This window comes from Mustela lutreola, chromosome 2 (genome assembly GCF_030435805.1).
Source record: "Mustela lutreola isolate mMusLut2 chromosome 2, mMusLut2.pri, whole genome shotgun sequence".
Taxonomy (NCBI): Eukaryota; Metazoa; Chordata; class Mammalia; order Carnivora; family Mustelidae; genus Mustela; species Mustela lutreola.
In genome coordinates this window covers 165,589,223-165,658,707 of record NC_081291.1, presented here as the reverse complement: position 1 = coordinate 165,658,707, position 69,485 = coordinate 165,589,223, and the positions used below count along the sequence as shown (strand labels likewise).

Genomic DNA, 69,485 nt, shown 5'->3' with positions numbered 1-69,485 from the left:
AATAAGTTAATAAGCAGTTTCTGATTTTTATTTTATTGGCCTTTTGTGTTCCATTTTTCTAAGATTTGTCTTATGTTCTTCTTCCATCTTATGTATTTGAAATACATTTGTTTCCTTTCTTGTTTGTTAATGAACATTTTTGTAACCAGTAGGAATGTTTCCTGGAATCATGCCAATCCCCAAAGACTTTAAAATATGATGGTATCACTATTCTAACTAATCTGTTTTGAGTCAAAGACTGTGATATTGAGGCTTTTATTCATACTTTTGTTAATTTTTGCTTTTCATACACCTGATTAGAAAATGAGATCTTATTTTTTCTGTTGTTTGCATATTTTTATTGCATAATTTATCGTTTGGCTGGTCCTTTAATATGCAATAAATTTTTTGAGAAAGTTGATATTGGTTTAACATTTTGAACCATTTTGAACCATTGACATTTTGAACCATTGGTTTGACATTTTGAGTCTGAAAGTTCCTTGCGATATTTGACACTTATTCTACTTAACTTTCTAATCTGTTTCATCACCAGTAATTACTTTTACATTTAAAAAAAGCAAATTTAGAACCCTATTTATAGATTTATCAATTTGAAAAATTAAAATATAGTCATTGACTCCTTTCACCCAGTTTTTCCTAATAAACTTGAGAATTTTATCCCGGTCTGCTATATGGTATCTTGTCTACTCTAAGACTCCTCTATGTTTTCACATTACCATCTCTGTAACTGGAATGCCTTAAGCAATGGTAGGTTAAAATAGCTACTGTCTTGTGGCCTAATGATGAAGTTGTCTTTGCTTGCATGTGCAGGCGTTTGGTGTGACTGGACAAAGTTTCAGTCAACAAGCCACTTTAAAACCATTTGAAGAGAGGGGTGCCTGGGTGGCTCAGTCGGTTTGGTATCAACACTTGATTTTAACTAAGGTCATGATCTCAGTGTTGTGAGAGCAAGCCTGGGGTAGGGCTCTGTGCTGGGCGTGGAGCTCATTAAGATTCTCTCTCTCCCTCTGCAACCCCCCGCACCCCCCTAAAAAAAAATCAAACCATTTGAGGAGAGGGTAAGAGTCCTGGTTGTTGTCTGAAAAATCTTCCAATGAGACCTCCTGGTAAGATCAGGAACATGCCAGGATCACATTTTACAAAATGGGTGTCAATAGCTTGAAAGTTTTTGAAAACCCTGGAGACAGAGAAACTGAAGAAATCCTACATCATCATCAGTTCTTCAAGGGCCCAGAGAACTCTGGAAAACCTCAAACATCTGTAGCTCTCTGTCAGAAAGTGACTTAAAAGATTTTAGGCTCAAAATGGGAAGATGTTTTAGAAATAGCTTAATTTATTTAAGTTTCAGTTTCCCTTTTTATGTAACCAGAAAATGGTACATATGTCTTTAAGAGCTCTTTAAAGAAATGTAAAGTAAAAATTCTAAGTCATGAAAAGTAGTATGTTTCATCGACAGTGTGTTCTCTTGTGGGGCATAAAATAGTGATTGATTCCTTTTGAAATTAAGGTCATAGGCATGGTGAAATTTGGAAGTTCATTCAATTTTTTTTTTTTAAGATTTTTTATTTATTTGACAGACAGCGATCACAAGCAGGCAGAGAGGCAGGCAGAGAGAGAGGAAGGGAAGCAGGCTTCCTGCTGAGCAGAGAGCCTGATGTGGGGCTCAATCCCAGGACTCTGGGATCATGACCTGAGCTGAAGGCAGAGGCTTAACCCACTGAGCCACCCAGGTGCCCCCATTCAATTTTTTTGTTGTTGTTTTGTACCTTTTGTTTCAACAATTAATAGTATTCCCAATTATCACAGCTAATTAAGCTTAATTTGTTCATGACATAATTTCCTCATTCATAACGTTTTAATGCTAAGTTATCTCTCAGCTGGAAGCTGCCACGAAATAGATTTTTCTCTTCTGAAAGGCCTTTTGACTATACACTCCCTGAGATTTGGGTTGTTTATTTCTTTTAGCATCTAGCAATTATTTACTAACAGCACTTTTTCTAGTCACATTGCTCAAATAAGAATTACATTTTTTTTTATTACTTTCTATACTCATTTAACATAAATAGCATCTTGTCTGGAAAATATTTGAGTCACCCTTTTTTACTATCAGAAATCTCTTTTTTATCATTTAGTGTTGCAAGAGGTTAAATGTTTCTTTCCCTGCTATTTTATTGTGTGTGGATGTGTGTTTGTGTATTTTTTTCTTCCTTTTATAGGTGAGCTGTTTTCTAAGCCCAAGTGATTGAATGCCTGTTGTATGGGTCCTTTCTTTAAGGTTTCTGTGTACTCATTTTTAAACTAAGTTTAACACTCTGAGTCAAATATTTGCCACAAAACGGCATAGGTAGAATCTCCTTTGCCTGATTGCTCTTTACCTGAATTCTAGGAAGCAAGGACTTGTAGAAAATTATAATGAGGGAATTTTGTAGATGACACTCTCCTTCTATATTGGTTGAAACTTCTGCTTTTAGGGCTAGATCCACAAATACGGGGGCAAACAGTCTCCTATCTGTGAGAAGGAGGTGTCATTTGAGTTCTGACTTATTCCTCTATCGTAGGTGGTACGTCCTACTTTGGTTACGAAGTCAGGTTAAGCAAAATGCCTTGAAAGTAGCACATAAATTTTCCCTACAGCTGTGAAATTTAATGCTAGAATTTTTATATCATATACTTCTATATCATATAATATTTTATATATTATATTTAATACCCTATTTACATCTACTATGCTATATAAAATGCTATATTTTGTATATTTTTTAATTAATTTTTTATTTTTTATAAACATATATTTTTATCCCCAGGGGTACAGGTCTGTGAATCACCAGGTTTACACACATATACATATGCAAATACATACTTAAATATCTATAGACACATGCATACATACATATACACATACACACACCACCCTGCAAAGATTTCCCAAGTTCCTATATTTGAAAGGACTCACCAGACTCCACAGAGTACACTCACTTTTATTTAATGGCCAAGGATACAGTGCAATAAGAAAAGGAGAGCGTAGACATTGGTGGTCCAAGAGAGAGCTCATGACTACGCTCTGCAGGGTTCTCATCTGTTCATACAGCCCACTCTGTCTCCACTGTCTCCTGCCTGAACTGCCAGGATCTGTGTGAGGAATCTTGACTTTGGGAAGCTCAAAGCAGGATTTTCCAGGATTTTTATGCTTCGCTGGCCATGTAATCAGCTGGATTTACTCAATCCTTAGGCCAGTTGGAAACCATCATTAAAGAAACTGACCCTAGGGATTACCAGAGTAGTTCCAGACTTTAAAGAGCACATCATAAATCCCACTCCTGTAATCTTGGCTGTGGGTCAAAAACCAGACATCCTTATCTCCCCAGAGATAAAGATGAAGCATTTCTAAGCCTCTCTGTAAACCAGCTCTGTTCTCCATTTATACACCCTCACCTCCAAACCTCCTTCCTCCAGTTAGGAAGCTAGGTGAGTCAGAAGGGGCACATTAGGAGGACACAGCCATGTCGCCTATCTTTGGCCTCTCAGACAGCTAGCTGACCCTGTGTGGGCAATGGACGACAAGTGTATTCCTTATCTTTCCTCCTGCCATGTTTCCCCAAGTTCAGTATAGTAAATAGGTATGCATAACTCAAAGTTCATGCTATAAGAGTAAAGCCATTCTCTAGTTTCGATTTTGATGAAGTTTTCTCCTATAAATTCACTACTTTTTATTCATTTTGGTTATCTCAGGGAATGTGTGGTGTTTACAGATGAATTAATGCTGCCATCTTCTATAGACAACTTCATATCTAGACAACTTCTAAAATGTGGGAGAGGGAAGAAGTTCCCAGGAGAAGCAGTGCTTGCACTGTGAGTATCCAAAGCCCTTGACCATGGTGACAGTCACTATAAGGCACTTGCTCACATCATGTGGAGCTTGAAAGGAAGAACAATTTATAAATCTAGGCTCCAAAAGACTGAAGAACTATCACCACTCATCTCTCCTTGGTTCCCTCTGCACCCCTTACCCCTCACATGAGGACCCAATATTGGTTATTCATGCACAGTATTTCAGAATGGTGCATATGACTGTTCTCTACTAGTCTGTGAGCTTCTGTGCAGGGAAAAAAAAATTTATTTTTGTTTATATTCCTGGTTTCTAGCAGACTACACAGAAAATAGTATAAATACAATGAATGTTTGAGTCATTATATAACTTGAGTCTAATCTATAAGCTAGTGTCTTGGATTAAGAACCAGAATGAGCAGATGGCTCTTTGCATACACAAGGCTTTCAGCTGTTGGGGATCAGGTCTTGCCAAATTTGGCAATATGCCAGCCTCTGCCTACCCTACACTACTTTGGCTCTCTAAAGAGTGCTCATCACAAAGAAGTAAGCTAAAGATAAAAAAGAGGACTGACGGAGACAAATGGCATGACAGTGAGGTCTGCAGAGGAATTTACTCTTTCTCTAACATTTTTGAAAAGTGAGGCTTCTTCTAGGGATTGGCAATCTTCCAGAAGTGGTTTGTTCCCTGCCTCTCTCCTTCAAGGATTTTCCTTTGCATTGTAGATATTCTTGGAAAGCACGGCACCTTTAGCCTATCAGTTATGCCTAATCAATTGTAGCCATCGCTAAGCCAGAATAGGTCATGAGAAAGTGGCTGGAAAAGGGAAAAGGGCCAGAAGAAAGGAAAAGGATCTTGTGGAAGAGATGGAAAGCCAAAGAAAATTTTGTGCAGGGTCAGTTTTAGCTACTTACAATCACCCCCTCTCTTCACCCTGTCACTATGAGTATCAACCCATAGACTAGAGGAATGAGGAATCACTCTTTTGCTTTCTAGAAGGAACATGCTATTATTTAAGATCTCTTCAGTCTGGTCAGGGACGGCCCCGTTTGTCCAATCTTCAGGATATGAGAGAGGTGATGCCTATGGTTGCCACATTAGGAAATTGTGTTAGAGAGCAAGGTTTTGCCTTGTTGGAGAGACTCCATCAGTGTTAAAGATGCTCAGTCTTTGCCAGCCTGAATGTCCTTGGAAGCTCCAGTCTGGCTCTATGGAGATAATGAGGATTACTGAGTTAGAGGTGATGAGCCCACTGGGTCCAGCTGCAGCAGAGCACCATGCTGGAAAGAAGTTATTCAATACATTTCTCCATTCCCAAAGGAACCTGGAACTGGTGTCTGAACTATGATGTTGCAGAAAATCTGAAGGGACCAAGGAATCTCAAGCGGCATATGGAAATCAGGGGAAATGCAGCTTTATTATCTATCACCGGCGGGCTCAGCGGGATCCTTTCCCAAAGGCTGAGCACCTGACTGGGTTAGGGGTGAGTTTTTATGGTTACGGTGATGGGGGATGGGAACGGGATGTTTTCGTGGTCTCTCAAGGCCGAATGGCCCCTGCATGTGGAAGTATAATCGATGCGGAGAAAAAAAATAAAAAAATAAAAAATAAAAAATCTATGCGGAGGCGTCTCAGGAGAGTGGTAAATCATCCCAGGGGACTGTTTCTTTTTCTTTTCTTAATCAAACAGGACAGGCATCTGGTCTTTTTCTTCACCTCAGCAGGAGCAATGGAGAGCAGCGGACAGGAAGGGAGGAAAGGGCTGGGCCCCGGGAGTCTCTATCCGCCTTAGTGAAGTCTGGGTTCTCTATGAATTTAACATTAGTTCAACTAGAGGAAACCTCTGAGTTTAGCATCCTGTTCCCTACAGGCCAAGAAAGAGTCATAAATACCATAGAGTTAGACGGTAACTTAGATATCTATTCCTACTCTCTCATTTTGTAGATGAGGAGCTGAGTCCCACAGGTAGAATGACTCATCTCGGGTCATACAGGTCGGTCTGTGGCAGAGTGAGGCCCAGCTCTTTTCCCAAGTCCGGTGGCCATTTTATGACTCCCTTGAATTCTACGACAACTGACCCTTTGCCTCTCACTGTCCTAACCTTGGTTCCTGAGTTCTTAAGAATATGTCCAAAACCAAGAGAAAGTTTGGCATTGGGACATTTGCACCAACTTTGAGAGAACTGAAGAGAAGTAGCATTTAACTGTGCTTCACTTTGTCATGGTGTTAAGAGTACTCATCAGGCACACCCCACTATCTGCACCCCCCAAATCACTAAGTACAGGGCCCCCAAGGTGGAAAAAGAAGGCAAGGAAAGCAATCCTGCAGGGAAAGGGGACTTAGTGGTGGCAGAAAAACAGACAGGGGTTCTTTTCAAGAGGCTTCTCTTCTGAAATTTCCATACATTATTGAATACTGAGATCATCCATCAGTGCTCATCGAGCCATTACTGCCTCTGGTTTTGAGCTGTTTTTATCACCAAGGCTCTAAAAGTTGAGACAGTGTGAACTTCAATGTTAACTCTACTCCAGAAAATGAGACCAACTGGGCTCTACCGATTCCACTGTCTGGACTGCCTGCTTCTGTCTCTGCCTCTGTGGAAGGATCTCTCTGCCCTGTGATTTCTCCAGTGAAAAACAATTCCTGGAAATTCATGAAAGTGAATTGCAACAGCCAGCAACTTTGGCCTCCTCAGAGTCTTCCAGATTTCCCTCACTCTCCTGGGTGTTTTCTTTCTACATACTATAATTCCATAATAATTCTCAAAAACTATGTCTTCTTTGTTGCTGTTGTTTGGAAGGAACATTAAAAAACAAACAATGAGAGGCACCTGGGTGGCTCAGTGGGTTAAAACCTCTGCCTTCGGCTCAGGTCATGATCCCAGGGTTCTGGGATTGAGCCCCGCATCAGGCTCTCTGTTCAGCAGGGAGCCTGCTTCCTCCTCTCTCTCTCTCTGCCTGCCTCCCTGCCTACTTGTGATCTCTGTCTGTCAAATAAATAAATAAAATTTTAAAAAAAGATTTAAACAAACAAACAAACAAACAAATAAACAATGAGCAAAAAATACCCAGATTACAAATGACCTGATCTGAACTCCCAGAAGACAGGGATTCACGTGATCTCATTCTCTAATCCTCCTGTTTAATTTTTCATTCTTTAATCCCCGTTTGTACTTTATGTTTTTCCAGATTACAGGATTTGAGGACATTTACCAATAGCATTTTCCTCTACATGTGTCTCAGTCCCTTTGCTGAGCTATGGCTTATCTACAGCACGGCAAATAATGATTCATGGCTTCTTGGCTCTACTCACAGGAGGAAAGAGAATTCAGACACATTGCTAATTATTATTGCAGTGCCAGTGAAAAGTCATCTTGGGTTATGAAAAAGTGTTGTCTTTCTTTGATTGTGGAAGCTAGAACCTTATTCATATTATTCTGTAAGTAAATTTTCTATTATCTGTTTGGTTTCCTTGGAAGATGAAACTCCATCATTATTATATTTCCTGAACTTGAGATTCTTTGGGCCTCTTACTTAGAAATTGTCCCTACATAATTTCAGAAGCAATGGTAATGAAATCCATTTTTTTTTATTGGTGATTTTAAGCTATCCATCACCTTGGTAATCTAAGAGCAATGACATCATCCTGGTTCTCCCACCAGTGCACTGTGCAGCTGGTATAGACTGTTCTAAAAAGTGAGATGAAGAAAGCTTCTCATGTTGGAAGGGGGTGAGGACGGGAGCATAATGTACCCAATAAGGGAACTGTGTTCTAAAATCACTTGAACTCTCTGGACCTCAGTTGTCTATGAAACAGGTAAGAATGAATGGGCTTCATGGAGAACAAAGGGCAAAATAAGGAATTTCTCAAGTTTATTGAGCTACAAATTCCACTTTTACAATATAATTATGTATAACAAAGTCCAGAGGATATAAAAACAAATTTGCACAAATAGTTAAGAGCTAATGTTCACATGTGGCTTGAATGCAGTTATTAATATCTATGCTTGTTAGAGTTAATAACCAATACCAAGATGATCTGGAGAATTAATGATTAATAAGAGGAGCAAAAAAATAAGCAGCCCCATTATCGATAGAGACTGGCACCATTAGGATACTAAAGGCCTGGGAATCAGACTGACTGCCCAGGGCAAGTTCACAGATATTTGTTGGTAGTATTACTTGGTGTTTGTATGTTTGTTTGTTTGTTGAAAAAAAGAAAAGTAGGAAAGACAGCAGGGAAAGAGGGAGGGAGGAAAGGAGCATATTTAGTTTGAATTGCCATATCCTCTTTTTCAGGGATAAAGATTGTATTTTGCTCTCCAGCTACACTTCTGTCCATTGTAACTCAGTAACATTTACCTCTGAAGACAAAAGGACCCTTGGATATAATCTCCTTCTTTGTAGTTTTCTTTTACAAGATGCCAGTATGGTAATAGTTCTATTAATGAGTAAGTAGAGAGGTGCTAGGTGTGAAGGGTCACGTTTTTCCGTGCCAGCAATTCCATGGCACCTGCCAAAATTCCGAAAGTATCATCTCCAGCTGCAGTGCCAGATTCTGGTGATGATGTAGGGATTCCTTTTCCTGGCTCTCTGATCTAGCTCTGAAAAGACAATAAGATAAGAGAAACAGGGCAGGAAATGTTCATGATAGCAAAGCTGGGTTTGGTGCTTTTCCTGACTTTGGTGGCCAATACCACTGGATTCCGATGGTATCAAGCTTTGTGAAAGAAACTCACAATATAAAGCAGAGCCATCTCAATCATTTCTAGACTGACATTTCCAAAAGTGTTAAGAAGCTGTTTCCTCTGTTATATGTGTTCAGATGTTTCCTGAAAACATCTGCACTGTGATCTTTAGTTTTCTTTATCAGTTTTTACTTACCAATGAATACTTTTAAAAAAGTAAATGAGAGGTGTAAATACTTTTATATAGAATTTCATATTCCAAATAGTATCTATCATATAAGAAGAGGGAATTATCCATTCAGCACCAGATCCCCTCCAATTAGAGAACTGGAGCATTCTTTTAAACATCTTTATGATTTAAGGTTTTAATAACAACTCACAAGTAGGCAAAAGTTTGCTATTTATTTAATTTTGAAAGAACACATAAAGAAAAAGGCGGGGAATGTAGGCAGTGTGGAAAAACTCCTTCACATAGCTGGCCACTTGTGGCTTTAACAACTGCGGGGGGAAGTGGCTGGGGCTAAAGTTACGCATTTCTGTTCAGTAAGGGTATCCATGGTGGTAACTCTCATGATGACGGTAGTCATCCTGGTAACCATCCTGGTATCCTTGGTGGTAGCTATGGTAACCGTAGCCTGCGTACTCATCTTCTGGGCAGCGCATTCCCAGTGACTGCTGAATGGCCATTTCCTGTCTCCGGAGTTGCATGGAATCAATTAAATCATACACAATCACCATGGACCACATTGGGGAAGGATACCAGGATTTGACATTTCCATCTTTTCCAACAAGAAGCATGGAGAAGTACTCCGGGCTCACTTGAAAATAGTTCCGGATGTCTTTCACCAAATGGGCTGGTATGTCTTCTCGCTCCACAACAGAACTCCCTAGAACAGAGTTAGAAAAGTTGTTAGTGGATTGAACAGTCAGCCCTCAAGCAAAGATCAAAATGAGAAGAAATCATTATGAGAATAGGGAGAGGACCCATGAGTCCTTTGGTTCAGAATCCAATTAAAGAAAGTTGCTGTACTTTTTCCACTGGAAATTAAATGTCTCTGATGTTCTACAATATTATTAGTGTCAAACTTTGGGACATGTGACGTCTTTTTTATAGGAATGTTGCAAAATATAAAACCAGTCCTTTAATTTAATTCTGGCAAGATCAACTTCTTTCAAGTGTATCACGAACAAAGATTATATTGTTGATATTTCTAAGTTTATTTCCAATTAGCTTAGTTACTTCTTTGCAAATTTGGCTTTCCTTTTGATGCTTTTTTTAGAACAAAAATCTTATAACAAAAAAAATTTCTTAAAGGGGAAAATACCAATTACCTAAGATGTGGATACATGTATTTAAACTATTATGGGCAGTGAAAAGGGGGAGGGGGAGGAGGAGGGTACTGAAGCTTTCCGTGCCAAGGGGTTTATGCCACTATCTCTGGTGAAGATCTTGATCTTGCAAGGAAGAACTGATTTGCTTTCTGAAAACTCGAGTCACTAGTCATCTACTTTCAGCTTCTCTGAGCCTTTCTGTACTGAGCCCATCTATTAAAAGGGGATTAGTAAGATACAATCCATGAGCTTCATAAAATTATTGTGAGAATTAAATGAGGTGGCATAGATAAAAATGCTTCGTAAATCATACAGTCCTATGCAGATAAACAGCATTATTCTAGCTAAGAAAATGGTTACTTTTACTGCCACTTACGATTTTCTATTAAAAACAATATTAATGATTGCACCCTATTTCCCATTTATGTGCACATACACTCATGCGCACACACAAGGTGGATGAATTCAGTGAACTGCATTCACCTTAACGGTCCCTCACTGCTTGCATACCGTTTAATATAATTTAATTTAATGTAACCGTAGTTCATAATGTTTTAAAAGAACAACACTTTACCATTAATTGGGAACAGTTCTAAAACTCCCCCAACTTCCTCTGCAACCCCTAAAAGTTTCAGAATGGTTATGTGGCGCAGACCTGGAAGGAGAAAGAAAACCATAACGTTGGTAAATCATCTTTTACCTTCAAAGGCCAATAGCTGACAATTAGGATTCTCTATATTAAAAAGAACATAACTTCATTAGGCAAAATACTCCATTTTTTTCTAATAAAAGAGTCATTAAATAATTTTAAAACCTTGAAAAAGACCTAATTTCAGATTTAGGATTAATAACAGGGTCAGATATGTTTTTTTGTTTTGTTTTGTTTTGCTCTGTTTGTAGATGGAAATAAAAGAATTTGCTCTTAAACTGTCGTTCTATTAAATAACAAACAGAAATGAAGCTGTCGGAACATTTAAATATCTGGGATGATCTGAGCTGATTCGAGTGCTGAGAAAAAGTCATGCCAGAGGTTATAACAGTTTAGGTGGATGATGTTTACTGGGCTAATTCAACTGTCTCTTGGAGAAAAAAGCAGAACCTATCCAGTGTGATTGTTAAAGGAATATTTCCAGCTTTCTTGCACAAAAATTTGTCAGTGAAAAGGGCAGGTTCTTACCACTTACTTAGAGGATTCAAAGGAGAAGCACTTAAGCACAGCGTGCTTCCTACCCACAGCTAAAGTTTCAGGAAAGGAGAGAAGGTCATGCCTTGGTAGCTTGTTGGAATTCTTTTGAGGATGAAGTGCACACCAAGAGATTCAGGAGAAAAAACACTGGAGGACAAGGGGGCTGCCAGTTCATCATATCAAGATTTCATATCATATCATTTCATATCATATCAAGACAAAATGTCAATCTATTCAGGGTCATAACTTGGGACTAATAATACGAATATCGATGGAGTTTATTGTTCAGAGGAGAAAACTGACAGTTGCCATGGCTTGAGGCTGTTTTAAGGAGGGGCTAAAATCCTAGCAAATGGCTATCCAAAAAAAAAAAAGTTTGTGGTCTTTGCTCTTCTCCCAGAGAAGTGAAGCATTCTGTTCTCAATGTCGTTGAATCATGTTTTCAAAAGGGAAGATCATGAATTTAATTATTCCTGGAAAATAAGACTTGTTTACATTTCCTGTATATTGCAAAAGGGTTTGCTTGCACTAATGTGATTTAAGTTTTGTGTGCAGAGATTAAATGAAACATCACCTAATAACTGTTCCAAAACTGTCTTTAGACAGCTGAAGTAAGCCATGATTTTATTTACATTCTTATTGTGAAGGGCTATTAACCGCTCTAAACTTCTGCCTTACCTAGCAACATTGGTGGCTACAAATAATTTAAAATATACTTAAAATACAAAAAAACCCAACCTTATATATTGATATAAGTCATTATTTATTAACTTTGATAGTAGGACTATACATTAAATACTCATAAATTTTCTAGTTGTTTTTACTGTTATGAGCTTGTTGTCTACCTCTTTTGAGTTATTATTTTATATCTTAAAACTAAAATGTATTTAAATTTACAGATACTGAGTCATAGTAAAGACCCAGGCTCTGTTAATACTTTACAAAACTTATACCCCCATTTTAAAAAATAAATTAAGCACGTTTTTTTTTTTTAAAGATTTTATTTATTTATTTGACAGAGAGAAATCACAAGTAGATGGAGAGGCAGGCAGAGAGAGAGAGAGAGAGGGAAGCAGGCTCCCTGCTGAGCAGAGAGCCCGATGTGGGACTCGATCCCAGGACCCTGAGATCATGACCTGAGCCAAAGGCAGCGGCTTAACCCACTGAGCCACCCAGGTGCCCCTAAGCACGGTTTTATAACTAATAAATGATTCTTCTTCCTAGCAGAAGTATCAAAATAATGCTGATTCATTTGTAATCCAGTTAGAAATGGAATTTTTAAAGTCTGTGGCTTCTAGATACTCCCCCCTCCCACCAATGACTGTCAAAATTCTTCCTCTGTAGAAGTACATTTTAAATGAGATTTCAATTGTAATTCCAGTTTTGAAACTGCCCTTAGCTCCTTGCTTCACCACTGATTTTAGTAGTAAGTTCTATGTACTATGCATTTTCCTTTCTTTGCATCCTTATTCAAAACGATACTTTAGGTCACTAGGATAATAATTTTGGTAAAGAAAGCAAATGTTCGTTTTTAAAACACTGAGTAGTTCACTACAAAAAAAAAAATAATAAACTATGTTTCTCTTTGACCTACTTGTTCTAAAATAAGATTCTGTTTGACAGATCTTGCTGTATTTTTTTTTTTAAAGATTTCATTTATTTATTTGACAGACGGAGATCACAGAGAAGCAGGCACAGAGAGAGGAGGAAGCAGGCTCCCTGCTGAGCAGAGAGCACGATGCGGGGCTTGATCCAAGGACCCTGAGATCATGACCTGAGCCGAAGTCAGAGGCTTTTTTTTTTTTAATTAAATTTATTTATTTTCAGCATAACAGTATTCATTGTTTTTTTCACCACACCCAGAGCTCCATGCAATCCGTGCCCTCTCTAATACCCAGGTGGTGGGTATTAGTACCCACCACTTCAAACCCCTCAGATTGTTTTTCAGAGTCCATAGTCTCTCGAAGGCAGAGGCTTTAATCCACTGAGCCACTCAGGTGCCCCCTTGCTGTATTTTCTCTCCAATTATAGATCAAAATCCTTTTTAAGGGAATAGTGATATAGTACAGTATGCTTCCATTAATATATTAATTCTCAAAGCCATTCCTGTTTTGCAGAAGACATTTAACCTACGGAGAATGACCCAGTGTTTATAGCTAAGTATTACCCAAGTAAATGATGATACCCGAGTTTTAGAATGTTGAGACAAATTTTAAAAAACAACAACAACAACAAAAACTCCAAATAAACCAGAGGGTACATAGCACAGATCACTAAAAGTAAAACAGCAGGTTTTTCAAACACTTCAGTGAAGAACCCCAGAGAGGAGAATATTGAGGAAAAACAAAATAAAACAAAAACCCCAAAAAACCCTGCATTTGATGAAGGCTCCAGTCTGAAAGCAACTTTATGCTCAATACAACTGAGTAAGTGTCTGGGAATCTCCAGTCTGGACTGAGGAATATTTGGATGATCTAAGCTTCTATGTTCCATTTTAGAATTGACCAGGAAGAGGGTGGTATGGGAAAACAGTGATGACGAGGCTTCCCACTCACCAAAATTGCAGGCCTGGCCACTGAGGGCCGAGAGCTGTTGTGAATAGGCCCAGTCTTCATCATTAGGGGCAGAGATCACCAGCAACCGCCTCCTCCATCGGAACCTGGAAAAAACAGGAGGCCGTGATTACTGCTTCAAACAAGAGAGGCTAATGTAAGAGAGCAGTCACTTTGCCTGTCGGGGTTGTCTATGCCCAGAATAAAAAACACTGGCCCTTAGAAATATCTCATAGTTCCGCAAAGCCATTAAACTTCCTTTCCACATTTCTTGCAGTTTTTCTGTTATAACTTCATGGTCTGCCTACTGTGGCATTTGCATGAAGCATCAGGCATGAGTCTGGCCACCACACCCAGTAGGGTCACTTGGGGAGACATGAGGTCCTCAGATGCCATGAAGACTGGCCAAAATGGTATGTTATATAGTAACCACAGAAAGAGGGAATCAGAAGAACTGAAGAAAACTCAAGTTCTAATAGAGTTCACTAGGGCTTGGAGGGGGTCAAGAATCAAAGGTAGGGACAGAAATAGAGTAGAAAAAGAGAACTAAATTTAAAGTAGATGACAGTGACAGGAAAAAGGAAAATGGGGAAGTGGTTCAAAGAGTCAGGGAGGATTCCTGGGAAAACAAAGCCGAGGTATCTTTTTCGGTAGCCAGTGGTTCATCCATCGGCAAATTCAAGTTCTAAAAGGTAGCCTACCAACTAGAAAACCAACATTATAGAGCCCTCCTGCAAAGTGGAATGGGGCTACACCTTGAGCCTAGGATTTCAGCATATAATACAGTAAACCTGTTTCTGCTCTGACACTGTAGGGTAGTAGAAAACTTTTGTCTTATAACCTGAGTTCATGTTTTGTCACTGCTAACTTTTTGGGTTCCCTGAGCATGTCACGGAGTTCATCCAAGTCTCAGTTTTTCCTTTTCTCTGAACCAAAAATAGCATTTACTTCAAAGAGCTCATAACACCTAAGAATTAAATTAAAACCCGTCAGTGTAAGTTGTCCACACGAGGGCATGGCTATAGATAGTGGCTGGATCTGTGGCCTTCTAGATGGAGGATGTTGTCTATGAAGAGACCTCAGACATTTATCTACCAAATCCCATACGGTAAGTGATTTAATCCTTTGTGTATCATTTCATAGCTCATGTTCATCTACACAGAAATCATTAGAGGTCAGTAAAGGCACAGCCTATTGTCTTCATTTGATGGATGACAAAATGAAGCTTAGAGAAGAGAAGTAATTTGCCAAACTAGTCAATCAAACAGTTGGTACTAATGGTTTCTCTAGTCTATCACCCTCAGAGATCCTGGTGGTTGGCTGATGCAGTCAGGGTCCCTCAGGAGATAGGAAGGAGAGGGTATGCATCAAAGGGCTAACAGTATGGAGTTGTCTCTAATTCCCCTTTCACTGGAGGGGAGGAGTTTTGCATTCTGCCTTCTGTGCAGACAACCGGGGGATGTTAGTACCCTCGCTGAGCTGGAAGCCAGTTGATTATATTCACGACTTCTCTCCCTGTGCCCATTCTAGCCTCACAGTGAACACGAGAGTTTTCAGCCCCAAAGAAAATGGCCTCTTGGGGGAATAGTGGTTTGGGTGAATGAGAGAAAATGATAGTCTGATGAAATACAACCTCTCAATGGGCGCCTGTAGCAAGGCTTGCCAAAAACTGCTTGCTGTGACATTACATTTGCTTCCTCTGCTTGTTTCTCTTCAAAGGGAAAGAAAAACTAAAATGTCCACTGAGAATAGGGAGATGAATGTATTTAGCATGGAGGAGGGGAGAGGAATGTCTGAGACTGTCCAAGACCTCCTGGGAAAGGGAACAGTGACTGCTGTCGGATCACAAACATGGGTCTCCTGTACCCTCCCTGCTTCCTTAGGAGACATGCCAGCCCAGCACTGCCCCACCCCCACCCGGCCCCCAGCCAGCATCCAAACCAGGCCAGCCTTCCTGGCCTCACACAGAGCTGTAGGGTATCCTCGAAGGAGCTATTTTGGGTGAGGTATATTTTGGCTTGTTTACCGGTGTGCACCACTGGATGCTGTCCTGATTAGACAGGGACAGGATCTGAGACTCCCTGTCGCAGACACAACCAGGCAAGGGTCATTTCCCCTAAGGAATGATTCTTTCTCCCACGGACCTTTAAGATATGAGACTCCAGCTTGCAACACTGAAGGAAATAACTTCCACAGAGTGTAACAAGAGATGTCAATGTGGCCCAGATCCTTATTTCAGACAAATTGTTCTCCTGTCACTTTAACGTATCAGTAAATAAAAATTCTGTGAGCTGTATGTGTGTTTGCTTCTCTTAACTGGCACTCCCAAATTAGTTTGCATTTGCCCACTCTTTGGGGCTTTTGTCTCAGAGGAACGTAATTATAGCCTGAACCAGATGAGTGTCACTGAAGACCAGACCGGCTTCAGAGTCTGGTCAGCTGAAACCAGGCTGTGTAGACTCACCAACAACTCAGCAAATGTGAAAGAAAATTCCGATTGGATATTCATTTATTTATAGAACTTCTATTTAAAAAAAAAATTTTTTTCCCCCGTTCTCTCTGCCTGGTTTCAATCCTGAGGTGTTTACTAAATCTCCTCCGACCTCTCCCTTCATGACAAAGTTTTCTAACTAGGAGCTGAATAACTGGTCCTAACACTACCGATAGCCAGCATTCGTTGATTACTCACTTTGCACTAATGTGTGGTCCATCTTTACCTTTATTTTTTTGTTGTTGTTTATTTTTTTACAAGATTTTATTTATTCATTTGACAGAGAGATAGAGAGAGCCAGAGAGCAGAAATGGGGGGAATGGCAGAGGGAGATGTAGAAGCAGGCTCCCCCGCCAAGCAGGGCATCAGATGCGGGACTCCATCACAGGACCCTGGGATCATGACCTGAGCTAAAGCAGGCGCTTAATGGACTGAACCATCCAGATGCCCCATCCCCTATCATTACCTCTAGTACTGAATTTACCTTTCACAACAATCTTAGGAATAGGTACACTTATTATTCACATTTTACAAATGAAGAACTAAAACCTGGAGAAGTTAAGTCATCAGCCCAATCACACAGCTAATACATGGAGATGCCAGGAATCTAACTCAGGAATCTACTCATGCCTCTAGGTAATAATAAAAAATTCCGCTTTGATTTTTAAGATCAATGATAATTATCAGCACAGTGATTGCATGAGTTGTGACCACAAATCATGCACAGTTATAGGACATCCAAATTAGAATTGCATCCATTCTGAGTATCTGCAGCCGATGCCTTTTCCTGACATAGTACTGAATACGTACAAGACTCTGACATTCGAAGGAAAATACATTTACATATCATAGTGTCCTGGTCAGTAAAAAAGGTTTTAGATGAAAAATGTGCATACAAGTCTTAAAAATTAAAGATAGGCCAGATTCGGATGTGTGATCAGCCAGAATGAATGCTGCAAGATTTGTGTGTGATTGAAATTGAGATAATGTCAAGCTTTTCCTGTCAAGGTTTGAAACCCATGACACAGTAATTATAAAAAGACAGCCTGCCTGGAGATGGTAGGAAAAATCTCTCAGAATGTCTCTAGCTGCAGGTCTCCCGGCTGGCCCAAATCCTTGGCTATAAATAACAATAATGAACTGGGTGGTAACTGTCTGCTGTTGAGGACAGGTGACTTGAGTTTACAGGGTTGGTTCAGCAGGTAAGCATCTTTTAGTCCTGGAAAATTTAGAACTAAGAAGAGAAGATTTTCAAAGAATCATAGCGATAATCTATATTTCTAAGAAGGAACCTGGTCTTTATAAACATAATTTATGTTATTGTGAAATTTAAGAGAATTTGGTTTATTAAAATGACAACCCTAAGACTATGATTAGAATGTGTAATTGAGTGATTGGCTTAGATGTGTGTTTCTAAGTCGCGTGCAGTTACTGGAATATCTGAGAAAACATTGGATTTACTGTATTTATAAGATTACTGGATCATTTAAGTATTCAGCAAGGTTTTGTTTGTTTATGTCAAACAATTCAAAAATACATATTAGGGGCGCCTGGATGGCTCAGTGGGTTAAAGCCTCTGCCTTTGGCTCAGGTCATGATCTCAGGGTCCTGGGATCCCATATCAGGCTCTCTGCTCAGCAGGGAGCCTGCTTCCCTCTCTCTGTCTCTCTGCCTGCCTCTCTGCCTACTTGTGATCTCTCTCTGTCAAATAAATAAATAAAATATTAAAAAAATACATATTAAATGTAAAAATGGCTGTTTGAAATAAAATTGTTTAATTATGGTATTTGTAAGCAAGATCAAACATTATTCAAAGCCCCTTAAAAATGATAGCTAAAGTTTTCTAGGTTATAAATAGAATAATACAACTTAAAAACCTAACTTAAAAGTTTAAGAGAGAACTGTGGTCTTCAATGTATTACTTGGGTATATTTGACTCTAATTGTGAAAATCAAAACTGAACTTCTAAGAATCTTTTCTGCCACAAGAAAGGTGGAAGGAAGGACGGAAGGAAGGAAGGAAGGAAGGAAGGTGGGAGGGGTAGGGGGGAAGGAAGGGGAGTGCAGGGGAAGGAAGGAAAAGGAAGAAAAACACCTCAAGGGTGACAGAAAGGTTTTCTCATCAATCCTGTAAGTCAGTGCCATCGAGAGGGATGACCCTAGACCAGAAGCTAATGTTTCAGTGCCCCCAGGACTAGACAAAAAGCCATCTGCCCAGTGGAATGTTAGAGCCCTTTCTTAGCCAAGAGACTGGCCTGAAGACTGAGCTGAACCTTAAGTCCTTATAAAGGCACACCCCTTCTGTCTTCAGTCCAGATGCTTGCACTACCCTGAAAATCTGAATGAAGGAAGAACCTCAAGTTCCTTTCAGTTCTGAAATCCTGTGGTTTTAGGGATGTCTCCCTTTGCTTCAAACTCTGGGCTTCTGGCTCCAAGACTAAAAATAATTCACATTATAGTTTCAAAAGGAGTATCAGATAAGAATGTGAACTTTAGGAGCCAGATTCTCCTGGGGCCACTGAGTCCTAGAGCTGGCACTAGCTCAATGTTGACCGAAAGTTAGTTACTTAATCTCCATTAGCCTCAGTTGTCCCATCTGCACCACAACAATAGTTACAGTATTCAGATCCTAGGGTTGTTTATAAAGATTAAAGTTGGAAAGGAAGATGAAGTGCTTGGCAGAGAGGTGAGCATACAAAAAGTGGTCACTTGGGGCACCTGGATGGCTCAGTTAGGTGTCCGACTGTTGATTTTGGCTCAGGTCATAATCTCAGGGTCATGAGATGGAGCCCCTATTGGGCTTTCTGCTGGGTGTGAAGCCTGCTTAAGATTTTCTCTCTCCCTTTCCCTCTGCCCTTCCTCTGGCTACAGTACATGCACTCTCTCAAAGAAAAAAAAAAGTGATCCCAGCAACCCTGGGATGTAGTCTATAGTCAGATCTACTTGCTAATATTCTCCTTTATGGGTGAAATTTTTAAGGCAGGTTAATTGAGAAGCATAGAGAAATCAACATAGCTAGTAAATTGCAGGCCCCAAACTTGGATGAACAAGAAGTCCTATGCTCTTTACACATCATGAGGTTCTCTTTTAAGAGACCCAAGCATCCTGAATCTAGAGGAATTCAGATGATCTATCCACTTACTAGTCATAGCATTCTTGATTTTCCAACTCATGAATGGAGAATACACAGGAAGTTAACAGTTTCCAAGTTAATGAGACTCCAAGTAAGTTCTTGCTCCATTTCTGGAGTGTCTTGGCCACACAGTGTAACTAGGTGTGGGAGGTGAGGAGAGGAGATGTTACACTGAGATTTCTGTGCCTTTATTTGCTGTGGGAGGAATTTCTGCAGTTTTCACCTTCTAGATCCCCAAAAGCCCTGTAGAATTTTTATCCAACATGAGGGAAGTGATGGAGAAGGAAGAAAGTAGAGCGATTTTCTAAGACAATCTTCTCCATGTATTTACTGAAATTTTCATACAATGGTTTTCAATAAACCCTACTCCTCAGGGAATCAGGGAGCTGGGTCAAGAGAATTTCTTCTTTTGAGGTCCTAGAGGGGGTTTTTGTTGTTTTCTGAAGAGTTAGAAAGAAGCAGAAAATCAAGGAGAGTGTTCCAAATCCTGTTTGGAACCAGAGTATCCTAATAAATAAACATGTAAAATAAAAACGCTGTATACAAAGCCCTCTAAATTCACTGGTGGAATAAATGAAATCTCCCGGGTCAGAATTCTCTATTCTGTGCCCCAAGAGGAGCAGAAAGAAAGAAAAGACCTATCCAAAGCCACCAAATCAACAATCAAGCTTGGAGCTGACCCCAGTCAACATTATAACCAGAGCACTTTCAACAGGAAAAGACTAAGCCCTGTGGCCAGGGGCTATGAAGCAGACAGACATTTCACCAGGGAGGGTCTGCACACAGGTCTACTTCATGTTTCCTTGATCTTTTTATTAGCTCACCCAGAACACCTTCCCACCTGCCTCCTCAGGGTCTCCAAAAGTGGGATACCTGGATAGGAAGTTCTCCAATGACTGCTTCTTGTCTTCCTTACAAGCAATGCCCTCCTTCTTCTGCTTTTCCATGTCTTTGACACGGGACTGGAATGTATCAATCAAATCGAACACGGACTTCATTGATATAGGCACTTCATAGTATTGCTGTTTCAGAAAGAATAGAAAGCATATAGTGTATAAGGGTGTTTCTTCCCTATGTTTGAAGGATAGAGAGCCTGGGAGAACTCAGGAGAGCACTGGAGAAATCAGAGCCTGGAGGGTACATTGATTAATAAACTAAACTCTCTTCTTCAGAAGTACCTCTGCTGAGGCTTTGAGGTTCAGAATCCATGAAACAACTGTCCCTTACCTTTTATGAGAATTTCTTAATTGCATATGTTTGTTGGAAAGGGTCCATGCCTTCCTCATTACATGTATCTTAGGTTTGCTTCCCTATCTCTGGGACTAAACTGATTCCTATTCACTGCACAACTGGAGAGAAGGTAAGAAATACTGTAACCAACATGGGAATGGAATAACCTTTTAGAACACCTGACATGAACTATAATGGTAATTTTGCACTATGAGGAGGACTGTTCTTTGACCATCAGGAATCTGCATACACTCTTTGTGATTCCCAGAGACTGTTTTATTGAGCAAGTGTCACTTAAAATTAGGTCATGTTCATATATGTATTCTTAGAAAAAAGTTGGAATCCAACTTCAAGATAATGCCATTCAGTTTCTTGGATCCTAGCTGTCTGGACTTCCAACAGCAACCTAAGATGGATTTGAGGGCTGGCTGAGCAGAGGCAATGTAAACTAGAGAGAAGTCTGGACCTTGCTTGGAGCTATGCCTCCAGTGGGAATTGAGTAAACTACAAGGTGAAAGCTGTCAGAGACCTTTGTATCCATCTAGCCCCGCCTTAGAGGTGGGGCAACACAAGTGAGGAATGGATTAATAAATGGACTGCTCTCCAGATCCAGAAGAATAGTGCAGGATGGATTAGCTATTTTGGTAGCCCTGGTGACCTTTTCCCTGATGATTTTCACGTAGCATGGTATGCTATTGGTGTACAAGAATATTTCAGAGATGCGATCTGGAGCTCACCCACATGGGTAGGAAGCGCAATGCTAACTGGGTGAACTTGGGCAAGTTACTTAACCATTCTGGGCCTCTCTTTTTCTTCTGGGAAATAAAAGTAATACTTGTTATTTATCTCAGAAGTTTGGGATAGGGATTGTAAAGGGTTGAGGTGAGTGCCTGTCATGTGGAAAACACTTTAAAAAGTTAGATATTTTTGCTACTATTTTTATAATTATTATTATCATTACTACATGGCACAGTTTTTCATGCCTCAGGACTTCTGTTCCTAAGCATAGGAAGAAAGTAGGTATAAAACTCTGCTATCTTGTCCATGTTGAATCAGAAGGTAAACTTCCAGGACCTTTCAGAGTAGGTCATGTTCAATCTGGCTTTCCTGAAGGAAGAAGCCAAATACTCTTCACCTTTTATCCCTTGCGCCTGGCAAATCATAGCTATTCAACCAGTATCAGTGTCAATGCTTGACACTGAATTTGGTCTGAGTCAAACCACTGGGCCATAGGAGGCCATCCAACCAAGCTCTTTCATAGACTACATTTCTAGGCACAAATTCTATAAGGTAATGTGGAATATCTGAACCATTCCCAAACCTTCCCACTTATAAAATAATTTGTGCTTATTCATATGTCTAATAGATTCACTGGCAAAAAAATTCTGAGTTGTATTCAAAGGCATATAACTGTATCACCTAAAACAGAAACCCATACCTTGACTCTCAGGTCCACATCTGTTAGCACCATGAAGAAGTCATTATAGGTCATTCCGTACTCTTTCCTCAGCTCACCGATGAGATGCTGGTCTACCAAGTCCTCATCATCCACCACTCGCATGGGTTTTTCATTATCTTAAGGCAAATGAAATGTGAATAAATATAGATATGACAAGACAGAAATAAGTAGGAAGCGAATGGGTGATGGCTCCCAGTCTCCATCCTGAGTTAATTAGAACAGCTTTCATTAATTGCACACATTCAACTAACGTTCTATTTGAACAAAAGTTTCCCAAGTGGATAAGTAAATACAGAAATAAATGAATAAACTAATTTTGAAAGTCAGTATTCTACAGATGATCAAGCCCCACATCTGCCTACCTTGATCGTAGTGAATCAGAAAGCACAAAGTGAGAGTGAAGGCAGCTGAGTCATCCCTGGAAGATGACTGCCAATTCCACCATGGGAATGAGTCATCACTCCACCTCACCAAGGAGTTTTTAAATTTATTTTAGTTTTATTTACTTAGTTGAGTCTAAAATCTGTGTCTTTTCTTCACTTTTATTAGAGAATCACTTTGGAACTCAGTGAACTATGTTGTTGCTATAGAGAAAAATAACCCTATGTTCAAGCCTGGCCACAGGTTCATTTTAACTCCAGAAATGTAGGGCTTTTCATAATACAAATGTTGTAAGTAAATACCATTTCCAGCCAAGTGCTACTAAATGTATGGTAGTTTTTAACCATTATGTATTTTTTAACATTAAATCCTAAAAATAAATTATTATAATTTGAAATGGTTCTTAAAGATGTCACTAGGTTGATGAGAAGTATGAACATGGCAACTCCTACGTCTCTGGAAATGATTTTCACATTTCTGAGATGAAAATGCTACTTCCTTCCCTTTTACGTCCCAGTGTTTCCCTCAACCCTATAAAAAACCTTCCTTTCCAAAATAATCCCCTGTCCTTAAAAAAATGTGAAAAAAATTAAAGTTAGCAAATAAGTGATAATAGATCTATTAGTGAAAAGACTCTACTAGTTACTATCCGCATTATTACCCAATGAGTAATATCATACTAGAAACAACCTCAGCTTTGCAGATACAGAGCTTATAAAGCTTGAGTACCATAGACCATTACTCTTTTATGGATAAAAAGGGGATGATTACAAGTTAACTGTTACTTTGATTTATTTGATGAGGATCACTGAAAGTATACCAACAAGGAACTTGATTTCCCCCAAAGAAGATCAAAACACAAAGAGAAAGAACCAATTTTCCTCCCCAAGATTGGGACAGTTCTTTATGGAGCGGGTTCAAAGGCATGGGAGCTGATAGCTTATATGAGGACCAAGCACTGTCTGCAAAATGAAAAATGACATGCTTCATGCATATAAACTATTTTTAAATGCACATTTTTGCTGCCATTAATTAACTACAAAGTGATGAAAAAGAATTGCCAGATTCATGTTGGTTTTTGTTTAATATGTCTCATTGGGAAAAAAAAAGCTGAAGAAAATGCATAGTGGATGTTATTCTTGGTTAAAAGGAAATAAAACAAAAGAAAACACATATGCACAGGAATAGACACCAGAGAATGTCCAGAAGGACAACTGGCTGGTAACGACGGCTGCCTCTAGGAAATGGAAAAGGTGAGTGGAAACGTTCACTGTTTATTCCACACATGGCTATAGTAGTTAAAATTTAACAAGGAGGGGTGCCTGGGTGGCTCAGTGGGTTAAAGCCTCTGCCTTCGGCTCAGCTCATGATCCCAGGGTCCTGGGATTGAGCCCTGCATCGGGCTCTCTGCTCAGCAGGGAACCTGCTTCCCCCACTTTCTCTCTCTGCCTGCCTCTCTGCCTACTGTCATCTCTGTCAAATAAATAAATAAAATCTTTAAAAAAAATTTAACAGGAAACATAGTTTATACTTAATAATAAGGTGACTCATTAAAAACTGATTTCAAAAATGTTTTTAACAACTGATTATTTTAAAACTTGACAAACCAAGTTTTATCTAGAACCTAGGGATCACCATTTTTAACTCCCAACATACAGTCATTTTTGCTTTTGTTCATTCAACAAAATATTTGTTGTCAGTGCCCTGAGCTAAGTCGATGCTGGGCCCTGGATTCAGCGATAAGTAACTTGGTTGGAGTTCAAGTTCCTAATTAGAATCAAAATTAGACCATTATATCTACCTAACCGAGAAAGCTACAAAAACCACTGAATGGATAATGAGATGGAAGGAAGTTGGAGGTTGTAGCAGATTTCAAAGGCGGCCGCTATTCACCACCCTCTCCATATTTAGACTCTTGGCTCAGTAAGTGCAGCTCCTCATTAAGGTGAATGAGTTAAACTGTCCTGCCTCCTGATTCTCAGGTCATCTATACAACTTGCTTTGGCCAATGCTAGCTGATGTCAGCACGAATGACCCAGAGAATAGAACTGGGCCTGTACTTTTGGGATTGCTCTTGCCTCTACCATGGCCATGAGAACAACACCCACACTAACCTTCTGAAGGATAAGGTACACCAACTTACCCTGGCCTCAGCCCAGACAGAGCCACTCCAGATCAGCCAACACCAGTTGGCCTGTGAAGTGATCAAGTCCAACTAAAATCAGCAGGACTGCAAGTACATGGACCAGTCTCGCTGAGGCCCACCAAACCCCACCCAGATGAGCAAAACCATACAGATGTGTGACTCAATGTTTAATAATTACATGCCACTGAAGTATGCGAGTCTTTATTACAAAACCTTATTGTGGTAATAGAGAAGTGGTGCAAGTGTTATCTGACACAATCCAGTCACATTATTGAGAAAAAATAATATTGGGAACATATGAAACAGGAACTAAAGCAGACCTTGTGGCTTGCGGTCCAGATCCCACCTTCAGAAGCAAGGTCACTGTGGAGAGAGCTGACTCCCTGTCTGGAAATCACTCTCCTTAGAAAAGAGCTGCCTTTGCCCCAAGTCACACTCTCACTAGGGAGCAGCCCACATTCAGATCTAAAAGATGTTCCCCTTGCCTCGAAGGGGACCACTCTAAAGAGTTGACGGCAGTACAATTAAAATTCCCTCTCTGTTCTCCTGTATCCCTCACCTGTCATAAGCATCATTCCTGAAAACACTCCCCATTCACCCTGTGCATGTAAATCTCAGTCTCAAGTTTTTTTTTTTTTACCAGAGGATAAACCTATCACAGAGTCCATGAGGGGAGCAACTTGCTCAAGTTCACATCACTAGTTAGTAACAGAGTAAAGGTTAAGCCTCAGGTAATATGACCTCACTCTTCTCTAGCGTTCTCTTTAGTTGGCCAAAATATGTCCCACTCAAGGATAGACTGGACCTATAATCAAAATTTAAGCCAAACTTCGCTCTAACTGGGATATAGCAAGAAACCAATTTCATGGTCTGGTTTTTCTTTTCAACTGAAATATTTTCTGAAACCGTTTTGATGCAACATTAAACATAAAACACTTTACATTTCCAGACTACAGAATATCTAACATCCCAAATGAATGTTTGTGTCAAGGAAGAGCACCTGCGCCTCCCCCCACCCCCGACCAAAAGAACAATGAAAGCACTGATCAACCGTGGCTGCAAGGATGGGTGCAACTCTCCGCAGGAGCTCCCCTCTGGCCCAATTCTGAGCAAGGTACAGGCGAGGCCAACTCCCAGCTCCAGCTACCTCCCTGCCCCAGGTCTCTGTTATGCTCTGCATTCATTCTCGGTCAGGGCTGAGATGGAACTGGGTGAGCACAAGGCTCTCTTTGGGCTGGAAATGCAGCATAAATCTGCCAGCTTCTTGTTCTATTTATCCAAGTTTTGCCAAGGCTCTCCAGTCCTCATTCACAGGGTTTAGAAGCAAACATTCTTTAGGACACATCCTATAAACAGTCCACATGGTCTTGATCCCACTAAACGGATTCCCAGACCCAGATCCATTTGGTGGGATTTGTCTATCCCAAACAGATTGTCCCTGACCCAAGGTGACTGAGGGACAGAAGGGAGCGTGAACTCTGTTACATGCTGGTGGGGACCTGTCCTGCAAGGGGGGCATCAGCCTGGCTTTCCATCCTTGAAGGACCTCAATTCCAAAAGTCAGTGGCCAATTTCAGGTAGTGGTAGATTCCTTCACGTCTTTGTTCTTCCATGTCTGACTACAGACAGTAATGACCCCACAGAAAATTTCAGCTCCAGCCACAACTTATTAATCACCAAATGTGTACCAGGCATTATGTTCGAAGCTTCCATCCATGATGGCTTCTCCTCTGTTAGTATTCATGGTATATCTCCTCCTCCTACCTGTCCTACCTGAGTTTAGGCATTTGACCAATGTCCCTGGACAGCATCAGCTTCTCTGCTGCTTCAGGAGTTGATCTCCTCCGGCAGTTTTTCAAAGCATGTTCCACTGTCCACTTTTATCACAATCACCTGGGGCACCAGTTAACATTACAATCCTTGGATCCAGACCAATTGGATCCGAGTGGCTAGTGGTGAGGCCCAGGAATCTGCATTTCTTTTAAAGATTTATTTATTCATTTATTTGAGAGAGAGCATGAGCAGAAGGGGCAGTGGGAAAGGGAAAGAAATCTCAAGCAGACTCTATGCTAAGACTGGAGCCTGACTCAGAGCTCGATCTCACAAAACTGAGATCACAACCCCAGTGGACAACGAGAGTCGGACACTGTGTCACCCAGGCATCCCAGGAATCTGCATTTTAACATATTTTCTGGGTGATTATTATGCAGTCTAAGGACAGAGAACAAGGACAGGATAAAATCCAAATCCTAGATTTAGCAGCAAGGGCACTTCTGCTAGATTCAGCCTATCTTAGCTCGCTGATCTCTTACCTCTTCCAAATATCACGCTCCAGCCTCTATTTTCGGTTTCTAGAAATATGCCTTCTCTTTCTGGAATGCTATTCCTATCCTTGTCCACATGGGAACAAATTACCTGTCGACTTGCCTCTACCTCATCTGTGCACTCACAACACTTTTCTACACGTTTCTGCAATCATGCCTATCACCTTACATCACAACCAGTGATTATGCATCTGCCTTCCCACTAGATATGAGCATTTCATCAATAGGGACTGACTTTGACCACCTTCAAAATCCTGTTGCCTGGCACACGTAAACACTAGGTACAGATTTGATAATCATGAAATCTCTCCCCTAAGAAGGATGTCACATTAAAAAAAAAAAAAAAAAAAAAAAAAGAGTAGTGAAGGGTAGAGTAAAGAAGGTGAGCAATTCTGAGTCTCTGTAGAGAACCCACCATCAAACCCTTGCACTTCCTTTATCTTGTGAGCCTGTAACACAGCCAGTCTAATTGTAATAGGAGAAAACTCACCCTATAGATTTATTTTCTTAATCTGGGTTTTCATGTATGAAGTCTCATAATGGCATTAATCATATTTTTTATTTTCTATATATTATGATCTTTTGACATCTTAAAAACCCTTTCTGACTGGGGAGAGACGGCCCCTCCCAAGGCTAGCCAATTCTTAGAGACAACAACAACAAAAAAATAATAAAAATAAAAAATTTCTTCTGCCATTGGAAGAGCTTAACCCTCCATCACTTTCTTTAAGCACTTGTTTCGTATGGTTGACTTATCAAGTGCTTTTCGCCCCTTGATCATCAGGGCTTGATCTTGACACTGACACACTTGAGAGGCAGGAGGGCAGTGAAATGGGATGACTGAACAGGTGGCGGCGTGCTTGCCAGCTTCGAAGGCACACAGTGATTGATAATCGGAGACTGAATAAACAGAGAGGGACACCCAGCCAGGATCTGGAAATCTTGATCACTCACACAGCCTGGCCTCCCAGCACAAGGTGGCAGAGTCTAGAGAAGGCAACTTCCAGACTTTGTCACCATGATGAAAGGAAGAGTTGGGGCAAAGGGTCAAATTTTCAGGTGCTCCCCAGAGAAAGTGACATTTCTGCATTGTTATGGAGTCAGTGAGGCTTGTCCATAAGAAACAATTCTCTTCAACAGAATCAGAGACAGAAAGGGAATATTTAGGCTGAGATGGAATCTGTTGTTCTCACCTATAAAAGGTATTTTAGAAACTCACCCATGACTTCCTTACTCGTATGACTATGGAATCACTTTCTGTCCTGTTGTTACATTCCAGCCCCAGCCCCATCAACTTTCTACCCCCCTTTTCATACACTCAAACTCTTCCTCTTTCAAAGGAAGTTTTCAAAGAACTTTTTTTTGTCCATAAAAAGTCCTATCTGTTCTAACCCTTAAAAGCTGGTGATTGGATATCAGTGTCAAATATTTTTTTTATCCCTGTATCTTTCTAAGTGAGGAACATACTTCCTGTGTTTTCCCCATATTTCTCTTTCCATTCTGCAGTAAAGTGCCTTTATTATTAATTTTTTTAAAATTTATTTGAGAGAGAGGGAGCATGAGAGAGAGAGAGTGAAAGTAGCAGCAAAGCTGAGAGGCAGAGGGGGAGGGAGAAGGAGAAGCAGACTCCCTACTGATGCCAGGCTCAATCCCAGGACCCTGGGATCATGACCTGAGCGGAAGGCAGATGCTTAACCGACTAAACCACACAGGCACCCCAGCAAATTGCCTTTAGCCAGCTACTTCTTTCTCTCTGGCCCTCTTTGTCAATTATCCATCCTCTTCATATGTACACCAATTTTTCTGTCCAATTGATATTTTAAGTACCAATAACAACTGAGAATGCTTTTGTGTGTTGTATCTTTCTAAACTCTCCTGTATAATGTTATTTTGGATGGCAAAACCACAGGGGCTTAGTCTGCATTGTAATTTGCTCAGGCATGAGTGACTTTCATTAGGTTAATGACTGAAATCTTAAGGTAAATTTCTAGGTATTTGTAGGTCCATCACCTATAGTCCAAATACATTTAGCAAAATAGACCAGCTGGTGAGTACAGCCCACAGTGTAGTTGGATGTGGGGCTCTCTTTTTAGGGCCCAGTATAAGTCTGGAAGAGTAGACTTTCTTTTTTTTAAAGAAAGTAAGGCCATCTGATAGATTTCCAGCTGAAAATTGGCGAAGGCTAGAGTTTGGTTCACTGAGTCCATGGTGGACGCCAATTCCTGTTTTCCCATGGCTGGATCCCAGTCTTGGCTGAAAGTTCTACAGCCTTTCCCATAAGGAGGGTAAACTGGGACATAACACAAGGAGAGAAAGGCCTTCCAGGAATTAAATGAGGATCAAAAATGAAGCCGCGCCCTGCCCCCAGATGATATCCAAGCTAACATTCAGTGAGAGGCAAACACCCAATGCACAACACCTGACTTCCAATAGGGCAGGAAAAAACCCCTCAGTGCCTCTACAGCCTATATTCAATCCAGATGTCTAAAAAACAGCAGGATTAATGCTAAAAATTTGCCAAGGCAGCACCAGATGCTTTTAACAGTTGGGACCACATAGAGGCTGAAGTAGAACATATAATGATTTTTCCAAGCTTCTTTGAAATGAGGAATGAGGATTCTTTGTGTAAGGGTTGGTGGGCAACACAGTTGACACTGGGAACACCTGGCAGGGGAGGCCTTTCATCACCAGCCAGCACCAGTTTCTGCACTGGACTGAATACCTATTTCCTCTCTAGACATCTGGACTGTAATTAAGCTCACTGGCTCTTGCTACTATTTGAAAAATCCAGAAGTAAATGGCTGAATCTCAGTTAAACACTAAATAGGTGGCTTTGCAGTCTTAATCTTCTGGGCTTTGGTTTTGTTACCAGGAATCATAATGCACCTGGTGACCTGGAAGGTCAGTTGTGAGGGTTCTCTGTCAACATTCTGTCATTAGCAGAAAGCAGTTCCAAGTTCTTTTTAATCATAGGTGCTCTAGTCCCTGTGACAGCTCACTGATCTCCAGATCATATAATAGTATTTATTATATGACAGATATTTATAGGCATTATCTTACTAAATCCTCACCATAGCCCGTGAAATAGGTTTCATTATTTTCTAGGGTGAGGTTTAGGAACCAACTTGCCCAGAGTCACGCAACAGATAAGTTAGGACTGTGGATTTGAACTGGTCTGACTCTAGAACTTCTTTTCTGTCTTCTGTTTTTATGATTATTGTTGTGGTGGTTAAGGGCTTTGTTGTTGTACTCCCTCCCAAACACAGACACAGCATAGGGATTGATGTCCGCAAAACCAATCACCTATCCACAGTGTTCTATGGTGGGACATTGGAAAGGATGGTATTAATTTTCCTTTGGAGCTAACTCAGGGAAAGGTGAGCTAATAAAAATAGACAAAGGATAACTGAAACATCGTATTTGAATAAGGTCTAGAGACCTGCTATACAATATTGTGCCTATAGTTACCAATACTGTATTGCACACTTAAAAATTAATTAAGAATATAGGGCTCAGAGCACATGGGTGGCTCAGTTGGTTAGGCATCCTACTCTTGATTTTAGCTCAGGTTATGATTTCAGAGTTGTGAGATCAAACTCAGTGTCAGGAGCCTGCTTAGGGTTCTCTCTGTCCCTTTCCCTCTGCCTCTCCACATTTCCGTCTCTTTCCCTCTTTAAAAAAAAATTGGGGATCACATGTTTTAAATGCAAACTTATCTTTTTTCTTTTCTTTTCTTTCCTCTTCTTTTCTTCTCTCTCTCTCTCTTTTTCTTAATAGGCTCCACACCCAGTGTGGAGCCCAGCATGAGGCCTGAACTCATGACTCTGAGAACAAGACCTGATCTGGGACCAAGTGTCAGACATTTACTCATCTGAGCCATCCAAGTGCCTCTGTACCACAATTTTTTAAAAATATGAATTAGAAGCTAGACAATATCCAAACCAAATTGGCATTATATGACATAATTTTGACTGCTATGTATTCTATTACATCAAGATCACATGACAGAAAAATCTGTGAGATAATGTGTTATATATATTGAAGTTAAATGTTAACTAATGGGAAAATATGTTTTATATTATTTCTGAGTAAATGTATTTTATGAAAAATATGCAGGATCTGCAAATGTGAAATATGAAGGACTTCAGTTGTAGTTAAAATAAAAAAAATTAAAAAGTAGAGAATGCATGAAGGGAAAAAGGTTTTTTGTTTTTTTTTTTAAGACATAACGCCCCAGAGATGTAATAATTATAGAAGAAACTGGGTGGATCAGATCTGGGGCTTCTGACTCTGCAACCAAACCACTCACAGTAAGTCTTGCAACATTCCCATGAGAACTGCAAGGAGTTAGGTAGCTGCCCAGCGCTGAGCTGTATGCCTCATGGGCCTCACACGCACCATTAATATGAAAAATTGTGAAAACTCTACAGTCAGCCAAATTCTTTGGCTCTCCAAAAGGATTTGGGTGCAGTTCAGTCTATACTTTCAGTGACTTTTTATTTAACTGAACAGCCTTTCTCTGCCCTCCCCAGGCTTGCTAGACTAGAGTCAAGGGCTTCCAAAGGTCTGGCAGGTCCCCATCTGTGAGTGAGTCACCTGCAGTGTGAAAGCAGCAGGAAGATCAGATGGTATCATTCACAGGCTAGATGACTCCGGAGCCAGAGGAAACTGTCTACATACCTTTCTGGCTCTCCCACCACTGTATTTCTTCTCTCATTTTTCTCTGCCTTATTGACTTTCAACCCATAGAATGCTTGCATATTTTTTTCATTGTAACGTGCCAAAAACTTACACCAGAACCATCCAGAATAGTTACGTAAATAGGCTGTTAAACTGACCTTTGTCACCACAGGAAAGGGCCCTCTGAATAACTGAATGATCCTCTTAATGCCCCACTGACCTCTCCCATAAAGTTTGTCCCACCTTAGGTATGAGAAAAACAATAATGCAATTAAAATGTTGAAGAGAACCTAGCTGGAAGTGGTCGATTTTCATGGTACTGTTGTTGACAGGGCCAAAGATGGTGATCACGGAGATTTTCCTGGTGGCCATCTTACAGAAACTTTCCAGATACTCATCTCGCTGCTGCACGTACATGTTGTTCTCAGCCTTTGGAGCCGTGATCAGCTAGAGATGGGAGGAGGCAAGCAAATATTAATTCACAGTGATAGTCGTACACAGAGGCAAAGTCCAAGGGGAGAATTTGAAATAGAGGGCCGGTAGTGACTGACACGAGAGTCAACTAAAGTAACTAAAGTGTTCTATTGGACAGTTACCGTAATTAGGGCCCAAACAAGCCATTTGGAAAGCTCCCCCCCCCTTTTTAAATGGTTCCAGATACCTTAGGGTTTTCTATTCTCACTAGTTATCTTTAGTACTAGTCTTCATGTGTCCTAGCTTTTTCATTTGTGAACTCTTCACAGGAATACTTATTTTGCAAGGCTGTTACATGAATACTGGACATGCAGTCATTGTTAGCAAGTGCTATCCCCCTTCCTTCCTTTTGAGCTTTATTATCCTAATGGACTGCTCTCGTGAATTCAGTGGTTTCCACTCGTTTGTTTCATGTCCCACAGGGTTGAGAGAGCTTCATACTCTTTGTAACTTCAAATCCATACATAGATTCTGTTTCATTCTTAATCATACTTTAATAGACAATCTCGCAGAAAGTTTTTAGGATGGCCTTTTGACCTATGATTTTTTACACAGAATATATTCATTGCCACACTGGGCCTGTACAGGGTTTGTGGCAGATCTCTTTGACACTGGAGAACCCCCAACAGGGTGGATTTTGCTCTTTTGGTTCAGCTTTCTATAATTCAGGCTTGGCATTTTTCAACAAGCTCCTGTGTGTCTTTGAAGCTCACTGCCAACCCCTGGCTTCTGGGGAAAAAAGAGGAAAAGACAGAGCAAAAGAAAGAGATTTGACAGTCTCCAGAGACATCTGGGAAGGCAGATTTTATAATTTTGGATAAAAGGAGAATACCCTTCATTTTTAGGGCTCTTGTTGAATGCTCTAGGAATGTCTCAATGTTTCCATCTAACTGGATATAAAAGCTTTTCTACTTCCTTGATTCTTTTTGTAGGCTTTTCCTGAGCCCTCTCCAATTTTACCAGGTTTTTCATGAGCAGAGACCAGAACTATGTACCACACCCCATGAGTGGGCGGTCATGGTTCACCCTGGAGGTGGAAGGATGTGGCATTTCATTCTGATGATGAGCAGGTCTTTTGTTGAGCTCTCTGACCCTAAAGAGCTCCCTAGACTGTTGTCTGCATGACCCTTTGCAAACTCATCATTTGGCTTAGAGCCCAGCCTCTCTACCCTTTCTCAAACCTGACAATATTCAAATTTGTCAGCCACTTTTCTATTTACTCATCTAACCTTATAAAAGATTTCTGAAGTTTGGGGCTATTAGCATGGCATTTTTCAGAAGGCAAGTTGCCATGTTGTTAATCCCTTCCAAACACTTAATCCAAACGGTTAATAAATCTGCTCCCGACTTGAAACTGCTATTTATACTGCTCTGTCAGAGATGTGTTTATTGGTGCCTGCAGGCTTTCTCTTTTATAAATTCCCTGCGCCAGACAAAATACTATCCCTCATGGAAATCAAAATGTGTTCGATAACTTTTGAGTGGGACATTAACAAAGATTTTTCTGGGATGTAGCTTTTTTCCCCCCTCAGGTTGTTATTTATATTTAGTTAAGTGGTCATGATTTTGTGTATTTTTGATTTTGTGTTTATATGCCTGTTCAGGTGGACAGGGTGGGTAGACCATGCTTATTTTAGAAATGTAATTCCCGAAGAGGAAAAATAATATTTTCCCAAATTTATTCATTGATTCATACTTAGCCTTAAAAAAGATTTAGGGTGGCTATAAAAGGATACGGTGATGGTATTTTTGCTTTGTTTGTTAGTTTTCAATTGGTTTTATGACATTTGAACATATTTCTTCAGGTTTTAATAGTGGCTCATACCTTGGAGCTTTATTTTCAGTTGGTATATTTAAGGTTTTTTTTCCAGGCCATTCTTTGCTCACAAACACCCAACTTTGAAATAAATGAATGTTCAAATGAAAATACAAAATAGCCAGGAACAAAGATAAGCTTTACTGGTAATGACTTTGGATTCCCTTCTCTAAATGAAGGATGTGCCCATATTTAGAATGTACTTAGAGGAGTCTCTAGGGCACAGCTGTCCACATGCTAGATGACTGATAATTACTTGCTTTTGTAACTTCAAATCCATACATAGATTGCATTTTATTCTTATCATACTTGGCCATGGACCTTTACAGCCCATGGACAAGATGATAGGACAGGATTTCAAGAGTCCTCACAGCTCCCTCTGGTCTGTTTCTCCCTCCTGTGAATAACTGGGACTTCAGACAACATAGAATCATTCAGAAGCCCATCCTTCCCGGCCTGGCAGCTTCTCTCAGTACCTCTGAACACAGTAGCCCTAGGGCATTGGATACCCAGCAGGAATCAACATAAATAAATAAAGAACCCCGATGTTTATTTTCACCTCAGGACCTGTGCCCAGGGATGCCTTAACCTACCCCTGAGGTGACATTTATTTTGCATGACTCACTTCCTCCCTCCTGCAACCTGGCCCCAGACTCTCTCTTGCTAACCTTTCCTCCTATTCCTCCCTTATATGACCTCTTCACCCTGCAGCCAGATTGGTCTCTGTTATGAAATGAAAGGAATCTGGGCAGAGTGGCAGAGAAAGGATGAGTGTAGTTAAAGTGGGAGGGACTGCATTTGTTCTTAGTTCAACACTGGCCATCTCAACAAGGCCACTTAACTTTCTGAACCTTGGCTTTTGCATCTTTATAATGCAACAACTTCCCTGAAAATAGGAGTGAGAATCAAGGGGAAAAAATTTTATGTGTGTGTGTGTGTGTGTGTGTGTGTGTGTGTGTGTTGTAGGCTGTGTGCACATAAGCACATATAGGTATGTTGCCTCTGAAGAGTTGACTCTCATTCCTTCCTCTGCCTTGGCCCCTAGTACCCTTTCCACACAAAAAGCTCTCCCCTCCCCTCCACCTTAACTACAGGTAAGAAGTCTTCAAATGCAGCATCTTCCTTAACATCTTTCCTAGCCCTCAATGGTCACATTCTCCTTTCAATTGTTGTTCAAATGTTGGCCCATGTTCCTTAGTTTCCATAGATCACGTCAGCCAGAGGTGAGGTGTAGTGTCCCCTGCTTAAGAATGTCTAGATGACCCCTGAGAACCAGTTGCTAAAGACCCCTTTCCCCTTGCATTTAATCTGCTGCTCAAGCTAGCATCAGGGACAGTAGTAGAGGCTGATCACATGAACATATTTCAGCCACTCTTTCCCTGTGTGCTGACATCTCCTTCCCCTTTGCTGTTAAGTTTGACAGTGTTTCAAACGGTGTTTAAAATGGTAACCATGTCTGGGGCGCCTGGGTGGCTCAGTGGGTTAAAGCTCAGGTTGTGGTTCCAGGGTCCTGGGATTGAGCCCTGCATCGGGCTCTCCGCTCAGGAGGGAGCCTGCTTCCTCCTCTTTCTTTCTGCCTGCCTCTCTGCCTACTTGTGATCTCTATCTCTGTCAAATAAATAAATAAAATCTTTAAAAAAAAATGTAACCATGTCCAATTCTCTCTTCCTAAAAAGAGCATCCTAGAAATTCTCAATAAGCATTATTGTCTGACACTTGGCCTCTTTCCAGTTTGGTGGTATAAATCAGGACATGTATCATGGGTTCAGAATTGTGTTGTGGTTCTATTTTATGTTTCTGTTCCAACTGGCATGTTGGCACAAGGAGCCTCAGAATATAATGGAGCCAGTTTGCATAAGTGAAGGGAAAAAACAAGAATTAGAAGATGCTAAAGGGAAGATATAGTAAGTCTCAGCTTATTTTAAGCACTGTGTTAGGCTCAAAACACTAGATTTTTACAGATTTCTGAAAAATAACTTTCAAGCTAGGAGTATGCCTTAGTAAAGCAGAGCTTTATATACTTTTCTAAAATTAAACCAAATAAATAGATTGTTGTTTCAATATCCAAATTTCTGAGGTGGTGTTAAAAATAAGAAGCTACTTGAATTACAGGAGATTGTCTCCAGAGCGTTTAACTTGATCTTGAGTCTATGTAATTCCACAGTGTAAGGCCTCTTGCTAGGTGACAAGTAGGTACATCTCAGGGCACAAAATGATGGCTTTTCAGCTCTACACCACATAGTCCAACGTTTTAATAATAAACAGTGTTTCTATATTCTTACTGTTGTCAACTCTAAACTGACACCAACCAGTCTGAGGGGTTAAGTTAACTGGGATTCAATCTATTATTCTCGACTGACCCCCAGGCAAGCCAGAGGGCTCAGGTGCAGAGAACCAGCTGGGCAATAAGGTCGGAAACTCTACACTGTTGCTTGGCACAAAATATTGACAATTGTTAGACCTTACCATTTACCTGAGTAATTTAGGTTAAAAGTGAATTTTAAAACATATGAATTGATGAACTAACAGGATGATTTCTCAGTTTCTCCTTCACTTTATGTCATATGTCCACTGAAGGCTTACACTCAGAGGATGCAGAATGGCGGGAGTGGCTGGAGTATGAATTTTAAAATCAAAGGGACCTGAGTTCTAATTCTGACTTGGCCATGTATTAGCTACGCACCTTAGGAAATTTCTCAAACTCTCTAAGCTTCTTTCCTTGACTATACTGTGGAGTTAGTGAGTCCTTCCTCATGGGATTGTTATGAGAGTTAAACCACACAGCTTTGGCAAAGCACCTTGCAAGATGTGCTCTTGAAGGACTGACCTCTGGTCTCAGAATAGGACACCTGGTTTTACCTGCAGCTCCTTGGAAGGTCCCTCAGATGCTGTTCACCATGGTGACCATTGTTTCTCTAAAAAAATGGGTTAAGGAGGAGCTACATGATGTTTTCTCATCCAAAGAATGATATAAATACATGTAAAGCCCTAGGGGTTTATGATACATTGTAGCTGATTACTGAGAAATGGAAAGAGGAGCTAAAAGTCCAGTGTGACTTCTTAGAATGTAACCTCACATCAGTTTGCTCACACTGGGTTCGGTTGAGGCCAGTTGGAGGTGTATCTCGTCAGACCTCCTTTTATAGCCCGGAGACTGAGAAGTCTTAATGAATATTAATTGAATCCCTGCACTTCCTGAATAACATCAGCATGTGTAATAGGAAAAATAAGTGGAAAAAAGATAAATGGCACCAACCAGCTCTTTTACCCAGAAACCCAAGTCTCCCCTCTGCCTGGTGAAACAGATTCCTTTTCTCTCCATCTTTTGATATTATATCATGTTTATTTCATCTTGTCTTTTCTAATCAGTGCCTATTTTAGATATTAGCTCTTCTAACAACAAATTTCTGGTATGATCATCAGCTGGGCACACGTGGGATGGTGAGATGGAACCGCCTCCTGTTGGTACTTTCTTCCTAATAACAAACCTGGTTCTCTCACCAGCCCCAAAGAGCAACGCTGCTATGAGCCACCCCAGTTGGTTTCTGGTTTGCCTCACATGACATCAGCAGAGGCTGTCGTTTGAATTTTCATTTGCTAGAAATTTATGATCAGGGACACGGTTTAAAGCAGAAAATACCCAGCTGGGCTTTCAAATCCCTGACTAAGCGAGTAGAACGAAAGGGGAGAAATGAAAGGCATGACTAATATCAGGGCTAGAGTATGAAAACCTCTTTCTTTGGACTCACAAACCAGGGGCAATGCAAGTATTTGCCAGACGGGTGCACAATTACAATCCCGACATTTTACCCATGATTATTTTCCCCCTGCAAAAAACCTGCCCATGAAGAGAACTTTGCCTGCCCTGTTGGCTAAACAACCAGGGTTGGGTGATGAGCTTTAGCACGCTGGACAAAGTCCTCGGTCCTCGGGAGGAGCACACTGTGCAGACTTGCCCACACCTCAAAGAGGGCAGTTGGCTCCCTTAATGTCTATAACAGACATTTAAGTCCCAGGTAGAATTCTCCTCTGAAATGAATGACTTTTTTGGCTCTGACTAAAATATTCTCCTTTAGATTTATGTACTCTGAAAATAACCAAGTAGCTGGTTAGTAACCAAGTAAACTACTCTAGCAGACAGCCTCTCCTCTGCTAATTTATATATTTTAAAGCTCTGGTTAAAAATGAGTGAAATATACAAAAATGCGTAACAGCACACACACATACACACACACAAACCTGTAGAATCAATGAAAACTTACATTTTGTTCTAATGCATAGATGCACCATTGTGAAACAGCTGAGAGAATTTTGGGATATGCCCTACCCACGATAAACACCACTAGGAACTCTGCTCTGAGCAACATTTCAAACCGTGCGTATTTAAACTTTTTGAAACCACTAAAGATAAATGGACACCAGGGCCTCTCTGCTCAGATTATTAATCCAAATTTAGACCAGATTGGAAAAATTAAAAGCCCCAAGATGCCTTGAGAGAAAAGTGCCTATCTCTTGGTGGGGGTGGGGTGGGGGGGTGGGGGTGGTGGGGTGGGGGGTGGTGGTGGTGGTAATGATGCGGGGTGCAGTCACCCTGTGCCTTTAGTAGGACAAATGCTGTCCTCAGTGGCATGAAGTGTCTCCTTCTCACCCATGTATTGGAAAAAAAATCCTTCTTGACCCACACTGCCCGACATTAATTTACTGATATTTTTCTCTGAAGTGATCGTGCTGTACCTTCTCCTCCTTGATAGCCTAGAGTAAAATAACAACATTAAGAAGGGGTAGAAATCTTGGAAGGGCCCTAAAAGAGGGCACAAGGAGACATGGGAGGGAAAGAAGCCATTCTTTTTTTTTTTAAGATTCTATTTATTTATTTGTCAGAGAGAGAGAGAGAGAGAGAGAGAGAGAGAGAGCACAGGCAGAGTGGTAGAGGGAGAAACAGGCTCCCTACAGAACAAGGAGCCCGATGTGGAGTCCCAGGACGCTGGGATCATGACCCGAGCCGAAGGCAGCCGCTTAATGAACTGAGCCACCCAGGCGTCCCAGAAAGAAGCCATTCTTACATGGCTGATGAGAACTGCCCTTACATTTAGGATAAATTTATTTTTGTCCAAAGGCTTCCTTTGGCTTGACTAGATTCTTCAGTTATGCTTTGGATGGAGGCTAGTAATGGCCAAAAGAGAGAGCTCCTGAGATGGATCTATGACTTGCTCTGTATCAGTGGCTTCAGAAACACAGGCAAAGTGGGAGCAAGGTTTGTCTGTCTCCTTTCACACATACACATACACGCACGCACACACACACTCACGGAGGGACACTTTTGACAGAGGCTCAGGAGAAATTGACATCTGTTCCCTAGCACATTGGAAATTGGAGCAATTAACCCAATTCCCCATGCTGTCTTTTTGGCCTCTCACTGGAAGTTGGGCAGTGATGCAGGAGGCAGTCTTTAAGGAAAGAAGATTTCAACTACCTGGTTTTAAAGCATTGGTGAGGGTCAGGCCAACAAGGATACTTCCCCATGCCCAGTCATACCCACTCCCCACCCCGGCTGTCTTTTTTTCCCCATTCAGGCTTCCACTCTGATAGAGACCTAATTAGGAGAAAAAGGAGAAATTTTACCATTTCCCCATACACATAGTTCTAGTTCCTAAGCTCATGAAGTGATATGTCCTTTTCCTAAGTCATGACAAGAGTCAATGCATGCCATTTTAGGAACTCCTTTGATCTTCTTTTATTCTTTGAACTTGGTAAAAGAGAGCTCTACCCAGAACTATCTGTTGGAAGAGAGCTAAGGACAGGGGATGGATACTGACAGGTTTGGAAGAAGCTGAGCATATGTGCTTCCCTGGGTTTATGTCTAAGAGCTCCCGGCCATTAAGTCTGGACCTTAGGGTCACAAACCTGTGTGGACTGAGGTTCATAGAGCACTAAACCAAAAGAAGCACCTGGCCTGGCTCCCCTTCTGGACAAACCTCCTGATCTCCCTTACATGGCACGGAATCAGCCACAGTCTGCCATCCAGCAACATGATTTTAAGAAAAATAACAAAGCAAACTTTAGCATGCCCTGCCTCAGCCCACAGAACAACGCTGGGGAGAAGATTACTTACAAGCAGCCTTCGTTTGCCCTCAAAGGACCCCAGCAGATCCGTCACAGACTTCCTGGGACTCTGAGTGAAGTGTTTGGTGGTGGGTTTCAGGTAGCCCTCCTGCTCTGTTTTACCTGCTTTTTTCTTCTTGCTCTTCTCTTTCTCCTGCCTGCTCTTTTTCTCAGCCTTCTCCTTCTTCACCTGCTTTTCACTCTTGAGTAACTTGTCTGCTTTCTCATTTTTCACCTTTTTTTTCTTCTCCTTCTCAGGTTTCTCAAGCTTTTCATGCTTTTTCGATTCCTTTGCTTTTTGGGGGGGAACATTCCCCACCTGCAACTCCTCCTCCAGCTGAGAGGCAGTAGGCCTGCTGAGGTCATACTTACTCTCATACTCATTGCTAAGAATTTTGTCCTGGGCTTTCTTTTTGGGAGGTTTCCCCTTGGCTGGCTTGTGAGGGCCTGGCACCACATTTGGGTCCTGGTGGCCATGCTCCCGTCTGTCTGTGCGGTTGTCCCGGAAACGTCCGGCGCCTGCCCTTGTGCTGTGCTCGGAGATGGTGGTGGGAGGGGCAGCCGTGAAGCTCTCGAAGCTGGTGGCCTTGCTGGGCCTCCTGGTGGCCTGCAGCCTCTCCCTGTGCTGATCCTTCCTGGGCTGAGGGTAGAGATTCTCTGAGGCCACCGGCTCCCTGGCAGAGGCCACCTCCACCGTCACCGGGGCCCTGTGGGCATCTGAGGAGGGGTGCACCCTGGGAGTCCAGGGCCTCTGGGTGGTGGGAAGGGCCGTGGTGGTGGTCAATCTTGCAGCTGCAGTTACCACCCGAGAGGTGGCCCGGGTCACTGTTGGGACTGCAGCAGGAAGCAAGGTGGTGGCCCTTGGGGTTGGAGGAGGCGGGGGAGGGGCGGCCGTGGTAGTGGCCGGCTTTCTCTGCATCTTCACCCGAGTGTCTCTGGTTGGTGGGACTTGGGCTCTCCTCTGGTCCTCCTTTCTCTTCTCACTGCTCACCGGCTTTCCTGCCCCTCCACCATTGTTCCCCTCCTCCACCACCTGACCCTCGACCCCAGAGGCCTTGCATTTTTGGACAAAACCCTTCTGCCTGATTTTCTCAATCCTGCGGATGGGGCCTTGGTCGATGATCTCATACAGGGCCTCCAGCCTGACGGGATAAGGGTAGCGCTCCTCAACCTGCAGCGTCTTCTTCAATAGCACCATGCCGAACTTCCCCTTCTCCAGCTTCAGGAAGCTCATCAGTTTCGGGATGAGGCTGGGGTCCAGGGGCTGCTCCAGGACCCGGCCCTCGCTGGTGATCCTCCGCACTTTGCCTCCTTCCTCGCCTGCCTGGTGGAACAGCACGATCTGCTGGATGTGCCTTTCCGCCAGCTCGCAGTACACGTCGTCTTTCAGGAGGCTCATCATGAGACGGTAGTAGCCCTCGGAGGAGTGAGGGGCCGAGATGACCCACACCCTATTCTTCCCCGCAAAGCTGGCGAGGATGTTAGGAGAACTGGACCCAGAGGGGAAACGCAACATTCTTGAGCGAGCGGAGGACCCCTCATCTCGGATCATGTCACGGGGAGAGCTCGGGGCTACTGGTCTCTGCTTAGGTCTCACCGGGGCCCCAGTGATGCGTTGGGGGGCCAGCGGCGCAGTTGTCGCGGGAGCTACTCTCAACACCGGCACACTCCTCCTTCTTTGGAGAGGCGGAAGGTTTGGTTCTTCCAGAGTGGTCCTCTCAATTCCCTGAGACCTCCCTGTGTGCCTCAGAAGCCGAGCTGGCCTTCTGTTGGCTGGGGAAACCAGAGGTGCTTTCCGCCCTCCAGGGCTCCCTCTATTCATGGCATGGAGGTGGGGTTCTGATCCACACACCAGCCACATTGCCAACAGCATGGTAAAACTGAGTCCCATTCTCCATGTCATTGTGCAGTCCACTTTGAAAGGCAGCAGGGTCAAAAGACAGAAAGGGACAGGGGGAGTGGGAGGAAAAAAAAGAAGAAGAAGAAGAAGAAGAAGAAGAAAAAGAAAATCATTTAATTGCAAACAGAACTGGGCATTTTCTTTTTCTCTATCTTGGCCAAAGGGTGGGGGAAGGGGTGGTGAGAGAAGCAGCAAGGAGGTCAGGGAATGGAAAAAAGGATGAGATCCTGTTGCTTTTAAACCCCTGTAATTTGTTAGTGCTTAACAGAGACAGTTACATTAAGTAGGAAACCCAGCTCCGCTCCCCATTCAGCATGCTTGCCCTGTTTCCACCCGGCTCTCTGATGCTCCAGAGAAAAGGCACACTGAGCATATTAATTGTGACAACATTCCTATTTCATTTCTTCAAAGGAGCAACAAAGAAACAAACGCACCAAAGACAGAAAGGATTACACACTTACATTGTGGCTCATGGAGATGGAATGCAGAGGGTTTAAAAGGCAATCTGAAGTGTGGTCCCAGGACAGTTTCCTAGATGAAATACTTTTCCTCCCAAGCCTCTTTCTCCTTCGCCCGGCTGAGCAGTACAAAGGGGGGTGTGCTGCAGCTCCAGCTCCCAAAGGCGCCACGGACCCACAGCCTGTCCTGACCTGAGGGCCGAACTGCTTTCTTCTTTCCTCTGGCTGTCTTTTCACCTTCTTGACAAGTAGGATGAGGGGAAAGGAGCTGTCCTTGTGAGTCTTTGCCTCTCCATTTGGCTGTAGTTTCTGCTCGCGTGCGTGTGTCTGTGTGTAGCAGTCCCCTGTGCCGACAACACAGGGCGCCCCTGAAAGTGAAGTCCCAGCTATTCTTGAATCTTGCTCTTTCTCTCTTTAGAGTTCCAGAATCCTTCTTATCACCCTTTCCCCCACAGTCTGGCTGAGTCCCTTTGTTTCCGAGCGTGAAAGCCCTGGGATTAATATGTTTTCCAGGCTGAGGCAAAACACAGGAATGTGATGTTGAAAAAGGACTTTCTTCTTTTCCTGCGCTTCTCCCCTCCTTTATTTCTCCCCACTTTTTTTTTTTCCTCCTCTTTTCCTTCTCCTTCTTTTTCTTCTTCCTCTTTCCTGGACCCAGTCCCAGAAATGCCAGGACAACTTCAGTTTTGATCCAAACCAAACTCAAACAACAGCAGCCGCTGGAAATCAAGGGAACTTCACTAAGAATTTAACAGATCAGCAAAACACCACCTCCTTCCCACTTCGGCACATTGAGAGTGGCCTCGGTGGGGAAGGGGAGGGCTGTTCTTTGGGGTGGGGGAAAGTTTTGAAACACTACACATCATCATAAATCTCTTTAGAATAGGATGGCTGAGGACTTAACCCCTTCCATACCAAGGAACCAGGATACTTTCCCTTCCTGTCTGGACTCACATTGCACACCGAGAAGGGAAAATTCTCAGATTTCTGTATCTGGCTGCTTGGTTTTCCTAGAGACAGATACTCATTTGGGTCAGAGTGCTTGGCTGTACGTCCATGGATGGTGTATATATTAATAGTTCAGTGCGTATATTTTTATCTCTTTCTCCCTGTTTTATGTGTTTAGTTTGAGGTTGGAAAAGCCTATGGAAAACATGACTGGGTTGTTTTTATTTTATGCTAATTGGGGATCATATTACTGAGTTCTTGTTCGTAGTTTTCTCCTTAGCATAGAAGGAAGCTGGGAAAAGGTCAGAGATGGCAGGCGATGGCTGCTGTTCCCCTGAGACTGTAGTTGGTCATTACATCTGGGGAAGAGAATTACGATCTCCAGCCCTGGGCTCTGGCTAGAGATGGTAAGCTAGAAGTTTCCTCAGAGGCCATGGATGTGTGAGGGAGTATGGGGAAACAGTGCAGGATTGTGCTTTCCAGAGATGTCAGGAGTCTGGAGTGTTTTAGGCAATCCTTAGAAGTCACCAGATCAGGTTCTGAAGAAGAGATTGAGGCAACTCTGTGGATCCACCTCCTGGATCTGCCACTGGCATCAGCTTTTGGTGGTGACAGTAGGTGACTCAGGATATATAGATATTTCTTCCAGTGTCTGAAGAGCATCTTTCAGTCAGTATTAATTGTTACAGCCAGTGGTGAACCAGGATTTTCAGAAGACTCCTTTGAGCTAGGCCATGACAGTGGCTACCCTCACCTGGTTCCTAATTGCTACCCATTGACCAGCCCCATCTCTGATTGGTCACATTTACCTTTGCTTCATATAAGACCCCAGCACGGAATTAAAGACCTTTAGGGGTTGAGTGTAGGCTTTTCAACCCACAGCTTGGAGACCAAGGGGTGCCAAGAGGAAGGGCACTCCTATGGAGGAGCTCTTTCTGACACTTGTAAGTATAGTAACAAAGGTGGACTTCAGACAGAGAACTTCTGTCCACTAGAGTTGTAGAAGACATCCTTTCTCATGGGATTCATCTGCTCAGTTGATCAAATAAATTATGCCTTTGGCTATGTTGGACAGTCGTAGATGTTATTTCCCTTCTCACATCATAGTGTGTTCCGTGCTATCCTTTACTGAGCCTACTTCTTTCCTCCCCTTTTCCTTTTGTCTTTTCCCCACCAATAACACTACCATTGGTTGAGCATTTTCCGATGCATCTCTGGGCTTGGTGCTTTCATATATATATCTTTCTCTATCCTTCACATCATCTGTATGAGATAGGTGGGATGATACCCATTTTATAGATGGACATATTGAAGCTTAGTAAGTTTAAATAAATTGCCTACCCTCACACAAATCATAAGCTCTGAAATTTGAGCCCAGGTTTAAAACTACCTAGAAAGTACTATGCTATCCGGTCTCCTTCTTTCATTTTCTTCCCATGCTTTCTCTTTTTTTCTCTTCTTTCAACTCCTTTTTTGTGTTTCTAGTATTCATAGAGAAGTAGTAATGGTTTGTTCAACAGGAGCACTTATAATTTTAGAGACCCACTTTCTGGAATAATTGTATAACAGTACTTTTTTCCTTTCTTAAGAGGTCCTTAAAGTCTTTTATCCTTTTCCTTAAATATCCCACGGCTTCCACCAACTTGCTGACCATGTGCACAACATTTGTCAGCTGTGCACTGGTAGAGTTGAAAACAGTCAGTTTTGCCATGGCAATTTGACCCAGAGGGGAAGCCAGCCCAACCTTGAGCTGTTTGTGTCTTCCTGGAGCCCTCAGACTTTCTTCCCTTCCGTGAGCCTCACTAGATGGCGCGCTAAACACATAGGCGGGATAGAGCCGACTGCACCACCTCCAGGTCTTCTCAGCATTCCCCATTCTCTGCTCAGACAGACTAGCAAAGTGGGGTTTCTCTCTGCCTGTTCAGAATTTTTCCAACCTCAATGCCTAAAGCCTTCCCTGAAACCTCAGAAGTCCATAAAGCACTTACTTAATAAGAGCAATTAAGAAGCATGGGTTTGTTAGAAAATCCTATAAATCATTATCATGGTTTGTAAAGATTCTCAATTTCTAGTCCAAGATTTAAGAGTTCTGTATTAAAAAAATCTCTCCCTTAGATCTTTCCATTTCTTCCCTTGTAACTTAAAAAAGAGACATTAACCCATTAGCGGAGAAGAGAGATTTGGAAGAGATGGATGTCGAGTCAGAGAAAGGTAAAAGGAATAACATTTGAAAGTAGAATTTAGAAATACTACCTTGGGAATTCACTGTGTTGAAACTGCCTGACACTGGCTGCATAGTGATTTGGAGGAAGGAAAGGAAATGAATGCACAAAACAATGACACAGGCATTAGAGACACAGGGATGGGAGTAGCCATTTGATGGAAGTTGGAGTAAATGGAAGGAGGCATCCAAAAGGAGGTGTGCTAACTGGTCAGACTCACATAACCCAAGGCTTCAGCAACCTAGGACTAAACCTCTGGGAAATAGCAGAGCCATTTTATCACACTTTTGTGGCAGAGATGCGGAATTATATACTGAAGATTGCTATGTGCTTTTCCTTTTCATTTGCAGACCTTAATCAAAGATTCAGTCTTAAGGATGAAGACCACATTACGTCCTTCAGCATGAAAAAGAATTCTATTCTTTCTCACTATTCACAGGGCAGAACAATGACAGAAATAAACAACAGGGACCAGGGGAAAGCCAGCGGTGTGCAAATTCAGGAGGCTGCCAGCCCAGAGAGGCTCTGAGAAAGAGTAATCCCCAAAAAGAAACTCTGAAATTGTTTCTGGAATGTTAACAGGGTCACATGTTTAATCCAAAATTGATAAATGTGTGTATTTAAAAAGATAAATAAAAATAAGAAATATTAATGGCCCAAACTCTTGGGGAGCAGTTATAAATATTCTTTTTCTATTTGTTTATTTTTAATTACTTTAGAATTTGCTGGGGGAGGAGGGCATAAAGGCACTTTTTCCCCCCAAGTGGAAGGTTACTTAGTTAAGAGAATGTTGAACTCCTAATTAGAACAAATTGAAAGATGTTGTCCTAGCAGAAATTAAGGAACTATGTAAATAACTTAATGGCTCATTTTAAATCTTTAATGTTAAGATTTGAAATTTAGATCAGTATTGATTGCCATTCCATCAATACCGATGCAAGAGGTTAAATTTGTGGGCTTATCAGTTTGCTGCGTGGGGGTTAGTTCCAGGTTGGCAAGGGATAGACAGTACTGTGTTCAAAGTCTTAGCCATTGGCCATTGAATGCATGCAAAAGATTCTTGTCAATCAGGTTTAAAGAGGCAAATTTTAATTATGCTGCTCTGCACACCTGTGGGTATAGCCAAAAAGAGACCAATGGTCCATTTTTTTCTCCCTTCTTTCAGCCATTCTCTCAAATTTTGCCAAGAATGCAGACTTTGTATCAGGAATGATACAGAACCAGGAAGTCTCTTCCCCCTTAGAAGTTCCCACTGGAGAAGCCAAACAATTGTCAATTATATTTCTACAGCCAACTTTCTCATGAAAAAATTCAGTGCTGACAATGGCTGCAGCCAATATGCATGGAGTCCACTCCTGTTGGAGACTGCTCCTTTTATCCCTGGAGCAGGCTTTTCCCCAGAAAGAGGCTTCCCATGGCAGCTACTGCATGGCACTGGAAAATCCTGTTTGGTATGTTTCATTGGCCCTAGAATCCACTAAAGTCTACATGAGTCCAAGATAATCTGAGCGGCAGGAGGTGTGTGATTACCTGACAGTCCTTCATCCTTGCTGTCTCAGTCCCCATCTTGGTTCTGTCTGGTGCGCTTTCTCTGCTGGAATCACCCCATCTTTCACTTGTCATTTCTCTGTATTGAGCCTGCCCTCTGGGTTTTGATCACATTGCTAGAATACTACCTTACATAGACAGGGATTAACCAACAAGATGGCAATTCATTCACTCAACAGATATTTATTCAGTGCCAGACATCGCTCTAGTCACAAGGGATATAGCAATGAACAAACACTCCCTGACCTCATGAAAACTATACTCCAATAGTAGGAAACAGATAAGAATATTAAAAAAAAAATACACCTGTACCTAAATAAGTGCTTGGAAGCGATTGTTTTTAAAGAGAAGGGTATAAAACGCGATGGAGGGAGGATGGCCATCTTAGACAGATGTCAAGGATAATGGCCTTAAGTGAAGCTGGAAGAGCTATACACCCAAGTACTGGGGAAGGGGAAGAACATTCTACGTGGAGGGAATAGCTGGTACAAGGCACTGAAGAAGACTCTGTTATACAAGCGTGTCATGGACGAGTGACGTTTGAAGGATCGTAAACAAGGAGGTGGCCAGAACTGATACATAATTTGAAGCAATCACTATGGATACTACATGGTGAATGGACAATGGCAGCAGGAAGACCAGTTAGGAAGACATTGCACTAGATCAAGTGAACTGTGTGGGAGCTTACATTAGGCTGCTAGCAGGAGTATGGGTGCGGAAATGCCATCCTCTTTGGTATACACTTTAAAGACAGAGATGATACTAGTAGCTTGGGAAACAGACAAATGTCTTGCTTGAAAATTGTGTTAGACACTCTGGTACAGAGGTCAAGCTGGCAGTTGGTACATGAGTCTGGGTGTCAGGGAGGACTGAGGCCAGGATTATAAATCTGGGAGGCTGTTTCATGCATGAGGCTGGAAGAAATCACTTAAGGAGTACACATGGAGAGGAAGAGTCCTGTGGCCTAAAACACAATATTTAAAAGATGAGAAGAGGAATCCAGATTGTGGAGGAGGAGAAGCTGATGTGGTAGGAGGAAGGCAAGAGGACGTGCTGTTTTCCACTGCTCCACAGCTTGAATCACATATTGCCTCTGACCCTCTCTCTGCAGGTCCTAACCACATGTGCCCACATTCAGCTCATTTCTCAATGTCCACGCTCTGTACCATCTCTTTCACAGTGTTTTCTGAGAAGTCCCCGCACAAACCGTTCTCCTTTCTCTGTGAAGGTATTCTGCAGAACATCACTCTTCTAATTGTTTTGTACTTCAAATACTGGCTCTTGTCCTTCCAAGCACATCTTTAAGCTTCTGAAAACATGCAGTAACCCTACACTTATTTTGCATTCTTAGCACCCTGCATGCAGTTACGGTACAAAAATGGGACATTTGTACTGATCTAATATAGTTAAAAGGAGAGACAGCAAAGTTTCAGAAAACAACCCAACTATGACTTATCACCTTAAAGTAGGAAAGAACAGAAGAAAAGAATCTACACTGCTAATGGACCAATCACTTTATCTCCATTTATTGAATAATAATAATAGTAACAGAGCACATGGCACTGTAAGTCATCAAAATGGAACCTTATGCTTGCATTGAGTCATGGAATTGTGAAATTGAAGCCAAACATTTGTGTCAAGTAATGTAAATCCTCGTTTTATTCGTTCCTTCAATCCCACGGTAGATGGAGCACATTTTGTGTGTTGAACCTTATTCCGGTGTCAGAAATATGGCAACAGACAAAAGTCTCTGCCCTCATGAGACTCACATTCTCTCAGTGAGAGATAAGCACTATAGAGAAAAGCAACGTGGGGAAAAGTAATAGCAAATGAAGGAAGAAAGGTACTATTTAAGATGGGGTGATCAGCTATTACGAAGTGCCAACCTTACCAGAGTAGCTGTACACTACGTGTAAAGGAATCTTAGCATACCCTCCACTTTGTCACTTCTTCAACCTCTGAAGTTGGAGTTGGGTTTTAGTCATAGCCTGAAGTCTCTAGAAGACAAGCCAACTGAATAAAGTAGATGACAAAATTGTATATTTCTGGCTGTGGTCAAAATAATAGATGACTATAATGACATAAGTTTTCTAGGGACCTGGGTGGCTCAGTCGGATAAGCATGTGCTTTCAGCTCAAGTCATGATCTCTAGGTCCTCAGACTGAGTCTCACAGCAGGCTCCCTGCTCAGTAGAGAGTCTGCTTCTCCCACTGCCTCTGTGTTCTCCTTCTTGTTCTCTATCAAGTAAAAACATAAATAAGCTTTCTGTATCGTTCATTAACTGGCTTTGGAAGAAATATAAAAAAAGAATTTCAAAAATTCTTGAGCACCTGACATAGAATAAGTACTTCTTATGTTTCAGTGAATGGATAATTGAAATATCGCTATATACATTTTCCCAAGATGTTTGCTTTGATGTCAATGATATGAATTTGGATTCTACTATTTTCTAAAAAGTCACATTAGTTTGTAATCACACCCCAGAAATCTCTGTTTAAAAACTATATTGTTATAACTTAAATATTCTTAACCAAAATCTGTTGCAAGAATTCCAGAATAAAGATCAAATACAATGTGGTCTTCAAAGAGAGTTTAAAAATTCAAAATTCATTCTGAATATGCTAACAGGTAACATTCCAAAGCTTTAAATATTATTTTTATTTAAAAGTTACGCATGGAAAATAAAAGCATGTGGTCCCCTTTATAGATAATTTGAGATGATGGATTTTGGCAGGAGTCTTGGCGTTAACTACCAGGAAATTCAGTCAGTACAAATAAATGTTGGTAAGTAACTGCTTTGAAAACAAGAGAAAGGGCTTAGATTAAAAAAAAAAAAAAAAATTCCTGTTTCTGGTTGGGGAGCAGTTCCCAGCTCCCATATTTGGAGGTTCCATATATTCATCAGCACAAAATTTTCAGCTGGACAAGCCTTAGATTAGAATCCGAGGTTCATGCTCACTAATGGTGTGAGAAGCTGGGCAAGGTTGGGCAAGCTGTCAACCTCCCTGAACCTCTCAGTTTCTTCATCTCCAAAAATGAGAATGGTTATTTTTTACATAAAAGGCTCAACTTTTCTCTAACAATGGTTTTATTAGAGTGCTTCATGGTTCAACTTACAGGAAATCCAGAGCTAACTGCTGAAAACAATAGGGAATTTGTTAGCTCACACAAATAAAGTATCTTGAAGTAGAGCAAGATTCTGGATTGATTTGCCCCAGAAGTTCTCATTCTTTTATTTCTTTGTTCATTGTGGTAAAATATAGACAGCATAACATTTACATTTTAATGATTTTTTTCATTTTAATGATATGTAAGCGTCCAGTTGAGCAATACGAGTGCATGCCCATTGCAGCCATCACCACGCATCCATGTCCAGAACTTTTTCATCTTCCCGAACTGCAACTCTACCTATTAAATGATTTCCCTCTGTTGCCTTCCTTTCCTCAGTCCCTGGAAACCACTATTTGACCCGTCTCTATGGATTGGACTGTAAATGGCTATTTTTTATGTATGCGATGTGCCTACCACAGTGCTAACTCTCAGATAATCAGGACAGAGGGGAACAGTGACTGCACAAGAACATCCAGCCTAAGGCAACAGCTTACTGGAATGATGTGGGAAGGAACTAAAAGATCAGACAGAAGTGCTAAGCTCCAAACACAAAGAGAAATGGTTAAAAACTGAGGAGGAGTCACCTATTAACTATTTTGGGCCAATCTGCCGTGAAATCAGAAGCCAGAGTAGTGTTTACACGTTGTATCTTCTGTTGGCTTTTACCTTTACAGCAGCAAATGTCTTCCAATTGGTCTTCTGGCCACCAGACCCATCCTTCTAATCTATCCCCTAAAGGGTTGTCACTATAATTTTCCTCAAACATCAATGTTTTATTCCTGCTGCAAATTCCTCAACTGTGAGCAAAGAACTTTAGAGAGAAAACTCAAGGCTCCCTTGGTCTAGAAGTGGGCTGAAAAATAGGTACTGATTCTAGCAGTAACCTTGGAAACCTGCTGATGGGCACTGATTTTAGTAGTAATTGTGGAACCCTGCTGATGTTGTGAAGTTGGATCAAGCTGCAAGCGGTCATGAGATGGTAGGCCCTCAGTATAATACCTGAGTGGAGCTTGGGACCCTGGGATTTCCTCCTGCAAAGAAGGTTTTGAACTTTAACCAACAGATGTGTGTGAAGGTACCCTAGAGAAGCAAGAGAAATGCATGACCTTCAGGTCCACAGTCTTTAGAAGAAGATGGTTTGAATGTGAGCTGCACAAAATGCAGGGAACTATGAAACTCCCCAGACACATCTTATGGGGTCCACTGAATGGTGAACATCCCCATGTAGGAAGAGAAAGCAGAGCCCCAGAGCTTCTGTATTCAATTAAAGAGCAGTGCAGTTGCATTGGAAATTGAGCAGTGATTCCATTAATTAAGGGTTTTAACAACGTAATTATAAAAGTTTTCCTGAGTGTAAACTTGGATTAAGATGGAAATCATTTCTTTTTGCCATGTTGCACCTAAATTAACCTGGCTATAACTTAAAACTTAAGAAAAGAAAAAAAGCAGGAAAGAAAATTATGCCTTTAACTTTATTTTTAGAAATAAAATAATTTCTGTAGTGTCATTTGCAAATATCTTCTCCCATTGTGTGGTTGCCTCTTTGTTTTGTTGACTGTTTCCTTTGCTGTGCAGAAGCTTTTGATCTTGATAAAGTCCCAAAAGTTCATTTTCGCTTTTATTTCCTTTGCATTTGGAGACATGTCTTAAAAGAATTTGCTGTGGCCAGTGTCGAAGAGGTTACTGCCTATGTTCTCCTCTAGGATTTTGTTAGATTCCTGCCTCATGTTGAGGTCTTTTATCCAATTTGAGTTTATCTTTGTGTATTGTGTAAGAGAATAGTCGAGTTTCATTCTTCTGTACATAGCTTTTCAATTTTCCCAGCACCATTTATTGAAGAGAATTTTTTCCACTGTATATTTTTTCCTGCTTTGTTGAAGATGATTTGACCATAGAGCTGAGGGTCCATATCTGGGCTCTCTACTCTGTTCCACTGGTCTATGTGTCTGTTTTTGTGCCAGTACCATGCATCTTGGTGATCATAACTTTGTAGTAAAGCTTGAAATCAGGCAATATGATACCCCCAGTCTTGTTTTTCTTTTTCAACATTTCCTTAACAACAACAACAAAAATAGAATAAAGTTTAAAAGAAGAAATAAAATAATGCCTTTGATTTTTAAAATATGGTAGTTTTTAATTATTTTAATTTAAGTGTTGTCTCAAAATAGGCAATAAAACATGACACACGTTCACCTGTTCGTGGTGAGCTAGTATGTCTAAATTATCAGCATTTCTCACTCGGTAAGTAATATAGATGGACATAGAGGAAAAAAAAAAAAGGATTTTAAATCGACAGGTTATTTCTTAGAGTTTTTTCTTTTGAAAAACAAATACTTCATTATGTTTAAATGTTTAATATTTATGAAGTTTATTGAAAATACACAAGTACTTAGACAGATTTCAAACTATTTTTTCTATAGATATTCAGAGCATGAAAATCTGACAGATACTTAAAAGAACAATTTCTTTTCTGTGTTTTCAAATGCAGTAAGCCAGTTAAATGTTCACCCAACTATTCAAACTCAATTTGCCTCCATGGCAAAAATAACCCTATTGATCTTTTTCCTCCCTTTTCCCCACTGTGTTTTTTCCAGCATCCTGACAGCTGTACTCTCATATGCCCAAATATTAGATAAGATTTCAGCTTACTATAAGGAAAATGTTGTAACACCAGAGCTGTTCAAATGCGAAGCAAAATGCCTGGGGAGACAGCAAGCATCCTGTTGGAGAAAGTGTTAAAATAGAGGTTCCCTCACAGAAAATTCAAACATTTGGAGAGTGGCTACCCCAGGTAAATAGTTTGCCTTGAGTCTGGAGTCTATGGTTACTATAATTACTGTGTATGACTTGAAGTAATTTCCTTGGCTCACTTTTATTTTTTTTTAAAGATTTTATTTATTTATTTGACAGACAGAGATCACAAGTAGGCAGAGAGGCAGGCAGAGAGAGAGGAGGAAGCAGGCTCCCTGCTGAGCAGAGAGCCCCATGAGGGGCTGGATCCCAGGACCCTGAGATCATGACCTGAGCCGAAGGCAGAGGCTTTAACCCACTGAGCCACCCAGGCGACCCCCTGGCTCACTTTTGAGGAAAAAAAAAAATATTTGAATGAAATACCTGTCATCAGAATTGTTATCTAAGGAAAAAAGGTAGAAAAGAAGCAAGTGTCATAAAAACACAAAAATAGTGGACTGTCTACTTACAAAGTTAGTTCCTGAAAGTTCTTCTCCATGTGACAACTGTGCCCATCAATTAGCATCTTTATCTAACAAGAAATAGTGAAGAACTGCTAAAGTTACATGCAATGGATCTGGCAGGAGACAAAATCAACAAGGGCAAAAAGAATGATTGGTACCGGGCATGAAAATTATTTGGAAATATATCTTTCAGAAAATCAGTTAAGCCATTGAAAAGCCATTGAATAAGCTTAAAAATGTGATCCTCATTGGGACTGTGCTATATTAGTCCACTGTGAAGTGATGGATGCTGGGTCACATTATAGATTTGGTTGGGAAAATTGTGCTCTATCCCAAAGCAAGGGCTGAGTCATTTTTTCATCATCCTAAGAATGTAGCCCACATTTGCAATTGCAACTCAATATGTTACACCTAAAATAAACTTTATATTTTTCTCTCAGATTTCAAGATAAGGTTGCAAAGAAATTTTGAACTATTTGCTATGGCATTTAGTACTTGTTGAGATGGATTAATTTTGGTGGTCTTCTCTCAGAATGACATTTTTGTTGAGAAGTAAGGACTTCGTGTATTTTCCAAGGGAGGTCCTTAAAGCAACCTGAAAACAAACATATACCATGAGAGGCACTGTATTAATAATTTTTAAGAAGTTATTTAAACTTTCCCACCCTACACAAGTCCACAGTAGAAATAGCAGATGTTATGTCAATTTGAAAGGAAAAATTCCATGCCTGTTGTGTCAGAAGCTTCTTTAGGAATCTGAGATAATTCCACTAATCAATTATACCCAAAACAACTAACACAAGATAGGAAGCATGCCCTGGGACCTCAGTCACTGAATGCAGTTATGGGTGACAATGGGTGATATTTTTTAGGTGATTCAGCATACCAAGATTCAGGTGTTTATGGGGTGCCTGGGTGGCTCAGTGGGTTAAACCTCTGCCTCTGACTCAGGTCATGATCTCAGGGTCCTGGAATCGAGCCCCGCATCGGGCTCTCTGCTCAGCAGGGAGCCTGCTTCCTCCTCTCTCTCTGCCTGCCTCTCTGCCTACTTGTGATCTCTGTCTGTCGAATAAATACATAAAATCTTAAAAAAAAAAAAAAAAAAAAGGTTCAGGTGTTTACCCTGAACTGTGTCTGTCCCAACTCTGCCTGTGATCTCTAATCCATGAACCCTATCTTGGTCTCCTGACCTACCTCTAGTGCTTTGGGATCTAGCTCATCAGTTTGAGTGCCTATTAGAATCCATTTTTACTCTCACAATCCTCACAGGTATCATTTGGTTGCTTAAAGTAAATTTAACTCTACCCCAAGTGAAGGACTAAGGAATATTGTCCTGGATACCCAAAACCTCTAGTTTACCCGAAGCCAATATTCTCCTTCCCTCATTACAGAGTAATGTCCTCCAGGAGAGAGCAGGAAATCCTGATGTGGAAGTGGAGGTTCAGGCCTTCTCATAATTGAACTAGAAAGACTTTGGAGGCAGTTTCAGACAAGATAGAGCCGCAAATATAAACTAGAGCCCAAAGACCAGCCAAAAAAAAACCTTTTAAGACCTTTCTAGCAACTTCCTTGACCTTTAGAGAACTCATAACTTCACACATTGGCCATAAAAACATTGGGCCAAGGCAGCAAGGTAAGGCTTCTGGAGAACAGGCCTTCAGGTGATCTTTTCCAGGCTTGGAGATTTCCAGGTTCTTGCTCATCATTGAGAGAAAGGGCTTAACCTCTGGATGCCTCTCTTTATTGCATAATCTTTTTATCATGAGGCCCAACCCTAGTTGCTAGTTGCTTATCTGGATAAAGAGAATTTTAAATCTTGAACTTTGAATTCTTTAAAAGCTTATGTAGATGGCTTTGTGTCATTTTTTTCTATGTTGGTCAATTCATGCTAAATGTGTCTATTTAATGTGAAAACTTATATATAAAGTAATACTACAAAGCCTATAGCTATCTATCCCGCTCCTACTTAATCAATTCTCCTTGCCTTGGGAATAAGAAGCCCAGTCCCATGTTTGCCCCAGCTCTAAACAAACCCAGTGCAAACCCTGAAAGCTCTGTAGAACATACCAAGACAGTGTCTCACATTCTCTGGAGTTCATCATGGAAATGTGATAAAGATTAGAAATATGTAGACCTTTCTCTGAGTCTGTCTTCCAAGCGCCCTGTGAGGGCTGGCAAAAAAATGTTCTTATTCTCCAAATATTCACTGGCATGTATTTGTGCAGTAAAATTATGTTTGAGGTTTGTAGTTGGACTTTTTAAATGAACATCTGTTATTCTCTTTCAGTCAAGAGGTTCTGAACCTAGCTGGGCAGAGCAACTTGGCTTCCCCCACCACCTCTGCAGAGTCACAGATGGAGCCTGTAACCCACCAGCTGTTTGTTGATTGGCTGACCAGCTGCCACTCATCTCCCACAGCTGTTTTGGCTCTGAGAGGCTCTTGGGTGTGGAGGGAGAGGGTCAGGGTCAGCTTGTTCTGTGCCGCAGCCCTTGGGAATTCCAGAAGCAGGGATATTTCATTAAACTGCTCTGATCAGCCGTTACTGAATGCTAAAGTCACAGCCCTGAGTGGGTGTGAAACAGGGTCTGGTGTATACCTTTTAGAATGGTGAGTCATTGCAGCTTGGTTTTCAGAGCAATTGTTTTTACCTCCTGGTGTCTCTCTAGTCTATTTCTGTGAGATGAGATTATAGATAATGTGATGTATACTAAGGCAAATGAGAGATGTGGTTGCAAAGAGGGCTTTATTTTCACCAAACAAAAATGCTCTTTGGATCTATATTACGAGTTCCATACTCTTTGGAAAAGGAAGCCTATTTTCTACCTGTGCCAGTGCCAACAACTATAAGAATACTTCAAGTTCCCTAGACCACTCTGACTCTGATGGCTTCAAGACTCTGGATTTCAAGAAGACAAAATATAAGACTTCAAAATCTTCCTCTCCAGTCCCTTCAGCAAAATTATATCAATAGTTGTAACACTCCTTTTGACATGCTATTATAGGATGATTACTTTTCTTGACTCACAGCTCCAGTCATGTTATTGTCTTACTCAAATTCCTTCCATGACTTGCAGCTGTCAAAAATACAGGTCATACTCCCTCTTTATGCTGTGATCTCAATCTACTTGTCAAAACTCTTAATTGCCAAGTACTTCCAAAACACTTCCTTGAGTCTAGCCATAAAGCAGCATGTACTGTTTCTTTGTTGCCCCTTGTTCTCCAGCTTCTGTGCTTTTGCTTATTCTGTTTTCCTGATCTCCTCAAATCCAAATGCTTCCTGTCAAGGCCAGTTCAAATATACCTGCTCCATTAAAGTCTCCCTAAGCCTTCTCAATCAAGCCCATCTTTGCTGCCTCCAAGTATCTAATTACTTTCTGTTGGGTCCGTTATCAAAGGAACGAGACTGAGACAAAGTTACGCAAAGCCTTATTCTATGCCAAGCATTAGAAGTTAGACTGACCGGCCAGGGAAATGAAGCTGAGACAAAGTGAAAGTTATGTAAAGCTTTATTCTATGCCAAGCATTAGAAGTCAGACTGACCCGCCCGGGCCGCCTCCGAAGAGAGCGATGCCCCTTGGTCTTACAGGCTAGTTTTTATAGGGCACAATGGTAGACATCTGCATATGTGGCTTTGGCTGATTGGATGTCTCCTACCTGTGTGTTTTAGTAACGGTTACCTGGAACCAATACTAGTAACTGTTGAGGCATTTATTAAACAACAAAATGGCCTTGTTTTAGGTGTGTGTTTTAGTAACAGTTACCTTGTTTTATGTGTTGTGTTTTAGTAACAGTTACCTGGAACCGAGAGCAGTAACTTTTCTAGACAACAAAATGTCTACCTAGGCAACATGGAGTAACTATGGCTAAGTAGGCCCAGGCAGGCCCTAGGGGGTTAACATGTTTTAACGTGGAATCGACCCCAACACTTTCCTCAAGTTCTCTCAAAACATTTTTTAGGACGTACTGTCTGGAATTATAGCTCACAGTGCCCAGTAGTCCTACCTTCCCCCAGAAGGGGCAGGTAGAACCTGTGTCCAGTTAATCTTCGTACTTGCCCTAGGGCCTTGCATGATCAATTTTTGTTGCAAATATAGTAATGGACATTTGTAGAAAGCTGTAGAATTTCCAAGTAGGATTCACATTCATCAGTTCAGTTAATTCTTACAAGTGAAAGTACAAAGAACAAGTGTTCTCTTTATTATAAATGAGGAGAAGGGAAATAGAACTAATTTTTAGTCAGAATTAACTTCCACTTATTTATCAAACTATGATTTGTGTCATTCTTAATGGCTGCCTCTTCCACCATATTATAAGTTCCATAAGAGCAGGAACCTCCACTTATTTATCAAACTATGATTTGTGTCACTCTTAATGGCTGCCTCTTCCATCATATTATAAGCTCCATAAGAGCAGGAACCATGTCTATATTTCCAGTGCCTTGCACATCGACAGACATAATATAAGAATTTATTAAACGTTGTTGAATGAAGGAAGGAGTGAATACTATGAGATAAATAGTAGGCTGAATGTTCTATGCACACTATTTTATTCTTACAGCAGGTATCATCTCCATTTCACAGGCAAGGAAATCTAGTCTCTGGGGCACAGAGTGCTTACACAAGCAGCTGAAATGGAAACCTAGTTTTTGTGATTATAAATATGATGTATTTTCCTTCATACCATCAGCCTTCTATGAAGTGCCTTTAAGTAGTCTTTCTTTAGTTACATTTTTACATTTAATTGCTCTGTAATTCTAGAAGAAGAAAGACATTTTCAAGGGTTACCTTAACTCTTAAATATTTATATCTCTGTTAATTATAGACTTCATAGTTGTAAAATAGTGGGTAAGTTTATTAGTCACAATTACAGAGTCCAGTGGTATCGTTATGTGAAGGTAGATGTGGGTGTACTCTTGGAAGGGAAGAACTTGGAAGGGAAATTATTTTCTAAGGATTTCTCTACCTCTACTGTAGTTCTCTGCTTTTTTTGAAATAAAAAAATTTGATCTAAAAGTAAAAAATAAGTCCCATCACAATTTACTTTGTCCTCAGTGATCCGGACGAATATTCATAGTTACATTTTAATTACTGTCTTTGAAAAGAGAAAATGAATTTATATTGAGCAATCTCCTCATGCCAGGACTTCTCAGGTGAATAGCCTGATGAGGCAGGCATTATTATTACCTCTATTTTATAAAGGAAAAGGTTAGTGCCTTGTATGTGCTATGATGAGTGCTGTGAATTGTGTAAGACTGATGATTCACAGACTTGTACCCCTGAAACAAATAATACATTATATGTTAACTAAAAAGAAAGAATGGTTTATTTTTATATCTTTTGAATTTCAAAAGAAAAGTCTATGATTGAATTGTCCAAATCTCCTTTTTCTTTATGTGAAATTTGGGAAAAGATTTTCTTCTAATTTAACAACATTCCTGAGGCCTAAAGTCAAAAGGGAGTCTTTCAACTTTGTAATTTTCTGAGTCTTCTTTATAGTGTTTCCATACTGTGGTTAGTAGTCAAGTCATTGGGCTTGAAATGGTGTATTTGGTTAACGTGTGTATGCAAAAATGAGAATTAAATAATGCCTATTATTATTATTATTATTTTAAATGTTTGCTTTCTTTTTATAGCAAGATCAATATATATCTTTGACTTCTCTTTCTCAACATACATTTAGAAAGCCATGTCTGAAACTCCTTTATTTGAAAGGTAGCATGTTTCAACATGATTTCTAAGGAGTCCAGTTTATTAATATTTTATAAATCTTTGTTGATCTATCTAATCTATCTAATCATCATATAATTTGCATTTTTAATATCTACTGTGCCTTTAGTGACAATGACAATGTGTTTTTCTTTATATCTGTGTAGACCTCAACTACCAAACTACTGATATGCAGTTAGTCATTCACAAAGTGCATTGGATCAAAACAAAGACCTTAAGGCCAAAGTTTTGTGCTCTAATACCATTCCCATGAGCCCTGCTTGTTACCCACAACATGTTCCTATCACTGTGATATGGATCTTTTAAAAACATAGCAGATTAGCAACATCTAAAAATCCCTGGATGGAACCATTACTCTCAAAGTGATCCAAAACTGACATCACACAGAATCTTTTGTAAAAATTTCTGTTCTCATGGCTACTTGAGGTGCAAAATATTTATGTGAACCCAAACTTTTTAAAAGAAAACAACTATTGGAAAGATATCTCATGTCTTCTTCCTACCGTTTTCATGGTCTCACTTCAAATTTGTTGCCAGGCAGTTTTACAGCCAAGGCCCCCTTGAAAGAGACATCTGTGAAGGGAGTTAGGAACACTGAAATGCAAACTGTAAAATAAATTAATCAATAAAAACACACCTTCTAAGTAGAGTTTTCTAAGTAATTGCACCAAACGATTAATAAATTATTAATTATTTTAAATTTATTTAGTTAACATACAGTGCAATATTGGTTTCTGGAGTAGAGTTCAGTGATTCATCACTTATATACAACACTCCGTGCTCATCACAACAAGTGCCCTTTTTAATACCCATCATCCATCTAGCTCATCTCCATTGCCTCCCTCCACTAACTGTCAGTTTGTTCTCTATCATTAAGAGTCTCTTAGTGTAGGGGCACCTAGCTAGCACAGTTGGTTAAGCTTCTGACTTTTGGTATTGGCTAAAAATGATTTCTTTTTGTCCAAATTCAAATTTTTGAAAAATCATCTTGAATCTCGGGTTCTTCTGTAAAGATTTTGTGAGCTATTTAAAGTATCTACCATCTCTGAGGCACCTGGGTGGCTCAGTGGGTTAAAGCCTCTGCCTTTGGCTCAGGTCATGATCTCAGGTTCTTGGGATTGAGCCCCACATCAGGCTCTCTGCTCAGCAGGGAGGCTGCTTCCTCCTCTTTCTCTCTCTCTCTCTCTGCCTGCCTCTCTGCCTACTTGTGATCGCTGTCTGTCAAATATATAAATAAAAAATCTTTAGGGGTGCTTGGGTGGCTCAGTGGATTAAGCCGCTGCTTTTGGCTCAGGTCATGATATCAGGGTCCTGGGATCGAGTCCCACATCGGGCTCTCTGAGCAGCAGGGAGCATGCTTCCCTCTCTCTCTCTCTCTACCTGCCTCTCCATCTACTTGTGATTCCTCTCTGTCAAATAAATAAATAAAACCTTTAAAAAAAATAAAAAATCTTTAAAAAAATCTGCCATCTCTCATTTGATACGTATTAAATCCACTTCTTCATCATTGCTAACTTCCTAATTTACCTTTTAGTATTTTTAATATTTTCCTAAAATCTTAGACCTTCTTCTCAAAACTTCTAGAAGAATTCCCGATTATAGAGGTCACATATCCATGAATAAATATATATCTTCTGTTTCAGAACAAATGGCAAGATTTCATTTTTGATAGGGGGCGTAATATTCCATTATACACATACACAGACACACACACACACATATATAAAGTTTTAATAGAAATATAAATAAAATCTTTAAAAACAAATAAATAAGTAAAAAGATGAATAGTGGGATCAATAAACAAAATGGTTTGGGGAATCATTGACCTTTGGATGGAAGCAAAGATGTGAGTCACATTTAGAGATCACTGCCATATGGAAATTTACACTTCTGGAGTTTGGCCTCTGGGTCAATAACTTAAAATTCTATGGGAAATGGAATAAAAGGAATTAAATACTCCATAGTATAAAAAGGTCCCATTTACATAATTGAGATGGACTTTGTCATTTTTATAAAACCTAAAATAATTAAAGAAAGGAATAGGGGTATAACAAATACTGATGCTTGTCTTTTAATATTTACTCCCCTCTTTTTTAGTAATAAGAGATACATATTTTAGCCTAGATTATAGTAAAAAATGCACATGTTCACTCTCCCTTTCAACTAGGACTGACCACATCATTCATTTGGGGCCATATGACATAAATGGAAGCATTGTGTGACACTTCAGATGTTCTCCTTAATTAAAAAGCCCTCCTTTGCCTTTCCTCCATCCTGCTGCTGCAATGGTTGGAGCTCGAGCAGCCATGTTGAACCCCAAGACCAAGGACAACCTCTTAATCATGTTGAAGCAGAACCTTGGAGAAAGATTGGTTCCTTGATGATTGTGAGGTTGTCATCGTTCCTGGACTTACTCTCTCTGAAATTATTTCACAAGAAGGAGTGATACTTCTATCTTTTTTGCAATGGTTGGAGCTCGAGCAGCTATGTTGAACCCCAAGACCAAGGACAACCTCTTAATCATGTTGAAGCAGAACCTTGGAGAAAGATTGGTTCCTTGATGATTGTGAGGTTGTCATCATTCTTGGACTTACTCTCTCTGAAATTATTTCACATGAAGCAGTGATACTTCTATCTTTTTAAAGTAACTTTTTGTGTGTGGGGGGAAGAAGAGGGGAAAAGTGGTCCGTTTTATTCACAGATGAACCTAATCCTAACTGATATGTTTTACTTTCCCATCCCCAGTACTCTTCTGGAATGTGTGTTGGATCTGGGAGACAGCTGGAGGTGAGTGGGGCAGTAATCAGGACAGCCCATAGTCAGAAGGAATTGGCATTCATTTGAGCTATAATCTGTAGTCATAATGCTCCAGAGAAAAGGTGGACAAGAAGTAGTTTACCTAGAAACTGAAGCAATTTCTGGATTACCTGCTGTGTTGGCCCCCTGTTACCCTATTAAGTAAAAGACATGGTCAAGTGTATCTGTGTAATTTTTCCTTTTTTTTTTTTTTTTAATTCCAAGGGTGTGTGTGTTGTAATTTTTAGTACATTAAAATTCTGATGTTCTCATGAAGATTAAATAAAATGTCACTTTTAATAATTTTCATTTAAGTGATTTACCCACAGGATATCCTAGAATCTGAGTTCCTGGGTTCACTTTTAACTGAATGCTGATCAGCTCTTTATTTCTGAAGGTAAATTCACCAGAAATAAGGAGTCCCAGAAAGAAGAATACTCACACACTTGTAGCTCAAATTTCTTATTTGGGAGAAAAAGTGTAACCAGTATGGTCATGCTTCCTATGTGGCTTCATAATTGTTGGGAAAAAAATTATTTGATGTAGACACAAAATTATCTTCCAACTGAGAGATGGACTCCATTTGCTTCATTAAAAGTTAACTAATAATGTAAGATAGTGGGGGGGGCACTTTTGTTCACTCTTCCTTCTTTCTAGAAATTGAGTAGATAGTCAAATCATTAAGATTATGCTAAAATGAAATTAACTAGCAAATTAACATTTGTCCTGATATCAATTATTCTTGCAAACGAACCGCAAGGTGTTGTGCTTTTATATATTTTAAGCAAAAGAGTCAAAGTAACACCAAACATTTTTGGACAACTTTAAAAAATAGTTCAGAAAGCAGTATTTTCTAATTTTGTAGGTGTGTAGAGAAAGAATAGTATCTGATAAGATGAAATCATTTTCAGCAACAAAATCACTTGTTAATGGAAGCATCATTTTCATAAAGCATTTTTCAGAGTATGGGGTTCTTTTGAAAAGCAATTATCATCTCACCCATTGTTAAAATACTTTCTTTACCTTGAAAGAAGACATTGAGTTTACATTTATAAATATCTATAATATAGCATACTGTCATATCTCCTTAAATCATCGTTTTAATATAATTTCATGGTTGACAAGTTTATACTATGTTGAAAACAAGAAGACAGACCCCAAAAGGAGTTGCTTATCCTTATCCCTACGTCAGTACACTGAGACTTAATTCCAGTTTCAGCTATCCCAGAATGGAATCTAAACCAGTGGATCAGGAATCTCTTGATTAGCCGCAGTTAGGTCATCTGCCTGATAGACCCCCACCATTTCCTGAGGGAAAATGACTTCAATAACCAATCCTCTTTTTGCCAGTACAACTTCCTAGTTCCTGTTCTGTTCTCCCTATAAAAGTCTTCCATTTTGTATTGCTCTTCAGAGCTCCTTTCTGTCTGCTAGATTGGATGCTGCCAGATTCAAATCAAGTTCTGTTCAAATAAACTAAAGATTTTTGGTATGCCTTCAGTTTATCTTCTAACAACTAAAAATAAGAAGAGTGTCGGTTCTGACGTGTTAGTTTTTATACTGTTAGTATTATCTTTAAGATGTGGAGTATTGTGGAGATCCGGGGATTTGGGGGTTTTTGTAGAAATCTTTTTTATGCTACTTATTCATTTTGTGAGGCTTGTCTATGTTAAACTGAACACTATATATTTTTATAATATATTAAAAATGACAAATAGAAGTTCTAATATTTTCTTCCCACACTTCAGTGGACTGTCCTGCATAGCCTGTGGTATATTCATCAATTTTGGATACTCTCAGGGAACTGAAAATCAACCCCACCTTATAGAGTCCATTCATTTCACAACTAATGGCAACATCATAATGGGAGGGCCCCATCCCCTTTTTAAGTGTCCTTACACAACTAATATGATCCAGTTTCAATCCAGAGACCTGATAAGGAAGCCCATCCTTCTACCTACCAGTCATGGGAGTCAATCTGAGACCTAGACTCTCTTTTGTTCAGTAAAGTAGTATCTTGGCCTGAGGGGCACCTGGGTGGCTTCACTGGTTAAGTGCCGAACTCTTGATTTTGACTCAGGTCATGATCTCAGGGTGGTGAGATCAAGCCTATGTAGGGCTGTGCACTGGGCATGAGCCTTCTTAAGAGTCTCTCCCTCTCCCTTTGCCCCTCCCCTGGCTTGCACTCTCTCTCATTCAAGAAAAAAAAAAAAAAAAAAAAAAAACTATTTTGGGCTGTGAGGTACATTTCAGCCTAGCACTCCCACTTGGCTGCACTAGCTCTGGGTAGTGAGACACTGAGAGCTGAGGAGAAGCTGGCTGTGACACCTGAGCCCAGCATTCTGTTGTAGGGCTAGTTCTCAATTCCCGCATTTTTACATCAGTGATTCTTTCTTGTACAGATCACCCCACTCTAACTGCATGTCAGACCTGGAACGCAGAGTTAGGTTTACCTGAGCCGTCTGCTAGTACCCAGAACCCTATCCTCTTTTTCCTTCTTCTAAGCCCAGGGTGTCAGCTTCAGTACAGTCTTAGTCTGTCGTTTTCTCCATCCCTTTACCCTTCTGAGGGCAGGCATTACCCTTCTGAGGGCAGGCATTCTAAGGAACATCCCTCACCCCAACCTCCTTCTAAATAAGGTTAGCCTCCCTGAGTTCAAAGTGCTTTTCTAGCTTCTTTTTTGCTGAATAGAGAAAACAAAAATTTATCTTCACTTGTGTCTGTACTACAATATTGAATATACACTGTGTTCAGGGCACTGTAATAAGACGCTGACCGTCAAAATTTCTTTTTAATACTCACAGGAGGCTGATTATTATCTCTGTTTCATAGATGGAGACATTGAGGCTTAAAGAGTTTACAAAACCAGCGCAATTCAGAAAATGGGGGGTGTCTATAATGGAAACTCAGGCAATACTAACTTCAATATCCATAATATCATCATTATACTATATTATAATCACATAATTATACTTAGGGACAACAATAGCTTTCTCCCAGAATTATGTTCATGTGTACAATGAAATCTTTTCCTTGAGTAGGTCAAAGTGTGGAAAGAGATAAAATGTGTTAAAATAGAAATTGGTAAAACAATAGCTTTCTACCAGAATTATGTTCATGTGTACAATGAAATATTTTTCCTTGAGTAGGTCAAAGTGTGGAAAGAGATAAAATGTGTTAAAATAGAAATTGGTAAAAGTTGCGGGAGAATGTAGAGGGTCCCTAAATACTTAGAAGGGGATCAGAGAAAGATGCATTCAAGAGGGAACTCTTGAAACTCTTGAGTTAATCCTTGAAGAATGAGTAGATGGTAGCCAGGGAGAAAAGGCTGGTGGACATGCCTGGCAGAGAAACAAAAGGTGAAGATGTTTGAGAGTGTCTTACACATTGGAGGTTAGCAAATAGTTTTCCATAGTCAAAGGACAAGAAATGGAGCTTTAAATATTGAATTGAAGAGCACTAGACAAAATGACAAAAAAAGTCAGAGGGGAAAACATGGAGCACTTTGCATGATGGGCCAAGGGCTTTGGACATTTTCAGAGTGTGGCAAAAAGCCACTGAAAGTGTGAATATCACATGATCATGTTTGCACCTTAGACAACTCTAGAAATGGATTAGAGGCTGGTATAAGGCTTAGAGACCCGGGTGGAAAGATTGTATAATTTTTTTATGCCATTTTATTCTAGAACTCAGGGGATATCCAAGTATGGCCTGGGCCACTAGGATAGCTGCACAGACCAACATACTCTTTTTCACATTTTCAGTTTGAGGGCTTATACCAAGATTGGTTTTCTTAAGTCCACTTCCTCACTCACTGACTCATTTCTTCATTCAGCAGAGATTAATTTGGCAAGAGTTTCTAAGAGCTGAGTTCAGAACTAGAGCAAACTTTTCCCATCAAGTTCACCCCAGGACAAACCCACATCCTTTAAGCTAAGCCAGCCTAGACAGGCTCTTCTACCTGAGCCTGAGAAAGTATGAGACCGCCTTCATGCTTCTCTCTCTCTCTGCCCTCTCCTTGCACTACCTGCATGCATCCATCTAGCTACCAGAATCTCAGCAGGAAGCCAGCCGCAGGAACACTGGCCCAGGATGAGTGCCTCCCTGCTACATAATCATGGGGGGTGACGAGAGGTGGGCAACACTCCTGCCAAAGCCCGGCAGAACTTTCTGCAGAGAGATGTGTAGACTATTTTGAGAGAAAAGCGAAACTGGAATGGTATTGGCTAATGCATGTCAGCATCTTTCTCTTATTGGATAAATTTGAAGACAAACGAAAATTCCTATGTGGTTTCAGAGATAATATTTCAAAGAAAACCCACATGGTATCAACAAAGAGAACTATGATCATCCCAGCTCTCCAACTCAGAAAGGATGAAAATTCTGCATTCTTCAGTATCAGAATAGGAGCTGGCACATCCAAAATAGAGTTTCTTTATTTTTTATGCCATATTCTCTTCAAATCTTTGTTACTGTTTTCCCTAGTCCCAGTGAACAAGTAACAAAAATTACTTGAGGATCAATGTGGGCGAAAGACTGTACAGGACATAAGAGATAAAAAAAACTCATATAAGAGCATTAAATTGTCCTTAAATACTTTAGTCTAATTGAGGCATATAAAAGGTACATTAGGAAAAATTCATTATACAATAAAGACAGATACACTATGGATTAAGTACATGGTACTAACAATAGTTTCATAGGAAAGAGGAGATTTATCTGAGATTAAAAGGAACAGGAAGGGTTCAGATTATCAGAAAGGAATGACCCAGGAGGAGCTCACAGGGAGAAAATATGAACTTGAGTACTGAAGAGTAATTATGGCTAACATTCACATAACATTGTCAGGCATTGTTCTAGTTACTTTACACGTATAAAATGATTTTATTCTTTACAATAACCTTATGACATAAGGACTAAATTACCCCCTATATTAAAGATGAAGCAATGTGCACAGAGAAACTAAGTGACTTGCCCAAAGTCACACGGACAAGAAATGGCAAAGCCATGCCATGATCTCAGTCAGTCAGCCCTCAGAATGTGGACTTACCACTAACACATCCTAGATTGTGAACAGCAGTCAGGCTTCATCCAGGGGCAGCAGGTGAGAACAGAGGTGGGCAAGTATATCCATGTGACGGGGGTGAAACCTGATGAGAGTGGGAGCATATTCAGAAGTGCCCCCAGAAACCTCGATATGCTCATTGTGGGTGTCAGACCGAAAGGCATTCACTTCTGGATTTTATTTTATTTTACTTTAATATTTTTTGTAGGGGGAGGAAGGGGCAGAGGGAGAGAGAGAGAATCCCAGGTAGACTCCCCGCTGAATGCGGAGCCTGATGGGGGCTCTATCTCATGATCTTGACATCATGACCTGAGCTGAAATCAAGAGTTAGCCACTCAACTGACTGAGCCACACAGGCATCCCTCACTTCTGGATTTTAAAAGGCAGTTTATTTCACATTCGCAAACATATCTAATTTCAAAAGTCAAAATTCAAATGGTAAAATTTTAAATAATCTCAGACTGCAGCAATATTAGGGTTGAATGGAAAACTAAGCAAAGTAGCATATTATGTGGCTACAGAAATGAATATTAACATGGTCTTCAGATGGGAAAATGTGCAAATGTAGAATTTTTTTCCTAAAATTTGTATTTATAGGACTTATACATATATAAACCCAAATTTTAATTATGGAACATTCATGAGTGCCCTTTATGTTCTTTATGTTTGGCCTCTTAATTTATCCTTCTCCCCAGCACCATGTTTCTTTGACCTTCTTCCCTCTGCCACAGGTAAGAGAGAGTGGGTGATGCCACCAAGCATCCTGAACAGAGTCATTTCAAGCTCGCTCATTAGTGTTCTGCTGAAGTGGGAACCCTGGACTAGCTCACTTCCTCCCAGTGTGGTTACAGAACCTTGCTTCTGGTAAAAAGGAGAGGAGAAAAGAGGGGTATGGCAGAATGGGGAAGTTGGTTTTATTTCAGGTTGAGGGAAAACACTAACATGACAATATTCTAGAACAAATCTGCAAGACTTTTTTCCACTCCAACACTTGTTAGCAAAACAACGATCTCATTTGAAGGGGTAGAGAGCCTTTAGATGATGATACCAGGAGACAAGCTTCCTGGAAAAAAAAAAAAATTAGTGGACATCTGAGATACCTAAGCCTCCTCCCTCCCCCAAAACAAATCTATGGTGTTGGGGTGAGGGGCAAAAGGTGGAAGGGGTGGGGAAAAGTGACTACTATCTCTTCTCTAACTCCAGTTCTAATTCCAAGAACATCAAACAAAATCTTTACATGTCTGGAGATTCATTTTTTCCCTCTATTTTTGTTTCCCTTCCCCACCCTGAGCTGTTTAGTATTTTAGGAAAGTTTTTAATCATATTAAGTTCACTGGCACCCTTCTGACAGCTCCTATATGTCTAGATGCACCCTAGTATTTCTGGTTCTCCCAGACTTCAGCCTCACTCCTTCCGGATAATGTGCAAAGGGGGCTTGTGCCAGGAGCACAAGAAAACACCTCTTTTGCTCTTATAGTTTGGACCAGGGTTCCCTAGAAAGCCCCCATGCTGCCAAGGAGCCCAGAAGAGGCATCACCAAGGGCAGGGTGGGTCAGGAGATACAAGTCATCTTCCAAACTGCCTAAAAGAGATGATTCTCTGTAGCCTCCTCTCTGTGGCCTGGGACCAAAGCAGGAATGTGGAGAGTGCCTCCTTCCACCCTCCACTGTCTCTGAGTAGGTGATGTTAATTTAAGGCACTCAGACTGTGGTTTCCATTTATAACTGTTCAGAGTTCTTTAGAAATAAGAAAAACAAAATTGTTCCGTCTTCTCTAGAAATAAAGACAATACTAGATACTTATTGCTTAAAATAAATATTGTTGATGAATGAATGAAAGTAATCATTGCTGGCATGCCAAATAGAAATGGAGAAACAGTGATACTCCAGAGAAGCAAAGGTTGCCCCTGGGGCTAACTTTAACCCTGACCCTGACCCTAGAGATTGGAGGGAGAGAGAAAAATGGAGAGAGGGTCGAAGAGCTGAGCCCAGCATAATCTGCCGCTTGGAAACTCTGGGGGGCCTGATGGTGCATCTCAGCCAGGGATAGACACAGGGAGTGAGGGCCCTCTGCTTCCTGGGAGGCCACAGGGTTCAGCTTGGACTGGGGAAAGAAGCAGAATGGAAGTCATGGCAAAAAGTTTTCAATAGCAGGGACAGTGACAAGCTGCTCTTGGATGCTCAGACAGAACATCTAGAACAACAGTTTAGTAAAATCTAAACGAGACAACACTGATCCATATATAGTTTATACATTTAGGTGCCCTTATGATTTTCTAGAAAAAAATTGCCACATATTTTAATTGTCTTTGTTATTTTTCAGTGTTTTTTCAAAGCTCCTTTTTAAATTCTTATCTGAATTTCTTCTCCTTTAGCCACCTTGTAACCGAATCTTCATTTTGAGATAACTATCTTTTTCTTCCATTTCATTTCTATTTCAGTCAATACCCATTTCTTTTCCTCCGAACTGGCTTTTTTCCCCCTTCTTTTTGGTTCATTTTTGCTTTGAATTGTTAAAATTTGATTCATCCCAAATACTGGTAAGCAAGCTTGAAGGTGGTAGGGAAGGTGGGGAGTGGCAAATCTTGTGAGTATCTCTGGAAGCCAGAGCCATGCAGAGAAAGCAGCATTTGCAAAGGCACTGAGGCAGGTACAAATGGGACTTATCTGAAGAAAAGCAAGGAAGCCCAATGGCTGGA

The 69,485-nt window shown here is 40.8% G+C and overlaps 1 protein-coding gene across 1 annotated transcript; it reads right to left on the bottom strand.

The window, feature by feature from the left end:
• Nucleotides 1-8,896: 8,896 nt before the first annotated feature.
• On the bottom strand, nucleotides 8,897-42,887 carry CCDC80 (coiled-coil domain containing 80). The gene is made up of 8 exons (XM_059164124.1): nucleotides 42,180-42,887; nucleotides 39,829-41,732; nucleotides 31,717-31,873; nucleotides 21,875-22,011; nucleotides 20,080-20,228; nucleotides 13,587-13,690; nucleotides 10,420-10,500; nucleotides 8,897-9,400 (listed from the first exon to the last, which is right to left on the bottom strand). The coding sequence occupies exons 2-8, from the start codon at nucleotides 41,719-41,721 to the stop codon at nucleotides 9,054-9,056; spliced, it is 2,868 nt and encodes a 955-aa protein (XP_059020107.1). The 5' UTR covers nucleotides 41,722-41,732; nucleotides 42,180-42,887; the 3' UTR covers nucleotides 8,897-9,053.
• Between the last annotated feature and the right edge of the window lie 26,598 nt (nucleotides 42,888-69,485).

What these genes read in the sequence shown, in the direction of transcription:
- CCDC80 (XM_059164124.1), bottom strand. Translation starts at nt 41,721, where the DNA reads ATGACATGGAGAATGGGACTCAGTTTTACCATGCTGTTGGCAATGTGG. An exon ending in AATCGACCACTTCCAGCTAG is followed by an intron (nt 22,012 to 31,716) that starts GTTCTCTTCAAC and finishes ATTTGCCTTAAG; the next exon opens with ATAATGAAAAACCCATGCGA. An exon ending in ATGTGGACCTGAGAGTCAAG is followed by an intron (nt 20,229 to 21,874) that starts GTATGGGTTTCT and finishes TTTCTGAAACAG; the next exon opens with CAATACTATGAAGTGCCTAT.